Raw genomic sequence first — 60,948 nt, 5'->3', positions numbered from 1 at the left:
TGTTGCTTATCAATGTTCTCCCACTCCTTAATTGTATTACCTTGCATTCTTCCTTGGGATTTGGAATTGTGTCACTGGGCAGTGAGTTTGAAGGTCTCTCAACAGATACTTGCTTGGAGAGTTGCCCCATCTGTCTCTCTAGGCTCTTCAGGGAGGCTTCCTGATTCTTGGTTACCATTTCCTGGTGTTTCAACATTTTGTCTATCATGGCCTCCAAGTGTGTGATTCTTTGGGCTTCAGGTGATATTTGAGGTGGGTTATGAGATGTGGGTGGTGGATGGTAGGCATTTTGGTTGGTGGGTTGGTTATTAGATTGGTATTGGTTGAGGTTGGGGTAGTTATTTTGAGGTTTTCTGTAGGGGTTTTGGTTAGTCTGCTGCTGGTTGTGATTTTGGTTGCTTCTTGGGTTGTGTTGGTTTGAGTTCCTCTGCCATGGTTGTTGGTTTTGGGTATGGTTATCTCCCCATCTGAGGTTTGGGTGGTTCTTCCAGGATGGATTGTATGTATCACCATACACTTCATTTGGTCCTTGGTTGTGCATATACTGTACTTGCTCTTGTTGTTGTTCTTCTTGAGTTTCTTCACTCTGTCCCCATGTGGTTGGTGGTTGGCTAGTGTTAACTGCTGCAACTTGGAGACTATCAATCCTCTTGGCCATTTGCTCAAATTGTTGTTGAATTTGCTGCTGCATTAATTTGTTTTGAGCCAGGATTGAATCCACTCCTTCTAGCTCCATTACTCCTCTCCTTTGTGATGGTTGGCGGCCTCTTTGATGAGCAAAGAAATATTGGTTGTTGGACACCATATCAATGAGTTCTTGAGCCTCCTCTGCAGTTTTCATGAGTTGCAAGGAACCTCCAGCTGAATGATCCAAAGCTTCCTGGGATTTCAGTGTTAAGCCCTCATAGAAGTTCTGAAGCTTCTCCCACTCATTAAACATGGCAGGGGGACATTTCCTGATCAGAGCCTTGTACCTCTCCCATGCCTCATAGATGGGTTCGGCCTCCATTTGTGTAAATGTTTGAACCTCAGCCTTTAACCTTATAATCCTCTGAGGTGGATAAAATTTTGCAAGGAACTTAGTTACCAAATCATCCCAGTTGTTAATGCTGTCCCTTGGAAACGATTCCAACCATTGAGTGGCCTTGTCCCTGAGAGAAAATGGGAATAGCATCAGTTTGTAACTGTCAGGGGGCACTCCATTAGTTTTGACAGTGTTGCATATCCTCAAGAAAGTGGACAAATGTTGGTGCGGGTCCTCAAGTGGTCCTCTACCAAAAGAACAGTTGTTCTGAACCAAAGTGATGAGTTGTGGCTTGAGTTCAAAATTATTAGCATTGACATTTGGAGCCAAGATGCTGCTCTCACAATGTCTAGGATTTGCAAAGGTATAGGAAGCCAAAACTCTCCTTTGGGGTGGGTTGCCATTGTTGTTGTCTTCTCCACCTGGTGGATTGGTTAGATGTTCCTCCATCTCTTGGAATTCTTCGTCTGATTCCTCTTCTCCAACAATATTTTTCCCTCTTTCAGCTCTTCTTAACCTCCTGAGAGTTCTTTCATCTTGTTCATGAAAATTGGGTATGGTTCTTCTTGTACCTGACATACAAGCAGAGCATGAGAAATGCACAAAACCAGTGACACTTCAATTTACTGCCAGATTGAAGTGTTAGTTAGTTTAAGCAAAAAATCAAACAGTTAGTGGGTTAATCAAAATTAAAGAAAAAGTGCTTGATCTAGATTACCACCTCACTTAATCATTGTCAATCTAATCAATCCCCGGCAACGGCGCCAAAAACTTGATGAGTATTTTGGAGGAAAAATAAATCTCTCCCAAAACACACAAATCTAACCGGCAAGTGTACCGGGTCGTATCAAGTAATAAAAACTCACGGGAGTGAGGTCGATCCTACAGGGATTGAAGGATTGAGCAATTTTAGCTTAGTGGTTGATTTAGTCAAGCGAACCAAGATTTGGTTGATGGTTTTGTGACTTGCAGAATTAAATTGCATTGAAGTAAAGAGAACAAGAAATAAATTGCTGAAACGTAAAGGACAAGAAATTAAATGGCAGAAACTTAAAGTGCAAGAAATGTAAATTACGGAATCTTAAAGTGCAAAAAATGTAAACAGCTGGAATTGTAAAGGGAATTGGGGAATGGATTTGCAGAATTTAAACAAGGAAAAGTTGAATTGCATTAAACAGAAGAGGGAAAGGGAATTGGGATTGAACCGGATATGAAGCAGAAAAGTAAATGAACATAGAAAGCAGTAAACAGAGAAGTGAAATGGGAAATTCAGATCTCAGGACCCAGAGACTAGAAAACCAAGTCTAGATCTCAATGCCTTCCTAGATCCAACAAGAACAATTGCAAGGGAATTGTAAATTGCAAAGAGAATAGAAGAAGAGCAATTAACCGGAAATGAAATTCAATTAACAGTAAAGAAACAGAGAGATCCAAGATTGAGATTGAAACAGAATTTCTTCAATTCTCCAATCCAAGATCCAAGACAAATGTAAATGAAATTGAAAGCAATGGAAACAAAGAAATTAAAGTTCACTCAATAACAAAAGCTTTCCGAAAACTATTATGAACATTCCAAAAGGAAAGCTCCCCGAAGAACTTGAATTCTATCCTATTTATACACTTTCTTCAAATGGTCTTCAAGCCTTGAGTTGGGCCTTTGCTCTTGGTGGAATTGGGTTGAAAGAGGCCTTGGTTGATTGCTCTTGAAGTTTGGAGAAGAACCGAAGTGAACCAATTGAACCGGTTTTGAGGTTAGCAAAAGTTGGACCAAAAGTTTGAGCCAAAGTTAGGGGTCTAACTTTGGCTCCAACTTTTTATATCAGCTAGCACATTTTGCTGATATCAACGTTGGCCTTGCCTAGTGTGCTTGTGGCGCCAACGTTAGCCACCAAGTTAGGGGGCTAACGTTGGCGCAAACTTTTGGAGCCCAGGGGAAAATTTTCAAGTTCCAACGTTAGCCTCCAAGTTAGGGGGCTAACGTTGGGGCTAACTTTTCAACCAAAAGTTTGTGCAAAAGTTTGATACTAACTTTAGGTCCAGCTTCTTGCTTCCTGGTTCAATTTCACTTATTCCATTATCTCCTCTTTACTCCTAGCCATTCCTTCTTGCTTCAACCCTTCTCCAAGCTTTCTTCACCTATAATTAATCAACCAAACACATCAAAGCTATGCTCAAAATCATGAGATATTCATTCTTTCACAATATGCAACAAATATTGCATAAAACCTCATGAAATGGCATGAATTCATATATGGTTGATTCAATCAAGGAAAACATGAAAATCTACTCAATTAGCTTGCTTGTAGCTCAAGAAAGTGCATAATTCTAATGAAAACAAAAGAAAAAGACTAGTTAAAATAGGCTAAGATGGCTTGTCATCACTCCACTTGCTAAATATCATGAGCTACAGTATAAGAGCATCCACTGATTAGGCAGCATAATAGGAATGAGTCTATCAGAAAAATGACAAATGTAAACAACGAAGCATCTACACAAGGGAAATTTGAATCTTCAACTGGAAATTATTGATTTACAACAAAAGAATTACCGGCTCAATGATGCTGAAGAACCTTTATCTATTGAACCACATATGCACCTCCCTGAATTTCTGTAACCTCATGGTCCTAGATGGTAACATAAAAAAAAATGAAACAGTGGAAAATATGTAGTAGTAACAAAACTTCTGTGCTAACCAAATCTGACATGTACATTTCATAAATAAAAGTAAAGAACATACTGGGGTCAGGAAAAAAAAAGGCTATTTGAAAGCTGTAAAATCAACCAAAGATATCGCATACCGCGTTGTAAATCGGTATCTGGTTATGCCAAAACTCTAAGGGTGGTAGAAGCAAACTTCTTGCAATATGATTCACGCACAAAATTCAACAAAATTAACAGTAATATCGAGCAAAAATATTAGTAAGTACATGAAAAGTGCACTAGTGCATCAAGTATCTAGGCCAAATAAGAATTAGCTTTTATGAATGAGAACTGGGAAATAACTAACAGGTAATACTTACCTAATCTGGACTTTTTGAAACTTGATAGAACAGACACTGAGGATATCTTCTCTTTCTCACCAATGATCAAGGGGCTTAAACCCTTTTTTCGTAGATATTTGGTTGCAGTGGCAGATCTAGTCCTTTTTCTTTCACACGTGATCTAACTTTTTTTCACTTTTAGCTTTTTTTCTCCTTGAACAACTTTCTTTATTTTCAAATAAAGTTCTAGAAAATCTAGATGTAGAACTTTCATCGAGATGCTCAGATGGTGTATTTGCTTTTTCTGTAGTTACTTTTTCCAGAGATTGCAACTGAGTTGGTGTCACTGGACTGTTCAGTTTGTCTGGATGTTTTAGAGTAATTCCAGAAGCTGGCTGCTTCTGCTGACAGACTTTCATGTTATGATACCTGGTAACATGTCTAATGCTGTCACTACCTTGAGCAGCATTAACCCCACATGTAGCGCTAGAATCATGCCATTTACATTCCGCATGTGGCTTTCTATGAGCTTCAAAAGCTTCCTTTAAAGGTTTTGAAGAAGACAGGATAGATTTTTGTTGAGCTGTTACACTTAAAACATGAAGCTAGATAACAAAAGATCTTGGAGATACGGAAAGATAAAATATCAAAGAGACTATAAGTCATGTGAATGCAAATAATCATAGAACCAAATCATGCAACGTCGTCCAAATATTTACCACCAGAGAAGATCTCAGGATCAATTGATGATACATTTTTAGGAACAACACTACCCAAATCAGTGCCAATAGTTGATTCATCCTTAATCAAATTTGCTGCATAGCTTTCCCAGTTTTGAGGAAAACCAAATAAGAAATGATTGAAGACCTAGCACCATAGAAAACGGGTGAAAAATCAAACTGGAAAGACATACAAATTCTACATTATTTTGATGCTTGTTCGCAAACCAAAACTTAATGGTTTCCATCCAATCTACTGCTGACCCATCATTTAAGAGTTTGACAACCAGGTTAAATTGCTTAATTATGAGGGAATTCATGGGTAGATGCATGTATAAATCTCTTCCAAGACAGAATATGCATATTGATGCCATATGAAATTCCCAAACCACCATGTAATGAATCAATTTGCAAACGTATTTAATCATGTAGAGAAGTAGAGAGAGAATACACCAATGAGTAATGGCTACAAACCTCAGGAGGGAAACCATTACCAATGGTGCGCTGCTCATCAATGAAACCCCTTATGATAATATAAACCCCATCTGTGGTCTCAAGAGAGAACAGACCATGCCGTTTTGCAATGGGCGCACTGGTGAAGACACGCACTACTTCTTCCCTGATTCACGGAATCAAGTTATGCAATTACCAGATTAGATATTTCAAGGAAGACATTACTCCAAATCAATTTCAACAAATCACCAAAATGCATTAAAGGAAGTAAAACAAGGTCACGAAAAGCCCTAATACAAAATCAAGCTAAGTTTCTTACCTTTTTGATGCAATGCCTCCAATGGCTAACTGCTTTCCTTCGAATCCATGTTTAGCTTTAACCAGCCACCATTCATACATGCAAACCTTCGCATACGGAAAACACAGGAAGAACCAGAACTACGAAAAAATGAAAAGAGGAAAAATACTTAGGAGAACAAATAAATTGGAAGGAGAATGCGGAGAAGCATAAGTAACCGTTGGTTGGAAACAAGATAAATTGGCGTTTTTAGAGGTGGATGGAGTTGAAGTAAGTTCAGCCATGGTGGGAAACGTGGGAAACAGTGAAATCCCCGTTACTCTTCGCCAGGGCTTCTAATGGCTGACTAATGGTGGCAGAGAAGAAGAAGACGATCGGAGAAGCGCCGTCGCACTTTGCAGCCACTGGTGGTGTCGTTGTCGCTGAGGGTCGACCTCACCGAGAAGCAGTGCAGCACCGTGGTCGTGAAGGTGAGAGAAGCAATTGAACAGAGGAGCTTCGGCGCAGGCCAAGGTGACTCTGAGGCTGGTGAGTGGTGACAGTGGCTGGTGAGAGACAGAGAGAAGGTTGAGAGGGAAAGGTGGCGTCATATGCGAGGGTGAGGGGACTGAGGGTGCGTGGCTGGCTTGCATTGTTCTGAAAACCGAACTGGGTCGGCCAGTTCAACCGGGTTAACCAAGAACCGGTCACCAAGTCAGTGCGGTTGTCCTTATAAACCGCCTGGTAAAAATCAATTAAAAAACCGGTCAACCCGACAATTAAACCGTTGAACCGCTGAAATTGGCCGGTTTTTAGAGGGTTTTCGCTTCGGTATTACTCTCCAAAACGGCGCCTTTTTACGTTTTAAAAAGAAAAAAAAAAAAAAAAACCTTAATCTACCCAATACCCATGACCCCAACGCAGCCCTGTCACACTCCCACCCCTCTCCTCTCCGAAATTTTGAAATTGAAAGAACAATCTCAAGAAAGAACCCTAGCCACCCAGTCCCGCCGCCCGCAGCCACCGCAGCCCCCAACCCCCGTAGCCACCGCAGCGTGTTAGGCATCGCGTGTGGAAGCTCCGTCGCTGTCGCAGGAGCTGTGTCGCCGTCGTAGGAAGCTCCGTCGCGGTTCTCGGAAGCTGTGTCGACGTCGTAGGGAGCTCCGTCTCGGTCCTAGGAAGCTGTGTCGCCATCGTAGGAAGCTCCCTCGCCGTCGTGTGGAAGCTCTGTGGCCGTCGCCCTCTCCTCTGTTTGAGCGCTCTCTCTCTCTCTGTGTTCGCCGGTGTCGCCGTCTCCTCTATCGTCGACGTCACTTCCCTTCCTCCTCGCCGCCGGTAAGCAGTAAGCACTGTGACTTGGAATCATTTTTGCTGGTTTTAGTGTTTTACTGTTGTTTGAAACTGAGTTGCTGAGTAGCTGGATTTTGTTTGCTGAGTTAATTTTGTTTTCTTGAGTTAATTTTGTTCATGATTTTTTTTTAGCTGGATTTTGTTGGCTTGAGTTAATTTTGTTCATGATTCTCTACGCTGCTTTTACTCTCATTGTTTGCTGAGTTAATTTCTATGCTGCTTTCATCTTTCTTCACTGCATTCTTAGTTATTTAGTGATGTTTCCTCTGTGAGTGTTTTTTCTTCCATATGCTTACTAATAGAATTTATCTCTTATATATTTTGGCATTTATTAATTTGCTTAATATCTTAACATGGTTACCAATAATTCAGTGAGGATAGACGACTAAGATGGCTTTTCAGTAATTTTTGAGGAGGAAACTCCAATCTCACTTTCATGTAAGCATTATCCCCTGCCTTTCTGGTTTTTTGTATCATAAGGAGTATTTACTTTTTGATCTGTGTTGCCTGTGACTTCAAATGAAGACCCTTAGGTGAAAGATGCACTTGAGAATGGGAAAATGGTTTTATCTCTTACCTCCGAGTTTAGAATTAATACCAGTATCTTTTTGGTTCCTCAAATTGTTTCACTAGTTGAAAATTTATCACTTTGCGTTAATCCTATTTGATTGAAACGCCTGGAATCTGAATCTTATTTCTGTAAAACAAATTTACAATATATTCAAATACGACTGCCTCATTTGTGAAAAGCAACTGCACTTGGGCTTTCATATACTAATGCTTGTTTATTATACATTGATAATGCCATGCTTTCATATCTTAATAAGGCAGCCACGCACCCTCAGTCCCCTCACCCTCACGTACGGCGCCACCTTTCCCTCTCAGCCCTCTCTCTGTCTCTCACCAGCCACCGTCACCACTCACCAGCCTCAGAGTCACCTTAGCCCGCGCCGAAGCTCCTCTGTTCGACTGCCTCTCTCACCTTCACGGCCACGGTGTGGCACTGCTTCTCGGTGACGACGACCTTCAGCGACGACGACACCACCAGTGGCTGCGAAGTGCGACAGCGCTTCTCTGCTCTATTTTCCCGGGGCTGCTGTCCCGGTCGTCTTCTTCTTCTCTGCCACCATCAGTCAGCCATTAGAAGCCCCGACAAAGTGTAACGGGGATTTCACTGTTTCCCACGTTTCCCACTCATGGCTGAGCTTACTTCAACTCCATCCAATTCTAAAAACGCCAATTTATCTTGTTTCCAACCAACGGTTACTTATTCTTCTCCTCATTCTCTTTCCAATTTATTTGTTCCCCTAAGTATTTTTCCTCTTATAATTTCTTCATAGTTCTGATTCTTCCTGTGTTTTCCGTATGCGAAGGTTTGCTTGTATGAATGGTGGCTGGTTAAAGCTAAACATGGATTCGAAGGAAAGCAGTTAGCCATTGGAGGCATTGCATCAAAAAGGTAAGAAACTTAGCTTGATTTTGTATTAGGCTTTTTCGTGACGTTGTTTTACCTCCTTTGATGCATTTTGGTGATTTGCTGAAATTGATTTGGAGTAATGTCTTCCTTGAACTATCTAATCTGGTAATTGCATAACTTGATTCCGTGAATCAGGGAAGAAGTAGTGCGTGTCTTCACCAGTGCTCCCATTGCGAAACGGCATGATCTGTTCTCTCTTGAGACCACAGATGGGGTTTATATTATCATAAGGGGTTTCATTGACGAGCAGCGCACCATTGATAATGGTTTCCCTCCTGAGGTTTGTAGCCATTACTCATTGGTGTATTCTCTCTCTACTTCTCTACATGATTAATTACGTTTGCAAATTGATTCATTACATGGTGGTTTGGGAACTTCATATGGCATCAATATGCATATTCTGTCTTGGAAGAGATTTATACATGCATCTACCCATGAATTCCCTCATAATTAAGAAGTTTAACCTGGTTGTCAAACTCTTAAATGATGGGTCAGCAGTAGATTGGATGAAAACTATTAAGTTTTGGTTTGTGAACAAGCATCAAAACGATGTAGAAATTGTATGTCTTCCCAGTTTGATTTTTCACCCGTTTTCTATGTTGCTAGGTTTTCAGTCATTTCTTATTTGGTTTTCCTCAAAACTGGGAAAGCTATGCAGCAGATTTGATTAGGGATGAATCAACTATTGGCACTGATTTGGGTAGTGCTGTTCCTAAAAATGTATCATCAATTGATCCTGAGATCTTCTCTGCTGGTAAATATTTGCATTCACACGACTTATAGTTTCTTTGATATTTTATCATTTCATATCTCCAAGATCTTTTGTTATCTAGCTTGATGTTTTAAGTGTTACAGCTCAAGAAAAATCTATCCTGTCTTCTTCGAAACCTTTAAAGGAAGCATTTGGAGCTCATGGGAAGCCACATGCTGAAGGTGAATGGTATGATTCTAACGCTACATGTGGGGTTAATGCTGCTCAAGGTAGTGGCAGCATTAGACGTGTTACCAGGTATTATAACAGGAAAGTCTGTCAGCAGAAGCAGGCTGCTTCTGGAATTACTCTGAAACATCCCGAGGAACTGAACAGTCCAGTGACACCAGCTCAGTTGCAATCTCTGGAAAAAGTAACTACAGAAAAAGTAAATACACCATCTGAGCATCTCGATGAAAGCTCTACATCTAGAGTTTCTAGAACTTTATTTGAAAATGAAGAAGGCTGTTCTAGGAGAAAGAAAGCTACAAGTGAAAAAGGTCAGATCACGTGTGAAAGAAAAATGGCTAGATCTGCCACTGCAACCAAATATCCACGAAAAAGGGGTTTAAGCCCCTCGATCATTGGTGAGAAAGAGAAGATATCCTCAGTGTCTGCTCTATCAAGTTTCAAAAAGTCCAGATCAGGTAAGTATTCCCTGTTAGTTATTTCCCAGTTCTCATTCATAAAAGCTAAATCTTCTTTGGCCTAGAGATACTTGATGCACTAGTGCACTTTTCACGCACTTACTAATATCTTCGCTCGATGTTACTGTTAATCTTCTTGAATTTTGTGCTCGAATCACATTGCAGGAAGGTTGCTTCTACCACCATTAGAGTTTTGGCGTAACCAGATACCGATTTACAATGCGGTATGTGATATCTTTGGTTTTTACAGCTTTCAATTAGCCCTTTTTTTTTTCTGATCCCAGTATTTCCTTTACTTTTATTTATGAAATGTATGTCAGATTTGGTTAGCACAGAAGTTTCGTTACTACTACATATTTTCCACTGTTTCATTTTTTTTATGTTACCATCTAGGACCATGAGGTTACAGAAATTCAGGGAGGTGCATCTGTGGTTCAATAGATAAAGGTTCTTCAGCATCATTGAGCCGGTACTTCTTTTGTTGTAAATCAATAATTTCCAGTTGAAGATTCAAATTTCCCTTGTATAGATGTTTCGTTGTTTATATTTGTCATTTTTCTGATAGACTCATTCCTATTTTGCTGTCTGATCAGTGGATGCTCTTATACTGTAGCTCATGATATTTAGCAAGTGGAGGTCAATCTGTGCCAAAGCTAATGCAAAACTAAGATGTTAACTGTTACTAATTTGAAGAAAATCACAAAATTTCCTAGGAGAATTTGACATATTTTAGAGGTAAGTTGGAATATAATTGAAAATTTTGGGTCTTTGTACTGAAACATTGTTGTAGTACTTCTGTTCATCTAGGTCTGTGGTACAAAATGAATGTAGGGTGCTTAAGGGGATTGTTTGATGGTAGTTTGTTCAATAATCTGATGAGATCTTAGAAACTTAAGAGTTGTAATTTGATATTTATATATTATCAAATAAATTTGACTTTTATATCAACAAAGATGTAAAATATCTAATTTAAGATTTTAGCTTAATAACTAAAAACCTTTTATATCAATAAAAAGTTTTTGGTTCAACAGTCAACACACCATTAGCACATTTTTTATATAAAAAAACCAAATAAGTCTTTAGTCCATGACCCAAATATTCTTGTTGAGTTGTTTCCCGCCAAGTGTCGCAACGCACAGCATAGCGCAAAGCTTCATTTTTCAAAAATGTCGACCTTTCTGAGTTTCTGTTTTTCTCCTCAATCCCTAATCCCTAATTTCAACATTGTTTATCATCTTAATGCGTGCATCTCCCACCCTCCTTCTTCTTTCCCTATCCACCCTCACGTGACCCGTGACCTGAAACGTTGCCGTTCGAGGAGGATCTGTTTCTGGAACCTTCATCTTCTTTTTCTTCTTCCACGAACTAGGTTTTCCCCTACGAAGATTCCCATGGCACCTTCACCAGCACTGACTACGAGGTGAAGGAGTATAGGGAGCAGTGGATGAAGAACGAAGACGTTGCTTATGTTGCAGTGAATTGCATGTGCCATTATGATACCGGGTTTAGGGTAAGCCATTCTAATTGCATTGATAACATTTATCATAAACTAGTCATCTCAGAATGAGTAACTTAGATTTATATATTTTCTGTTGAAAACAAATTGGCATGATTGATTGCTGAAATTAGTGGAATTTATGGTAAAATATTAGTTGGTCAGTTCATGTGCCTAGCAAGTAGAATTTGATCAAATTTAGTACTTGGATGCGTCAATGACGATATGATGGGATTTTTTCATGTTTTTAATTCCTTGTGCCGTGTAGTTTGTCATTGCATTCAGTATTCTGTCTTTGTTCTAATGCTGTGTTGTTTTGTTATATTGCTATGTTATTTATTCAAATATGTTTATCTTCTCCCAAGGCATACAAGTGGATGATACAACAACCCTGGTTCGGTTTCATTTCTAGCAGATTGCATGGGTAATGATTAATGAACAAAAAGTTTTCAAAGTGGCGTGGGATTTTTGATGATATAATTGATCATGGCTGTGTCCCTAGTGAGTCAATGTTTTGTGTATTGATTTCTGCATCGTTAAAGATATTCTGGATGAAGCATTCATCATTTACAGTCATATTATTGAGGTTACCAACCTTGCCTTGGCTTGCATAATTCCCTCTGCGTGTCCTTGTAAGCAAACCCGGGAACTTTTCAAAGCATTACCTAAAACAAGCTAAATTTATCTATTGTAATTTAGTTGCAACTGGACTTGATGTACATTACTACATAAAGTTAGCAATGAATGCCTAATTTGGCTACATAGTTATCAGGATATCGTAGATAAATAAAGGATATCGATTGAAGAAACAGATGCAATGTACTGGAATTGAGGAAGGCAGGGACATGCTTTTATCCATATTGAGGGCTTCTATGAGGGAGGGGGATGCGGTCGAAGAAGAAAAAGCGTGGCTCAAATTTCTGATAGCAAGACATGATGAAGGACATACTAAAATATCTGATACTGGTGCAAATATTGAGAAATAGAACTTGTTGGTAGACACGATGACAGATTTTGTCAATAGTGGTTTGAAGACATTGGCACCATCATATGTACTTGGTTGAATTTACATGATAATGGGAGCTGGAATTGTATCATACCTTTTTAAATTTGAGAGACCAAATTGTAGCAATTGAAAAGTTAGAAATTAAATCAGTGTAACTCGCCAATCTCAGATATCAAAATTAGGCTTAACTCACTTTTACATGTAGGGGTGAACGCGGATTGGATTGGATCGGATATGGTCAAAATCTTGATCCGATCTGCATTAAAATTATCGAATCAGATCCAATATCTGCGATTTTTAAGCTTTGATCCAATCCGATCGAATCTCGGATATATTCGCAAAATATATAAATATTTTAAAAAATTTATTTTTATTTAAAAAATATTAATAAAATATTATTTTTTTACTATTTTAAACATGTTTATTCTTAAAATATTATTAAACATATTTTTTTTTAAATAATAAAAATAAAATAATACAAAATATATGATAATTATTAGTTGAAATAAAACATAAAAAGAGTATTTACTTATTTATTTATTTATTTTTGCGAATTCGCGGATATGCGTATCGGATGTGCGAATACGGAATACCTACATGAAATACACAATCCGATCCGATAATCTTGCGAATCAAATCCGATAATCTTGCAGATCGGATCGATATCAGCAATTTTTGGATCGAACAGATAAATATCATGGATATACTGATCGGATCGAATCCATGAATACCCTATTTACATGATACCTATTTAGAAAATTAGAATATTTTTTATATTTATATAAATAAAAAAGCCTATATATAACTCACACTTAGCTTGAACGTGCAAGCCTCCAATATGGCCCATATATATCTTATCTCTAACACCACTTTATTTAGTATTGCGATTAATTAAATATATCATGTGATTAATCAATCAATTAATTAATTAATTAATTAAGGTAAAGGATTAAAGTGTTATCCCACCAATGAGGATTTTGCCTTTAAAACATTTTGCGCTAAGCTTGCTAGTTGCTACTTGCTAGGCGCCTAATAGGCCCACAAAATTGCCTCTCTTTTACGATAGGGTAACTCATGCATTTTGCGTTGTTTTCTTTCTTCATTAATTTGATAATTTCTTTTACTCCAACTATTCCAACCATGTTTGGCGGTATAAGTAATAGTATAATGATTTTGTTTAGGGATGGGAATACACCTAAATCCGCGGGTACCCACTCCACCCCTACCCGCTCAGAGGAGGGGGGTTTAGCGGAACAGATTTTTGGGAGGGGTAGGGCAGGATCGGGTTTAGGTAATACCCGTCTTTATCCGCCCTGCTATATATATAATATATATAATTTTAATATATAATATGTATAATATATGTAAAATAATTAGTAAATGATTAATTATTGTATCATATTTAAATTTTTACTTTAATTTATGTTATGTATGTGATGATGATAATATAAATTTTGAAATTTAATTATATTTATTGAATTTTAATAATTATAGGGGCGGGTAGGGGCGGGGCGGGGCGGGTTAGGGTTCAACGTTTTACTACCCGCGGGTAGAAGCGGGGCGGGTTCTATGCGGGTTGTAGGGGTGTGCATGGGTCGGGTGAAATCGGGTTTGATGTGACCTAGACCCGGCCCAAAATACATACAGGGTCTATTTTTCAGACCTGAACCCGGCTCTAACCCGATGAAACCTATACACTTTCGGGCCACGATTATACCGGATAAAAACCGGGTGAAAATCGGGTCGTTAACATTACATTACCTTAATACCTTCTTGTAAGTTAGCATGTGAAAATATCCAAATTTTCAAGACTTTAACTATTATTTAACATGGTAAAATTCACTTAGAAAAATATACCAAAAATCAACTCTTCTCTAAAATTAAAGCATAACCATAATCAATACTAATATTGTCTAATAACACACAAGTCACTAAATATTTAAATCAATACAAATAACACAATATTATGCGTTAGTCTAAAGTCTTATGCATTTTAAACATAAAACATTAACTTATAGTCTTATAATGACTAATAACACAAAATATTAAGGTTTACAATACTTAAATTTTACATAAGAATAGTCATCATTCATCACTAATAACACAAAATATTAATTGTGTATAATGACTGGGCCACCGGGTCGAGTTCGGGTGACCCGAGCTATGGCACAGATCCGACCCGAAATAATTATTGGGTCTATTTTTAAGATCCTTACCCGACTCTAGACCCGGTAAAATCATACCAAATTAGTCCCTAAAGTATTTAGAACCGGGCCGGGCCAAGCCATGCACACCCCTAACGAGTTATTGTACGGCGAAGCGGGATCGGATAGAGCAAAAACCCATCCCTACCCGCTCCGTTGCCACCCCTAAATTTTGTTGAAGTTTTATTTATAAATAATCTCACCTTTTATTATTTTTCATCACACACAAAAAGGACAAAACACATACTTCATTAATTAATTTCTCGTTTTTTCTTTATACTCACTACATAACGGCTAAAAAATATACGCAACATTAAATGAATATATATTTATCGTCGATATAAAAAAATTAAACAGATAATCAATTATAAAAATTTTCTAGAGACTTCAAAAAAGAAGTTGAATCAAAGAAACAAAAAAAAAATTGTAATTTAGAACCGTTAGTACATCGCAATTCATAATATATAATGAAATCTACATCTAATTTCCATCGCAAATTATAACAAAACTTTTACTATATAATTAACTTGACTGCAATCATCAATTCAAGAGTTCAAACTAACTCTTTCACACTTTACCTAATTTACACAGTTACGTTACAAAAAAAATAAAATCTTTGTAACAAAAATTTTATGTTAAATTTAAAAGTGTTACAAAAAATTAATATTCGTTACAAAAAATTGATATTTGTAGCAAAAATTGGTGATTGTTAGTTTGTTACAGAATAAAAATATTTTGTAACAATCTAATTTTTTTGTTATAAATTGTGTTAGTTTTTGTAATGAATCGGTGTTTTATTCCAAAATTTTACAATATTTTATAAAAAAAGATAAAATTGTTGCAAAAATATTCATTTGTTTTCAAAATTCTAATTATTTTGTAACAAAAAATTAATTTATCACAAAATTCAATATTATTTGTTTGTCACAAATTGTAAATATTTTTTTAACTAAAAAAATTATTTTAAAATGTTAAAATCTTTAAGGGTAAAAAAATTTGTTTATATATTTTTTTAGGATAATTTTATTTTATTAAATAAAAATAGTTAAAAGTAAAAACAAATGTCAAAAGTAAAAATCTTAATTTAGTGTCTCACTTTCACTCCTGTCTTCACCCTCTTTACGCCACCACATACAGCAGTTGAACAATCGAGCTCCTGGAAGAAGAAGAGACCGCGCTGTCAGCAATGCCATCTGCGTCGACTCCCTGGTAGCCTCTGTTTTGCCTCATTTCTGCCTCGCCTTCACACTCGCATATACCAATGCCATCGTCTTCTGCGTCGCCGTTCGTGTCCGTCTTCGTCCCCTCTGCGTCGTTGTCGGTTTTTGCTCCCTCATCCATGGCGGTGCTCCTCTGCATTGTCGCTATTTGTGCTCGTCTTCATCTCCTCCTCTGCGTCGCCATTCCTGCTCGTGCTGCTCCTCTGCTTCTGCTACTTTAGTCTATGGTCCTCTACTTTCACTGCTCTGGTTCATCTTATCCATTCTCCTTCCTCCACAGTGGTGCTCGGCGTTGTCATTCCCTCGTTGCTGCGTGTCGCTTGGTTGCTGGTTTCTGCTCTGTTGAAGGTAAATGTTATTTGAATATTGTTGCCTAGAATATTGTTCTTTGATATTCTTGTTGTCTATGAAAATATTGTTTTTTATAATCTATTTGATAATCTGATTTTCGGTTCTTTGAAAAGTTAATTTTGATTTTTTTTTTGGCTTCTTTGTTCTATGTTTTTTATTCTATTTTTTGCTTCTTTGTTCTATGATTTTGATTCTGTTTTTTTCTTATACTTTTGTGTTTGTGAACTGAGTGTCTTATTGTGGCAACTACATTATCCCTATTTACATAGAAATATTAATCCAATTTTGTAATTAATTTTATGTTCTTTTACAATGTATTGAATTAGAATAATTTGTATTGGGGAGTTATTGAGAATCGACTTAAAATTTAGTTAGACAGAGCCTTTTGAGAGTGGTAGTTGCTGTAATGCTAGCTTATATCTCCATACTCTTTTTTCCACTATTTCTTTACATCTTTCTCTCATTCATTCTCATCTCCTGCAGAAATTAGTCCAATGGTCAACTACCAGATATATTAGATTAATTTTGATATGCGTGCCCTTGAGTTTAGGAAGTACTTCGATGAATTATTTTTGGATATTGACTTCTCTCAACTCGGTGTGAAAAATCAAATACGTTGTCCTTGTCCCAAATCCAATAATATTTTGTTCAAACTTAGAAATGAAGTTCATCATCATGTGCGCCAATGGAGAATAGTGAGCTCACATAAAATATGGGTGCATCATGGTGAGAGTGTTCAAGATACATCAACTATAGATATGTTTGATTTAACTGAGATTAACTGTGAAAGGGAGAATAATTCTACCACTTATGAGATGTTGTATAACATCTTTAGAAAAAAAATACTAGGAGAAATGTCGAGAGATTTTACTATCAACATATATGACAATATTTCAGAAGAACCTGACAAGGGGACAAAAAAGGTTTTAAAGGTTAATGAGAGATGCTGAGCAAAGCTTGTATTTGGATAGTGGGATTTTAAGATTATCTTTTATTGTTAAGTTGTCTCAAATTGAATGTCGCTATGGATGGAGAAAAAATTCAATTGATGCTTTGTTGCTCTTTCTAAAAAGTATACTTTCAAAGGAAAATACATGTCCTACTTCATTTTACGATGCTTGAAAAGTGATCGAGATTTGGAATTATATTACGAGAAAATATATGCTTGTGAGAATGATTGCATTTTGTTTTGGGGGCAAGCATATGCTGATCTTGATGAATGTACAAAGTGCAATCAATCTAGATGAGTAAAGGAGAAGGGGAATGAAAAGGATGACTCTCGTTAGAAGGTGTCCCAGAAGATACTAAGATACTTTATGTTAAAACCTAGGCTTCAATGGATCTTCATGTGTGAAAAAATAATAGTAGCAATAAGGTGGAATAAAGAGAAGTGACTTGATGATGGAGTCCTAAAACACCTAGCATATTCTATAGCGTGGAAGAAATTTGATGAGGAACACGACCTATTTGCTTGTGATGCTAGAAATATCAGGCTTGGAGTTGCTAGTGATGGATTCAATCCATTTAACAATATGAACATTTCATAGTACTTGGCCAGTTGTTCTTATTCCTAATAACTATCTTCCATAGATGGTTTGAAACATTCAAATTGGATGTTATCCTTACTTATTCCAGACTCTAAATACCCCCGGCAATTCTACTACTGATGTATACTTACAATCATTAATTGAAGAGCTGAAAGAATTGTGAGAAGATGGTGTTGAAACATTTGATGTGGTTAAGAAATAGAATTTTCAGTTGTTTGCTGTAGTTATATGGAAATAAACGATTATCCAACTTATGCTATGTTATCTGGTTGGAGCACTAAAGGTGCATTAGCATGTGTATGTTGCCAAAGAGAAATTAGTTCTAAAAGACTGAAACATGGACACAAGCATTGCTATATCGGTCATCGCCGCTATTTGCTGCATGATCATCCATGAAAAAAAAAAAGAGTTCTTTTGATAATACTAAGGAACTTGGTAAAGTACCTAAGTCACTTTTTGGTTATGATGTCTTAGAAGAATACAAGACTTTTGAACAAACAGAGTTTGAAAACTATACTAAGAAGAGAAAGAAGTATGGACATGACAAGGTTGCTGAAAACTGGAAAAAGAAAATCATTTTTTTTGAGTTGTCTTATCGAAAGACATTATTGTTACGTGATGATGACACGTCATCTTAAGAAATTTTTAAAGTTCTTTTTTTATTCATTTTCTTAGGTTTTAATCAAATTTCTTATGTTTTCTACTAGAATTTTATAAATAATTAAATATTTAGAGTTAGGATAATATTTTTATATTTTCAGGAGTTTTTAGATAAAAAAAAAAAATCAAGAATCAAAGCTTTTTTACAAGAAAAACACAAGTACGGCAAAAATATGGCCTAAGGAACAAAATCGTACCCTAAGGAAAAAGGAGATGGAGACAAGAAGCACGCAGAGGCACGCTTGGCGGCCATTCTACACGCCCGGCGGTCTCCCCATGCATGCCTCACACGCCCGATGGCCAAGACACACGCCTGGAGGCCCTCTTTCCTTGCTTCCAACTGTCGAGCGTCCTCCAAGCTTCCAAGACACACTCCCGATGTGTGTGCTCCCTGGGAGGTGCATTTGGGCTTACGCCCAAATTCCTCTAGAACAAGGCAGGCGTAAAGACAATTTCAACTCTCAAGATGCAAGAATTAAGGCCCAATCTTAATTATCCACATTATTAGAAGACTTAATCACATCTAAAACATTTAAGACTTTAGAAGATTAGTTATTGATTCATTCTAGAAACATAAAAGATTTGGTTGTTAGGATTTGATTTGAATTATTGTTTTTTATTTGAGATTAAAGTCAGTAACTAGTTATCTTATATTTTCCTCCGAACGATGAGATTAGGATAATTTGAATTTGAATTCTAGAATTAGGATATAAACAAGTGAACCATGTTCACAGAGAAGGATATTCCGTTCCTCAGCACAGTTTCTTTTCTTGTTTTTTCTTTCATTCCATGGGCAACTAATCATCTGTCAAAGGCTTAGGAACTCTGTTTATGTTTTCTATAGATTATTAATCAATGTTTATTTTATTTTGAAGTCTTGTATTGATCTATTTCATGATTGAGGTATTAGTTCTTCATCCGAATTAGTAGCATTGAAAGGTATGCCAATCCCTTTTGAATTCTTTTATTATAATGGGAGAATTTAATATTTGAATTAAAGCTTAAAAACTCTTTCACATGACTCTTTGAGTTCAATTAGAAATAGTGGTTCAATTAGTGTGCAACACATGCATGATTTTCAATCACTTTAATTTTGAATAAGTGATATATAATTCAGATTAGAACAATTTTTAAAAATTGTATTTTCTTCTAAAGTTTAACTAGATAGGACTAACTTGAATAAGTGACATGTAATTCAACCTAAGAAATATTTTTAAATCTTATTTGAAACTAAATCAATTTTTATGGTTAAACTCTTTAATTAATTAACTGACAACTACTTGATTAAAGAGAAATTGAGGAACCAAGGAATTGGAAATCAGTTACTAAAAATTTTTCGTGAAAGATCTTTGCTTACTTCAAAATAAGTAAATAAGGTTTGGTTTTCCTAAGTGTATAAACATCTCTGAAGCCCTTGACTCTCACCATCATTCTCTTCTCTCAATCAACATCTAAGTTCACTGTCTCTCAAGTACTCAAGCACTCAAGATTCCAAGCAAGATACAACTTTTGCCCTCATCAATCCAGGTTATTTTAATATAATTAGGTATTTAATCTGATATTTTCTTACTCAATCCTTTAATCCTCGTAGGAACGATAGCCACTCACCATGGTATTACTTGAACGATCCAGTGCACTTGCTGGTATCCATAAGCTTTAAGTTTTGCTAATTAAATTTTTGGCGCCGTTGTCGGGGATTAATTGAGATTGACAATATATATCTGGTTAAATCCTAACTTAGGTCTTGTTTACTTCCTTTTCTTTTGTTTCACATTCAGTTTCTTTATTTTCTTTTCTTCTAGTCTATGTTTCTTGTTTCTTTTATTTTCTTTTCTTCTCTTTTACAAATTTTTTTTATGTTCTTTTAGTTCTTTATTTTGTTTTCTTTTTTCTTTTTATTCTATAAGGTACATTTGATCTTATTTTTATTGTTGTCTTGCATGCGAAAAAAAGGAGATCCCACACCTCCTCTCCAGTACGATCCTGAGATAGAGTTAGCTTTGTTTCAATTGAGAAAGAATGCAAGAGCCAATAGAGAAGAAGAAGAGAGAATGGCAGACGAGCAAAATAAAGCAAGAAAGACTCTTGGAGACTACAACACACTTCCCTCTGAAAGCTGTGGAGACAGGATAGTAAGACTCACAGTTCAAACAAATAATTTTAAATCAAAGCCTTCACTCATCTAATTGGTATAGAGGGACCAATTTGGAGGTAGTTCTCAAGAGAACCCAAATATTCACATAGCAAACTTTTTGCAGTTATATGACGCTTTGAAAAGTAACGGAATTAGCCCCGAAGCTATCTGACTGAAACTATTTTGTTTCTCTCTGAGAGACAGAGCCACTCAATGGCTTCAATCGCAATCCTTGGGTAGCATCACTTCATGAGGGATTTAGTTAACAAATTTAAACATTTACCAAATGGTAAAATCGAATTACACAATTTTACCAATTTAAACACTTAGTTACTTTTGTACATATTAGAAATGCAAACACAAATATTATCAAATTTTCATTTTTTATGAGAGCGAAAATGAGACAACACCATATTTTCATTTTCAGCCAAACGAAGCAAAAATATAGCATATTTTCACTTTTTCTACCTACAAAAACCAAGAACAATTTTTAAGAGCAAAAAACACTTGTCAATATCCACAATTTCAATTCAAAACTCAATCACTTATTACACTACAATCTTTCCATGAGCTTCGAACATAACAAAAACATGCTCGTCATTATTAAGTCAAAATACTATAATACACTCTTGAACTTTCGTCGACAAATAGAAATTAATATCTTATTTTTTTTTATTTTTTTGTGTGTTTCCTTTTTAATAAACCCATATTTATCTGAATCAAATTTTTAAATCCAATCAACTATTACAACCGCTAAGTTTACATTGTAATGGGATCATTGCATTTAAAAGATGTACCATCATCGTTACGTTTAATTATTACATTCAGATAAAAAATAATTATACATTTAGAAATCATTTTTGAGAAATTTATAAGAGAGGTGAAAAATGTAAAATTGAATTGTGATGAATTTGTTATAATGATCTGGTGTTTATAGGCAAGTGTTGGGCATGTTATTGCTTTCATTTTCGCAGGTATCAAATCCGAAAATGAATTTGAAAGTTTAGGCTTGTTTTCGCTCTTATGGGATTCGAAACAGAAAAAAAATTTTCTTTTCATTTTTACAAGTTAGGAGCTCAAAAATGAAAATGTTTTTTTTTTTTTTCTCTGTCTCGCTCTCACAAATTCTGAAAATAGTATCTCATTTTTGTAACCAAAAACAAAAATGGGATCACCATCTCTGTCCTTCGTTGTCGCCACAAACAAAAATTTTGTAATATTTGTTTTTGTATTTTTAGTATACAAAAATATAACTAAATATCTAAATTGGTAAAAATTGTGTAATTCGTTTTATTTTGATAAATAATAATTTTTTTTAAATAAGAGAAATTTTATACTTAAGTATTCATATTTAAATTCTAAATATTAAATTTTAATTTTAATAATATAATAATAAAATATTAATTAAAAATATTTACTAATATTAATAAAAAATATTGATTTTTAATAATTTTTTACGATAAATTATAAATCCCGACAAATATCTTGCCCTTTATATCGGCATTGGGTTGCATAAACTTTCGGAGTTGGTTTTGTTTTTACCAGGACAATTTTTTTTATTAAAGTAAAGTTCACTTCTTTTTTTCTTCTTCGTATTTTGTATGTTTTTATGCCATTATGTGGGGGTGAAATCACTTTACTTTTGACCGAGGGGATAAAAAGGAAATTTGAACTTTATTGAGGATTATATTTTTTATTTATGATTAATATTGTTTGAGAAAGGATGTAGAAAGAAAATAAAAGAGAAAATAAGAGAGGTGGGGTTCACCTTCCACGTATCATATGGTAGGGGTGTATATGGTTAGATTATCGTCTTGACTCGAATCTGACTTTAAATAATGACTAGATCTATTTTTAAGATTTTTATTCGATTCTAGATTAAGTGAAATCTTATTGCTTTTGGATTATATTAAAATTGAATCTAAAATTGGTAAAGTTTGAGTCTTGATAAACTTTGTGTCAAAAAATTATGATGCACTTATTTATAAAAAAAAATACTTATTAGTGAGAAGTTGTTATCCATATTTAAACTTAAATTTATTCATAAATTCTAATTTTATGTTTCTTTTATCTATTTTCTAATTCAATAAGTATGATTAAAAATAAAATAATAAGTTTATAATTAATATAACATAATATCGGAATTAATTTAAAACATATATATCTTTTTTAGTCTTCTTAAAATACAACTAAATAAAGCTGAATTTGTCTTGATCTGAATCCAATCTTAAATAATAATCGAGTCTATTTTTTAGACTCTTACCCAATTTTAAATCTAGTAAAATCACATCAAATTAGATTTTAAAGATCCGGCCCAAACCCGATACACCACTATTATATGATAATAGAGGCATGACGTCATGAGACGTAACACTGTTCCATCACCACCCAACCATCTTCGGGCAACCTGCGTGCCATGGAATTACGACTAACGGAAAACCCATATTAACACCAAAAAAAAAAATAATAATATCATTTTATTCTAAACGATTCATGCGGAAATCTACCAAAATGGACTTTTTTACATTTGAAAAAATAGGAATTATATCATCATATAATTAATATTTTATTTAAATAATTATTTAAATGAGACATATACAATTTTATTAATCTTATCTCTTCTTTTTAATATGTTGAAAGTAAATTTTATTAAAATATTTAGGATGAAGTATCATTTTCTCCCTTATCATCATTTTTATTTATAATAAAACTTAAAAAAAATTAATATTTTATTTATTTATTTACTTACTTACTAAATCAGTTGTCTTTATAATTAATTATCTAGAATTTCAATCCTCAATATTTTATATTAATTAAATTTATCAATAAATCTATAATCAAGAAGTATTCTGTTTTACTAAGATTTGTTTGAGTACTCTACTCTGTTAAAATTTTACAATAAAATTCTAATTTTATGAACCTGTCTCATAGAAGCTTATTAGGTAACAATAGCAGCATCTGTTGTTGATCATTTCAAGGTAACAATACTATTGTATGTGACAGATGAAGACCTAGTCATTCTGTTTGATAATGAAAACATTAGAAAGGAGATAGAAAAGGGTTCGAAGAGCCTAATAGATAGACTATTTTCATATCGAAAAATTAGCCTAGGAACTATTGAAGGAGCCTTGTATGCGATTTGGAGTAAGGACGTAGGTTTCAAAGTCATGGGTCACAGAAGAAACTTGTTCTAAATCTTTTTTGACAAAGAAACAGATATGATCAGAATAGAAAGAGGAACTCATTAGCTTTTCAAAAACTACATATTTAATCTAAGAAAATAAAATGATGAACTGAAATTTAAAGATAAAGAATTTGCAGCGATTCCAACATGGATTCAGCTATGGAGATTACCAGAGCAATATAAGACAAGAAGCCTGGGAAGAAAAGTAGGAGAAATAGTTGGGAGAGTGCTGGAGACAGATTTGTTTTTGATAAGGGGTAAGAAGAAAAGAGTGCTAAAGATAAAAGTGATGTTGGACATTACAAAACCATTGAGAAAATCAATTACGATATCAGGTAGTAATAAAAAGTAATGGAGTTCAACCTGATAGATGAATGTATCGATAATATTTGCTACTACTATGGTTTTGTTGGACATAAAGTTAGAAATTGCCAGCAAAATTCTGAGGATACGGTGGATGGATAGTCAAGAAAAGAACAGTGGTGTTTGTGGCTGAGAGTCGAGCAAGTGAGGAGAAAAATAGAAGACCAAAAGGAGAATCAAAATCCCAATAAACTTGATAAGAAGGAGGAGAGGAAACAAACATCGAGGAATCTTACACTTGTGAATTTAATAAGTTTTTTTGCTAGCTTATCAGTTCAAGAGGGCAATTCACAAACTAGAGGAGCTGAGGTAGGTTTTAAGCAACAAAATCAAAATTCAGAGGGGGAAAGAGGCAGAAGGAAGTGATGGAAGGTAGAGAACAGAACAAGATAAGAAATGAGAATTTGATAGAAGCTGAAAATTTTGACTGTTTATTTTCCTTTGTAGCAACAAGTCGAAGTGAGGAGTGAAAGGGGAGTAGGAAGCTGAAAAAGTTATCCCGAAGAATGACAACTCTTAAGTCAGTCTCAGGGTCCAAGACGAGAAATATTAGTTTGCAAGACATTATGACTAGGAAAAGATTATGTTAAGAAGAAGCTACATCAGCAAGTAAGAGAGAGGGTGTGGTGCACGAAATTGTGATCTCAATGACGCCAACAACTTGGTACGCACAATTGTAATCTCAACTCTTTTTCAAAACTTCGCACAACTAACCAGCAAGTGCACTGGGTCGTCCAAGTAATAAACCTTACGTGAGTAAGGGTCGATCCCACGGAGATTGTCGGCTTGAAGCAAGATATGGTCATCCTTGTAGATCTCAGTCAGGCAGATTCAAATGGTTATGAGGTTTTGATAATTAAAATATAATTATAAAATAAAATAAGATAGAAATACTTATGTAATTCATAGGTAGGAATTTTAGATAAGCGTCTGAAGATGCTTTGTTGCTTCAGAACCTCTGCTTTCCTATTGCCTTCTTCCAACCATGCGTTACCTCCTTCTATGGCAAGCTGTATGATCCTCTCGGATGAAAACAAATCCATCTGTGCTGTTACCGCAGGGCTAATCATCTGTCGGTTCCCACTAGCGTCGGAGTAAGACCATTGTCTTTTTGCACACTGTCACTTGTGCCCCACATTCGCAGGTTTGAAGCTCGTCACAGTCATTCCTTCCCAGATCCTACTCGGAATACCACAGACAAGGTTTAGACTTTCCGGATCCTGGATCCTACTCGGAATACCACAGACAAGGTTTAGACTTTCCGGATCCCAGGAATGGCTGCCAATAATTCTAGCCTATACCACGAAGGTTATAATCTTAGATTAGAAACCCAAGAGAATATACTCCAGCAGTCATCCAATGACTACGTTGAACATCATGTAGATTGCTTTGTGGTTGTCAGGCACGCGATCTTGGCTAAGCGAGTAACGAAGATTGGGTGATTGTCACGGGTCACCCCTTCATTCTGACTTAACTGAATTAAGTACGAGAGTATATCTTGAAGAAGAACTAGGCGTGAATTGAATAGAAAACAGTAGTAATTGCATTAATTCATGAAGAACAGCAGAGCTCCACACCTTAATCTATGGGGTGTAGAAACTCCACTGTAGAAAATACATAAGTGAAAATAGTCTAGGCATAGCCGTGAGGCCAGCCTCAAAATCCAAGGTCTAAGGACTAAACATCCAGAGATGTAAAAAGATAAAAGATGATGTAAAATAAATCTCTAAAAGTAGTTTTTATACTAAACTAGTAGCCTAGGGTTACAGAAAATGAGTAACTAAGTGCAGATAGTGTAGAAATCCACTTCCGGGGCCCACTTGGTGTGTGCTTGGGCTGAGCATTGAAGCTTTTTCGTGCTTAGGCTGTTCCTGGAGTTAAACGCCAGCTTTGGTGCCAGTTTGGGCGTTTAACTCTAATTCTGGTGCCAGTTTGGGCGTTTTACGCCAGAATTTTTAGGTAGATTTTGAATGCCAGTTTGGGCCATCAAATCTCAGGCAAAGTATAAACTATTATATATTTCTGGAAAGCTCAGGATGTCTACTTTCCAACGCAATTGAGACCGCACCAATTGAGCTTCTATTGCTCTAGAAAATCCATTTCAAGTGCAGGGAGGTCAGAATCCAACAACATCTACAGTCATTTTTCAGCCTCTGAATCAGATTTTTGCTCAGGTCCCTCAATTTCAGCCAGAAAATATCTGAAATCACAGAAAAATACACAAACTCATAGTAAAGTCCAGAAATGTGATTTTTTCATAAAAACTAATAAAAATATAATAAAAAGTAATAAAAACATATTAAAAACTATGTAAAAACAATGCCAAAAAGGTATAAATTATCTGCTCATCACAACACCAAACTTAAATTGTTGCTTGTCCCCAAGCAACTAAAAACAAAATAGGATAAAAAGAAGAGAATATACAATAAATTTCAAACTTATCAATGAAGATTAGCTTCAATTAAATGAGCGGGACTTGTAGCCTTTTTGCTTCTGAACAGTTTTGGCATCTCACTTTATCCTTTGAAGTTCAGAATGATTGGCATCTATAGGAACTCAGAATTCAGATAGTGTTATTGATTCTCCTAATTCAGTATGTTGATTCTTGAACACAGTTACTTTATGAGTCTTGGCCGTGACCCTAAGCATTTTGTTTTCCAGTATTACCACTGGATACATAAATGCCACAGACACATAGTTAGGTAAACCTTTTTAGATTGTGACGCAGCTTTGCTAGAGTCCCCAGTTAGAGGTGTCTAGAGCTCTTAAGCACACTCTTTTTTTGCTTTGGACCATGACTTTAACCGCTTAGTCTCAAGCTTTTCACTTGACACCTTCACGCCACAAGCACATGGTTAGGGACAGCTTGGTTTAGCTGCTTAGGCCATGATTTTATTCCTTTGGGCCCTCCTATCCATTAATACTCAAAGCCTTGGATCCTTTTTCTACCCTTGCCTTTTGGTTTAAAGGGCTATTGGCTTTTTCTGCTTGCTTTTTCTTTTTCTTTTTTTTTCTTCTTTTTTTTCGCAAGCTTTGTCTATTCACTGCTTTTTCTTGCTTCAAGAATCAATTTTATGATTTTTCAGATTATCAATAACATTTCTCCTTTTTCATCATTCTTTCAAGAGCCAACAATTTTAACATTCATAAACAACAAATTAAAAAATATGCACTGTTCAAGCATTCATTCAGAAAACAAAAGGTATTGCCACCACATCAAAATAATTAAGCTAACTTCAAGATAAAATTCGAAACCATGTACTTCTTGTTCTTTTGCAATTAAAAACATTTTTCATTTAAGAAAGGTGATGGATTCATAGGACATTTATAGCTTTAAGATATAGACACTAGACACTAATGATCATGTAATAAAGACACAAACATAAATAAAACATAAGGCATAGGAAACGAAAAATAGAAAATTAAAGAACAAGGAAATTAAAGAACGGGTCCACTTAGTGATGACGGCTAGTTCTTCCTCTTGAAGATCTTATGGAGTGCTTTAGCTCCTCAATGTCTCTTTCTTGCCTTTGTTTCTCCTCCCTCATGGCTCTTTGGTCTTCTCTAATTTCATGGAGGAGGATGGAATGCTCTTGGTGCTCCGCCCTTAGTTGTCCCATGTTGGAACTTAATTCTCCTAGGGAGGTGTTGTTTGCTCCCAATAGTTTTGTAAAGGAAAGTGCATCCCTTGAGGCATCTCAGGGATTTCATGATGAGGGATTTCTTTATGCTCTTGTTGAGGTCCATGAGTCGGCTCTCTTGTTTGCTCCATCCTTTTCTTAGTGATGGGCTTGTCCTCATCAATGAGGATGTCTCCTTCTATGTCAATTCCAGCTGAATTGCATAGGTGACAAATGAGATGAGGGAAGGCAAACCTTGCCAAAGTAGAGGGCTTGTCTGCTACCTTGTAGAGTTCTAGGGATATGATCTCATGAACTTCTACTTCCTCTCCAATCATGATATTATGGATCATGATAGCCCGGTCTACAGTAACCTCAGACCGGTTGCTAGTAGGAATGATTGAGCGTTGGATGCACTCCAACCATCCCCTAGCCACGGGTTTGAGGTCAAGCCTTCTTATTTGAACCGGCTTGCCTTTTGAATCTCTCTTCTATTGAGCGCTGATGAGCGGATAATTTATACGCTTTTTGGCATTGTTCTTAGTATGTTTTTAGTAGAATCTAGTTACTTTTAGGGATGTTTTCATTAGTTTTTATGTTAAATTCATATTTCTGGACTTTACTATGAGTTTGTGTGTTTTTCTGTGATTTCAGGTATTTTCTGGCTGAAATTGAGGGACTTGAGCAAAAATCAGATTCAGAGGTTGAAGAAGGACTACTGATGCTGTTGGATTCTGACCTCCCTGCACTCAAAGTGGATTTTCTGGAGCTACAGAACTCAAAATGGCGCGCTTCTAATTGCGTTGGAAAGTAGACATCCAGGGCTTTCTAGAAATATATAATAGTCCATACTTTGGCCGAGTTTAGACGACGCAAAAGGGCATTGAACGCCAGTTCTACACTGCAGTCTGGAGTTAAACGCCAGAAACACGTCATGAACCAGAGTTGAACGCCAAAAACACGTTACAACTTGGCGTTCAACTCCAAAAGAAGCCTCTGCACGTGGAAAGCTAAAGCTCAGCCCAAGCACACACCAAGTGGGCCCCGGAAGTGGATTTATGCATCAATTACTTACTTCTGTAAACCCTAGTAGCTAGTTTAGTATAAATAGGACTTTTTACTATTGTATTTTCATCTGGGGATCATATCTTTTGATCATTTTTAGATCTCTAGACCTCCATGGGAGGCTGGCCACTCGGCCATGCTTACCCTATTTTCACTTATGTATTTTTCAACGGTAGAGTTTCTACACTCCATAGATTAAGGTGTGGAGCTCTGCTGTTCCTCATGAATTAATGCAAAGTACTACTGTTTTTCTATTCAATTCAACTTATTCCGCTTCTAAGATATTCATTCGCACTTCAACATGAATGTGATGAACGTGACAATCATCATCATTCCCCCACGAACGCGTGCCTGACAACCACTTCCGTTCCACCTTAGATTGAATGATTATCTCTTGGATCTCTTAATCAGAATCTTCGTGGTATAAGCTAGATTGATGGTGGCATTCATGAGAATCCGGAAAGTCTAAACGTTGTCTGTGGTATTCTGAGTAGGATTCAGGGATTGAATGACTGTGACGAACTTCAAACTCGCGATTGCTGGGCGTAGTGACAGACGCAAAAGGATAGTAAATTCTTTTCAAAAAAAAAAAATTTATTATGTTCTTCAGAATTTTCAAGAATGAATTCTAGAGTTTCATGAAGCATGTGAAGCCTGGCTGGCTGTAAAGCCATGTCTAAATTTATTTGGACTGGGGCTTCCAACCCAACATTATCAAGAGCAAGCTAGTTGTTGCTGATCCACCTGTTGCTGTTCCTGATCCACCTGATTTACATGCTAAAGCTTGACTGGCTATTAAGCCATGTCTAACCCTCAGATTGGAGCTTTAGACTAAGAGTAAAAGATTCCTGGAATTCATATTAAAAATTTTGAAATCCTTATTTTCTTTTTCAAATAATTTTCGAAAAAAAATACAAAAAAAAAATTATAAAATCATAAAAATAAAAAATATTTTGTGTTTCTTGTTAGAGTCTTGAGTCAGATTTTAAGTTTGGTGTCAATTACATGTTCATCTTGCATTTTTCGAAAAAATCATGCATTCATAGTGTTCTTCATGATCTTCAAGTTGTTCTTGGTAAATCTTCTTGTTTGATCTTGATGTTTTCTTGTTTTGTGTCTTTTCTTATTTTTCATATGCATTCTTGCATCCATAGAGTCTAAACATGAAAGATTTCTAAGTTTGGTGTCTTGCATGTTTTCTTTGCATAGAAAAATTTTCAAAAATAAGTTCTTGATGTTCATCTTGACATTCAAAGTGTTCTTGGTGTTCATCTTGACATTCATAGTGTTCTTACATTCATCACATGCTTTGATCCAAAATTTTCATGCATTGCATCATTTTTCATGTTTTTCTCTTTCATCATTAAAAATTCAAAATTCAAAAAAATATCTTTCCTTTTTTTCTCTCATAAAATTCGAAAATTTGGATTGACTTTTTCAAAAATTTTTAAAATTCAATTGTTTCTTATGAGTCAAATCAAATTTTCAATTCAAAAATCTTATCTTTTTCAAAATCTTTTTCAAAAATCAAATCTTTTTTATTTTTTCTTATTTATTTTCGAAAATTATAAAAAAATATTTTTCAAAAATCTTTTTTTATCTCATAATTTTCGAAAATATTATCAACAATTAATGTTTTGATTCAAAAATTTCAAGTTTGTTACTTGTTAAGAAAGATTCAAACTTTAAGTTCTAGAATCATATCTTGTGATTTCTTGTGAGTCAAGTCATTAATTGTGATTTTAAAAATCAAATCTTTTTCAAAACTAATTTCAATCATATCTTTTCAAAAATATCTTTTTATCTTACCTTTTTCAAAATCATATCTTTTCATATCATATCTTTTTCAAAAATTTGATTTCAAAATATCTTTTCTAACTTCTTATCTTCTTATCTTTTCAAAATTAATTTTCAAATTTTTTTCAACTAACTAATTGACTTTTTGTTTGTTTCTTATCTTTGTTAAAACTACCTAACTAACTCTCTCTCTCTCTAATTTTCGAAAATCCCTTCCCTCTTTTTCAAAATTTCTTTTTAATTAACTAATTATTTTAATTTTTTATTTTAATTTTCGAAAATCACTAACTCTTTTTCAAAAATTATTTTCGAAAATCCTCTTTCTCTCTCATCTCATTCTATTTATTTATTCATCTACTAACATCTCTCCCTCACTCACCAAAAATCCGAACCCTCTCTCTCTGAGTTCAGATTTTCTCTTCTTCTTTTCTTCTACTCACATAAGGGAACCTCTATACTTGGGCAAAAAGGATCTCTATTATTATTATTTTTCTGTTCCCTCTTTTTCATATGAGCAGGAGCAAGGACAAGAACATTCTTGTTGAAGTAGATCCAGAACCTGAAAGAACTCTGAAGAGGAAACTAAGAGAAGCTAAATTATAACAATCCAGCAAGCACCTTTCAGAAATTTTCGAACAGGAAGAGGAGATGGCAGCCGAAAATAATAATAATGCAAGGAGGATGCTTGGTGACTTTACTGCACCTAATTCCAATTTACATGGAAGAAGCATCTCAATTCCTACCATTGGAGCAAACAATTCTGAGCTTAAACCTCAATTAGTTTCTCTAATGCAACAAAACTGCAAGTTTCATGGACTTCCATCTGATGATCATTTTCAGTTCTTAACTGAATTCTTGCAGATATGTGATACTGTTAAGACTAATGGAGTAGATCCAGAAGTCTACAGGCTCATGCTTTTTCCTTTTGCTGTAAGAGACAGAGCTAGAGTGTGGTTGGACTCTCAACCCAAAGATAGCCTGAACTCTTGGGATAAGCTGGTCACGGCTTTCTTAGCCAAGTTCTTTCCTCCTCAAAAGCTGAGCAAGCTTAGAGTGGATGTTCAAACCTTCAGACAGAAAGAAGGTGAATCCCTCTATGAAGCTTGGGAAAGATACAAGCAACTGACCAAAAAGTGTCTTTCTGACATGCTTTCAGAATGGACTATCCTGGATATATTCTATAATGGTCTGTCTGAATTAGCTAAGATGTCATTGGATACTTCTGCAGGTGGATCCATTCACCTAAAGAAAATGCCTGCAGAAGCTCAAGAACTCATTGACATAGTTGCTAATAACCAGTTTATGTACACTTCTGAGAGGAATCCTGTGAGTAATGGGACAGCTCAGAAGAAAGTAGTTCTTGAAATTGATACTCTAAATGCCATATTGGCTCAGAATAAAATATTGACTCAGCAAGTCAATATGATTTCTCAGAGTCTGAATAGAATGCAAGCTGCATCTAACAGTACTCAAGAGGCATCTTCTAAAGAAGAAGCTTATGATCCTGAAAACCCTGCAATAGAAGAGGTGAATTACATGGGTGAACCATATGGAAACACCTATAATCCCTCATAGAGAAATCACCAAAATCTCTCAGGGAAGGATCAACAAAAGCCTCAACAAGGCTTTAACAATGGTGGAAGAAATAGGTTTAACAATAGTAAACCTTTTCCGTCATCCACTCAGCAACAGACAGAGAACTCTGAACAAAATACCTCTAATTTAGCAAACTTAGTCTCTGATCTATCTAAGGCCACTGTGAGTTTCATGAATGAAACAAGGTCCTCCATTAGAAATTTGGAAGCACAAGTGGGCCAGTTGAGTAAAAGGATCACTGAAATCCCTCCTAGTACTCTCTCAAGCAATACAGAAGAAAATCCAAAAGGAGAGTGCAAGGCCATTGAATTGACCATCATGGCCGAATCCAAGGAGGAAGGAGAGGACGTGAATCCCAAGGAGGAAGACCTCCTGGGACGTCCAGTGATCAATAAGGAGTTTCCCTCTAAGGAACCAAAGGAATCTGAGACTCATCTAGAGCCCATAGAGATCCCACTGAACCTCCTTATGCCATTCATGAGTTCTGATGAGTATTCTTCTTCTGAAGAGAATGAGGATGTCACTGAAAAACAAGTTGCCAAGTTCCTTGGTGCAATCATGAAGCTGAATGCCAATTTATTTGGTAATGAGACTTAGGGAGATGAACCTCCCCTGTTCACCAATGAACTAAATGCATTGGATCAACTGAGATTGCCTCAGAAGAAACAGGATCCTAGAAAGTTCCTAATACCTTGTACCATAGGCACCATGATCTTTGAGAAGGCTCTATGTGACCTTGGGTCAGGGATAAACCTTGTGCCACTCTCTGTAATGGAGAAACTGGGAATCTTTGAGGTACAAGCTGCTAAAATCTCATTAGAGATGGCAGACAATTCCAGAAAATAGGCTTATGGACAAGTAGAGGACATGTTAGTAAAGGTTGAAGGCCTTTACATCCCTGCTGATTTCATAATCCTAGATACTGGGAAGGATGAGGATGAATCCATCATCCTTGGAAGACCCTTCCTAGCCACAGCAAGAGCTGTGATTGATGTTAACAGAGGTGAACTAGTCCTTCAGTTGAATGAGGACTCCCTTGAGTTTAAAACTCAAGGACATCCTTCTGTAAACATGGAAAAGAGGCACAGTAAGCTTCTCTCAAAGCAGAGTCAACCAGAGCCCCCCACAGTCTAACTCTAAGTTTGGTGTTGGGAGGCCACAACCAAACTCTAAGTTTGGTGTTGGGAAGTCTCAACAATGCTCTGAACATCTGTGAGGCTCCATGAGAGCCTACTGTCAAGCTATTGATATTAAAGAAGCGCTTGTTGGGAGGCAACCCAATTTTTATTTAATTATATTTTTTATTAGTTATATGTCTTCATAGGTTCATGATCATGTGGAGTCACAAAAATAACTGAAAAAATTGAAGAAAAATCAAAAACAGCAAAAAAATAGCACACCCTGGAGGAGGAGTTCACTGGCGTTCAAACGCCAGTAAGGAGCATCTGGCGTTGAACGCCAGAAACAAGCAGCATCCTGGCGTTCAGACGCCAGAAATGCACAGTGAGGAAAGCTGGCGCTGAACGCCAGAAACAAGCATGGAACTGGCGTTCAACGCCAGAAATATGCTACATCTGGGCGCTGAACGCCCAGAACAAGCACCAATTCGGTGTTTAAACGCCAAAATTGCCTGCAAAGGCATTTTACATGCCTAATGGGTACAGGGATGCAAATCCTTGACACCTCAGGATCTGTGGACCCCACAGGATCATCTCAGCATCTGTGGACCCCACAGGATCCCCACCTACCACCACTCACTCTCTTCCCTCTTCTCAATGTTCATCATCTCTTCCCAATAAACACTCTTCCCCAAAACTCTTCACCAATCACCTCAATCTCTCTTCCCTATCACCACTTCCCCACTCACATCCATCCACTCTTCCCCATAAACCTACATTATAAACCACACCTACCTTCAAAATTCAAAATCAATTTCCCACCCAAAACCACCCCATATGGCCAAACCTTTACCCCCCTTCCCTTCCCTATATAAAGCCCACCATTCTTCCTCATTTTCACACAACACACCCTCTCTTCTCTTCTTGGCCGAATACACCTCTCCCTCCTCTCCTCCATATTTTCTTCTTCTTCTTCATCTATTCTTTCTTCTCTTGCTCGAGGGCAAGCAATATTCTAAGTTTGGTGTGGTAAAAGCATAAGCTTTTTGTTTTTTCATTACCATTGATGGCACCCAAGACTGGAGAATCCTCTAGAAAAAGGAAAGGGAAGACAAAAGCTTCCACCTCCGAGTCATGGGAGATGGAAAGATTCATCTCCAAAGCTCATCAAGACCACTTCTATGATGTTGTGGCCAAGAAGAAGGTGATCCCCGAGGTCCCTTTCAAGCTCAAGAGAAATGAGTATCCGAAGATCCGACATGAAATCCAAAGAAGAGGTTGGGAAGTTCTAACAAACCCCATCCAACAAGTCGGCATCCTAATGGTTCAAGAGTTCTATGCCAATGCATGGATCACTAAGAACCATGATCAAAGTAAGAACCCGAATCCAAAGAATTATATTACAATGGTTCGGGGGAAATACTTAGATTTTAGTCCGGAAAATGTGAGGTTGGCGTTCAACTTGCCTATGATGCAAGGAGGTGCACGCCCCTACACTAGAAGGGTTAACTTTAATCAAAGGTTGGACCAAGTCCTCATGGACATATGTGTGGAAGGAGCTCAATGGAAGATTGACTCCAAAGGCAAGCCGGTTCAACTAAGAAGACTGGACCTCAAGCCTGTAGCTAGAGGATGGTTAGAGTTCATACAACGCTCCATCATCCCCACTAGCAACCGATCTGAAGTTACTGTGGATTGGGCCATCATGATTCATAGCATCATGATTGGAGAGGAAGTAGAAGTTCATGAAGTCATCTCCCTTGAACTCTACAAAATAGCCAAAAAGCCCTCTCCCTGGGCAAGGCTAGCTTTTCCTTATCTTATTTGCCATCTATGTTACTCAGCTGGAGCTTTCATAGAAGGAGACATTCCCATTGAGGAAGAGAAGCCCATCACTAAGAAAAGGATGGAGCAAGCAAGAGAGCCCATTTATGGATCTCAAGAGACGTATGAAGCTCATCACCATGAGATTCTGGAGATGCCTCAAATGCATCTTCCTTCACAAAACTATTGGGAGCAAATCAACACCTCCCTAGGAGAATTAAGTTCCAACATGGGATAATTAAGGGTGGAACATCAAGAGCACTCCATCATCCTTCATGAAATTAGAGAAGATCAAAAAGCAATGAGGGAGGAGCAACAAAGACAAGGAAGAGACATAGAAGAGCTCAAGGACATCATTGGTTCCTCAAGAAGAAAACGCCACCATCACTAAGGTGGACTCATTCCTTGTTCTTACATTCTCTGTTTTTCGTTTTCTTATGTTAAGTGCTTATCTATGTTTGTGTCTTCACTATATGATCATTAGTATTTAAGTGTCTATGCCTTAAAGTAGTGAATATGAATCCATCACCTCTCTTAAATGAAAAATGTTTTAATTCAAAAGAACAAGAAGTACATAAGTTTCGAATTTATCCTTGAATTTAGTTTAATTATATTGATGTGGTGACAATACTTTTTGTTTTCTGAATGAATGCTTGAATAGTGCATATGTCTTTTGAAGTTATTGTTTAAGAATGTTAAATATGTTGGCTCTTGAAAGAATGATGACAAGGAGACATGTTATTTGATTATCTGAAAAATCATAAAAATGATTCTTGAAACAAGAAAAAGCAGTAAATAGAGAAAAGCTTGCAAAAAAAAAAAGAAAAAGAAAAAAATAGCGAAAAAAAAAGAGAAAAAGAAAAAGCAAGCAGAAAAAGTCAAAAGCTCTTAAAACCAAAAGGCAAGAGCAAAAAGCCAATAACCCTTAAAACCAAAAGGCAAGGGTAAATAAAAAGGATCCCAAGGCTTTGAGCATCAGTGGATAGGAGGGCCTAAAGGAATAAAATCCTGGCCTAAGCGGCTAAACCAAGCTGTCCCTAACCATGTGCTTGTGGCGTGAAGGTGTCAAGTGAAAACTTGAGACTGAGCGGTTAAAGTCAAGGTCCAAAGCAAAAGCAGAGTGTGCTTAAGAACCCTGGACACCTCTAATTGGGGACTTTAGCAAAGCTGAGTCACAATCTGAAAAGGTTCACCCAATTATGTGTCTGTGGCATTTATGTATCCGGTGGTAATACTGGAAAACAAAGTGCTTAGGGCCACGACCAAGACTCATAAAGTAGCTGTGTTCAAGAATCAACATACTGAACTAGGAGAATCAATAACACTATCTGAACTCTGAGTTCCTATAGATGCCAATCATTCTGAACCTCAATGGATAAAGTGAGATGCCAAAACTATTCAAGAGGCAAAAAGCTACAAGTCCCGCTCATCTGATTGGAGCTATGTTTCATTGATAGTTTGGAATTTATAGTATATTCTCTTCTTTTTATCCTATTTGATTTTCAGTTGCTTGGGGACAAGCAACAATTTAAGTTTGGTGTTGTGATGAGCGGATAATTTATACGCTTTTTGGCATTGTTCTTAGTATATTTTTAGTAGAATCTAGTTACTTTTAGGGATGTTTTCATTAGTTTTTATGTTAAATTCACATTTCTGGACTTTACTATGAGTTTGTGTGTTTTTCTGTGATTTCAGGTATTTTCTGGCTGAAATTGAGGGACTTGAGCAAAAATCAGATTCAGAGGTTGAAGAAGGACTGCTGATGCTGTTGGATTCTGACCTCCCTGCACTCAAAGTGGATTTTCTAGAGCTACAGAACTCAAAATGGCGCACTTTCAATTGCGTTGGAAAGTAGACATCCAGGGCTTTCCTCATGAATTAATTCAAAGTACTACTGTTTTTCTATTCAATTCAACTTATTCCGCTTCTAAGATATTCATTCGCACTTCAACATGAATGTGATGAACGTGACAATCATCATCATTCCCCCACGAACGCGTGCCTGACAACCACTTCCATTCCACCTTAGATTGAATGATTATCTCTTGGATCTCTTAATCAGAATCTTCGTGGTATAAGCTAGATTGATGGCGGCATTCATGAGAATCCGGAAAGTCTAAACCTTGTCTGTGGTATTTCGAGTAGGATTCAGGGATTGAATGACTGTGACGAACTTCAAACTCGTGATTGCTGGGTGTAGTGACAGACGCAAAAGGATAGTAAATCCTATTCCAGTATGATCGAGAACCTCTAGATGATTAGCCATGCAGTGACAGTGTATTGGACCATTTTCATAAAGAGGATGGGATGCAGCCATTGACATTGGTGATGCCTCCAGATGATTAGCCATGCAGTGACAGCGCATCGGACCATTTTCACAGAGAGGATGAAAAGTAGCCATTGACAACGGTGATGTCCTTACATAAAGCCAGCCATGGAAAGGAGTAAGACTGATTGGATGAAGACAGCAGGAAAGCAGAGGTTCAGAGGAACGAAAGCATCTCTATGCGCTTATCTGAAATTCTCACCAATGATTTACATAAGTATTTCTATCTTTATTTTATTATTTATTTTTGAAAACTCCATAATCAATTATTATCTTCCTGACTGAGATTTACAAGATGACCATAGCTTGCTTCATACCAACAATCTCCGTGGGATCGACCCTTACTCACGTACGGTTTTATTACTTGGACGACCCAGTGCACTTGCTGGTTAGTTGTGTGAAGTTGTGAAGTTATGTTTGGACCATGGTATTGTGCACCAGTTATTGGCGCCATTGCCAGGGAGAGAATGAACAACAAATTTTACAACCTCAGCGTAACAATTTCGCATATCAAGCGCCTTCCACACAAATGTCCATGAGGACTTGGTCTAACCTTTGATCAAAGTTGACCCTTCTAGTGAAAGGGTGAGGGTCTCCTTGCATCATTGGCAAGTTGAATGCTAACCTCACATTTTCCGGACTGAAATCCAAGTAATTCCCCCGAACAATTGTGAGCTAATTCTTTGGGTTCGAGTTCACACCTTGGTCATGGTTTTTAGTGATCCATGCATTAGCATAGAACTCTTGAACCATTAAGATTCTGACTTATTGAATGGGGTTGGTGAGAATTTCCCAAACTCTTCTTGAGTTTGAAGGGGACCTCGGGAATCACCTTCTTCTTGATGGACCTTTGAGATGAATCTCTCCATCTCCCATGACTCGGAGGTGGAAGCAATTGCTTTCTCTTTCCTCTTTCTAGAGGTTTCTTCGGCCTTAGGTGCCATTAGTGGTTATGAAAAACAAAAAGCTTTAGCTTTTCCCACACCAAACTTAGAATGTTTGCTCATCCTCGAGCAAAATAAGAAAGAAAAGAGTAGAAGAAGAAGAAATGGATGAGATAGAGTTGGGTAGAGGGTTCGGCCAAGGGGGTAGTAGTGTGTATGTTGTGTGAAAATGAAGGTGGTAAGGAGGGGTATTTATAGGGTAAGAGAGAGGGGGTTTTCGGTCATGAAGCGGAGGGTTTGGGAGGGAAATGGTTTGAATTTGAATTGTGAGGTAGGTGGGGTTTAATGATGGATGGATGTGAGTGGTGAAGAGAGTATGGAGAAGAGGGTAAGATTTGATAGGTGAATGGTGTTTGAGGAAGAGGTATTGAGGTGATTGGTCAAGGGTGTATGGGAAAGAGTGTTATGGAAAGGTGTGAAGAGGAGAGAAGAAGAAGTGGGGTAGGTGGGGATCCTGTGGGATCCACAGATCTTGAGGTGTCAAGGAATTTGAGTCCCTGCACCAATCTGGCATTCAAACGCCTATTCTGTGCCAATTTTGGCATTTAACGCCAGCTCTACTACCTTTCCTAGCGTTAAACGCCAGTCTGCTACCCATTTCTGGCGTTAAACGCCAGCCAGATGCCCATTTCTGGCGTTTAATGCCAGCCAGATGCCAGACAGCCCTTTCTGGCGTTAAATGCCCAGAGTGCTGCCCATTCTGGCGTTTAACGCCCAGAATGCTGCCAGGCTGGGCGTTAAACGCCCATTCTGCTATCCTTACTGGCGTTTAAACGCCAGTAAGCTTGTCCTCTAGGGTGTGCTATTTTTTATGCTGTTTTTCATTCTATTTATTATTTTTCAGTTGTTTTTGTGACTTCACATGATCATCAATCTAAAGAAAACATAAAATAACAATGGAAAATAAATAAATATAATTAAATAACATCGGGTTACCTCCCAACAAGCGCTTCTTTAATGTCAATAGCTTGACAGTGAGCTCTTAGAGCGCTTCACAGAGATTCAGAGCTTAATGATGGCCTTCCAACACCAAACTTAAAAGTTGAGTGTGGGAGCTCTGTTTGACTCTGTATTGAGAGAAGCTTTTCATGCTTCCTCTCCATGGTTACAGAAGAAGATCCTTGAGCCTTAAACACAAGGTAGTCCTCATTCAATTGAAGGACTAACTCTCCTCTGTCCACATCAATCATAGCTCTTGCTGTGGCTAGGAAGGGTCTTTCAAGGATGATGGAATCATCTTCATCCTTCCCAGTGTCTAGGATTATGAAGTCAGCAGGGATGTAATAGCCTTCAACCTTTACCAAGACATCCTCTACAAGTCCATAAGCCTGTTTCCTTGAATTGTCTGCCATCTCTAGTGAGATTTTAGCAACTTGTACCTCAAAGATCCCTAGTTTCTCCATTACAGAGAGGGGCATGAGGTTTATACTTAAACCAAGGTCACACAGAGCCTTCTCAAAGGTCATGGTGCCTATGGTACAAGGTATTAAGAACTTTCCAGGATCCTGTTTCTTCTGTGGTAATTTTAGTTGAACCAGATCATTTAGTTCATTGATGAGCAATGGGGGTTCATCCTCCCAAGTCTCATTACCAAATAACTTGGCATTCAGCTTTATGATTGCTCCTAGATACTGAGCAACTTGCTCTTCAATAATATCTTTATCCTCTTCAGAGGAAGAATACTCATCAGAGCTCATGAATGGCAACAGTAGGTTCAGTGGAATCTATATGGTCTCTATATGAGCCTCAGATTCCTTTGGTTCCTCATTAGGGAACTCCTTGGAGGCTAGTGAACGTCCATTGAGGTCTTCCTCACTGGAAATCACTGCCTTTTCTTCCTCTCCAGGTTCGGCCATGTTGGTTATAGTTATGGCCTTGCACTCTCTTTTTGGATTCTCTTCTGTATTGCTTGGGAGAGTGCTAGGAGGGAGTTCAGTAACTCTTTTACTCAGCTAACCCACTTGTGCCTCCAAATTTCTAATGGAGGACCTTGTTTCAGTCATGAAACTGAGAGTGGTCTTAGATAGATCAGAGACTACAGTTGCTAAGTCAGAGTGGCTCTGCTTAGAATTCTCTTTCTATTGCTGAGAAGATGATGGAAAAGGTTTGTTATTGCCAAACCGTGTTCTCCCACCATTATTATTATTGAAACCTTGATTAGGCTTCTGTTGATCCTTCCATGAGAGATTAGGATGATTCCTCCATGAAGGATTGTAGGTGTTTCCATATGATTCTCCCATGTAAATCACCTCTTCCATTCCAGGGTTCTCAGGGTCATAGGCTTCTTCTTCAGAGGAAGCTTCCTTGGTACTGCCTGATGCAGCTTGCATTCCAGACAGAATCTGAGAAATCATATTGACTTGCTGAGTTAATATTTTATTCTGAGCCAATATTGCATTCAGAGTATCAATCTCAAGAACTCCTTTCTTCTAAGTTGTCCCATTATTTACAGGATTCCTTTTAGAAGTGTACATTAACTGGTTATTTGCAACCATTTCAATGAGTTCTTGGGCTTCTGCAGGCGTCTTCTTCAGATGAAAAGATCCTCCAGCAGAGTGATCCAATGACATCTTGGACAATTCAGATAGACCATCATAGAATATACATACGATGCTCCATTCTGAAAACATGTCAGAAGGACACCTTCTGATCGATTGCTTGTATCTTTCCCAAACTTCATAGAGGGATTCACCTTCCTTCTGTCTGAAGGTTTGGACTTCCACTCTAAGCTTACTCAACTTTTGAGGTGGAAAGAATTTGACCAAGAAAGCATTGACCAACTTTTTCCAAGAGTTCAGGCTATCTTTAGGTTGTGAGTCCAACCATGTCCTAGCTCTGTCTCTTACAGCAATGGGAAAAAAGATAAGTCTGTAGACCTCAGGATTAACCCCATTGGTCTTAACAGTGTCACAGATTTGCAAGAATTCAGCTAAAAACTAATGAGGATCTTCCAAAGAAAGTCCATGAAACTTGCAGTTCTACTGCATTGGAGAAACTAATTGAGGCTTAAGCTCAAAGTTGTTTACTCCAATTGCAGGAATTGAGATGCTCCTTCCATAGAAGTCAGAAGAGGGTGCAATAAAGTCACCAAGTATCTTCCTTGCATCTCCACCATTGTTGTTGGGTTCAGCCATCTCTTCTTCTTTTTTGAAAAATTCTGTCAGGTCCTCTCCAGAGTGTTGTGCCTTAGCTTCTCTTAGCTTCCTCTTTAGAGTCCTTTCAGGTTCTGGATCAGCTTCAACAAGAATATTCTTATCCTTGCTCCTGCTCATATGAAAAAGAAGAGAACAGAAAAGAATAGGAATCCTCTATGTCACAGTATAGAGATTCCTTTATGTGAGTAGAAGAATAGAAGAAATAGAATGAAGAAGGGAGAAGAAGAATTCGAACACAGAGAGAGGAGGAGAGGGTTCGAATTATAAGAAGAAGAGAGGCGTTAGGAAATAAATAAAATAAATAGAAGGAGATGAGAGAGAGAGAGTATTCGAAAATTAAAATAAAATAAATAAAGAATATCTTTGTTTTTATTTTAATTATGAATTGAAATTCGAATCTTAAAAGAGAAATAAAATTAAATTAAAATTTAAAATAATTAGTTAATTAAAAGGAATTTTGAAAAAAAGGTTAGTAATTTTCGAAAATTGGAGAGAGAGAAGTAGTTAGGTGGTTTTGAAAAAGATATGATTGAAATAGTAAATTTTTAAAATCAAACAAAAAGTTAAGTAGTTAATTGAAAAAGATTTGAAAATCAATTTTGAAAAGATAAGAAGTTAGAAAAGATTTTGAAATTGATTTTGAAAAAGGATATGATTGAAATCTTATTTTGAAAAAGATTTGAAAAGGAAATTAAAAAGATTTGATTTTTTTTTTAAATTAAAGTTGATTACTTGACTAATAAGAAATCAAGAGATATGATTTTAGAATTTAAGGATTGATCCTTTCTTAATAGGCAAGTAACAACTTGAAAATTTTGAATCAAAATATTAAATGCTAGCATTAATTTCGAAAATATGAAATAAAAATAAGAAAAAGATTTTGAAAATCATTTTGAAATTTTCGAAATTTTTAAGAAGAAAAATGAAAAAGATTTGATTTTTGAAAAGATAAAATTTTTAAATTGAAATTATGACTTGACTAATAAGAAACAACCAAATTTTAAAACTTTTGACTAAATCAATCTAAAATTTTGAAAATTCTGAGCAAAATAAAGGAAAGATATTTTTTTGATTTTTGAATTTTAATGAAGAAAGAGAAAAACATAAAAATGACACAAAACATGAAAATGCAAGATCAAAACACATAATGCATGCAAGAACACTTTGAATGTCAAGATGAACACCAAGAACACTTTGAAGATCATGATGAACATCAAGAACTTATTTTTGAAAATTTTTAAGAAAAGAAAAAAAAACATGCAAGACACCAAACTTAAAAATTTTTAAACTATAGACACTAATAATTCAAGAATACATATGAAAAACAAGAAAAGATACAAAACAAGAAAATGCAAAGATCAAACAAAGACAATCATCAAGAACAACTTGAAGATCATGAAGAACATAATGCATGTATTTTTCAAAAATTTAAAGAAAAATTAAAATATGTAATTGACACCAAACTTAAAATTTGACACAAGACTCAAACAAGAAACATGAAATTTTTTGTTTTTATGATTTTATTAAATTTTTTTGTATTTTTCGAAAATTATTTTGAAACAGAAAATAAAGAAATTCAAAATTTTTAATACGAATTTCAGGAATCATGCAATGTTAGTCTAAAGCTTCAGTCTAAAAAGATTAGACATGACTAGCCAAGCTTCAGCAGGACATTACATACAACAGCCAAATTGATGGGAAATAATTAGCTCCTGTGATGATAAAAGCATCATCTGAAACTCTAGAATTCCTTCTTAAAAATTCTGAAGAACATAGAATAATTTATTTTTTTGAAAATTTTTTTTCGAAAATAAAAAGCTTTAAAAATAAAATAAAATTACCTAATCTGAGCAACAAGATGAACTGTCAGTTGTCCAAACTCGAACAATCCCTGGCAACGGCGCCAAAAACTTGGTGCACGAAATTGTGATCTCAATGGCGCCAACAACTTGGTACGCACAATTGTAATCTCAACTCTTTTTCACAACTTCGCACAACTAACCAGCAAGTGCACTGGGTCGTCCAAGTAATAAATCTTACGTGAGTAAGGGTCGATCCCACGGAGATTGTCGGCTTGAAGCAAGCTATGGTCATCCTTGTAGATATCAGTCAGGCAGATTCAAATGGTTATGAGGTTTTGATAATTAAAATATAATTATAAAATAAAATAAGGTAGAAATACTTATGTAATTCATAGGTAGAAATTTCAGATAAGCGTCTGAAGATGCTTTGTTACTTCAGAACCTCTGCTTTCCTATTGCCTTCTTTCAACATGCGTTACCTCCTTCCATGGCAAGCTGTATGATCCTCTCGGATGAAAACAAATCCATCTGTGCTGTCACCGCAGAGCTAATCATCTGTCGGTTCCCGCTAGCGTCGAAGTAAGACCATTGTCTTTTTGCATACTATCACTTGTGCCCCACATTCACATGTTTGAAGCTCGTCACAGTCATTCCTTCCCAGATCCTACTCGGAATACCACAGACAAGGTTTAGACTTTCCGGATCCTGGATCCTACTCAGAATACCACAGACAAGGTTTAGACTTTCTGGATCCCAGGAATGGCTGCCAATAATTCTAGCCTATACCACGAAGGTTCTAATCTTATATTAGAAATCCAAGAGAATATACTCCAACTGTCATCCAATGACTACATTGATCATCATGTAGATCGCTTTGTGGTTGTCAAGCACGCGATCTTGGCTAAGCGAGTAACGAAGATTGGGTGATTGTCACGGGTCACCCCTTCATTCTGACTTAATTGAATTAAGTACGAGAGTATATCTTGGAGAAGAAGTAGGCGTGAATTGAATAGAAAACAATAGTAATTGCATTAATTCATGAAGAACAACAGAGCTCCACACCTTAATCTATGGGGTGTAGAAACTCCACCGTAGAAAATACATAAGTGAAAATAGTCTAGGCATGGCCGTGAGGCCAGCCTCCAAATCCAAGGTCTAAGGACTAAACGTCCAGAGATGTAAAAAGATAAAAGATGATGTAAAATAAATCTCTAAAAGTAGTTTTTATACTAAACTAGTAGTCTAGGGTTACAGAAAATGAGTAACTAAGTGCAGATAGTGCAGAAATCCACTTTCGGGGCCAACTTGGTGTGTGCTTGGGCTGAGCATTGAAGCTTTTTCGTTCTTAGGCTGTTCCTGGAGTTAAACGCCAGCTTTGGTGCCAGTTTGGGTGTTTTACGCTAGAATTTTTAGGCAGACTTTGAATGCTAATTTGGGCCATCAAATCTCGAGCAAAGTATGAATTATTATATATTTCTAGAAAGCCCAAGATGTCTACTTTTCAACTCAATTGAGAGCGCACCAATTGGGCTTCTGTAGCTCTAGAAAATCCACTTCGAGTGCAGAGAGGTCAAAATCCAACAGCATCTGCAGTCCTTTTTCAGCCTCTGAATCAGATTTTTGCTCAGGTCCCTCAATTTCAGCCAGAAAATACCTAAAATCACAGAAAAACACACAAACTCATAGTAAAGTCTAGAAATATGATTTTTTCATAAAAACTAATAAAATATAATAAAAATAATAAAAACATACTAAAAACTATGTAAAAATAATACCAAAAAGGGTATAAATTATCCGCTCATCAGGGTGCCACCCAAGAAATGGCACCCAAGAAGAGATGAAGATGCTAATGTGAAACTGTCGGGGTTTGGAAAAAGCCCTAATAGTTTACAACATTCAAGGGATCACAAGATCCCATTATCCTGAGATATTGTTTCTATGTGAAACTAAAAACAATGCTTTGACAGTAGAGAGGACAGTTAGAAGGGTGGGATTTATAAATTGTTTCACCGTGGATCTAGTGGGTCAGGCAGGAGGTATGGTAGTTGCATAGAAGGAAGGCGTTAATTTACAGGTAATTGAGCAAGAAAGCTTCTTTATTCACTTCAAATGTCTCCAAGTGGAAACCAATCAATAATGAGAGGTCATTGGCATTTATTTAGCCATGGAAGAAGCAAGAAAAAAAAGAACAATTTGAAATAATACTGCAAAGAGTTGATATTAGGGACGAGAAGATGATTGTGATAGGGGATTTTGATGCAATCTGGTCTCACCATGAGAAGGAAGGAGCTTGAAGAGAGGTAGAATCCTCAATTCAAGATTTTAATGATTTTATCAATCAGGGTAAGTTGACAATCTTAGGATTCGAAGGAGGAAAATTAACTTGGTGTAACCACCAGCTTCGAGGCACTCTGATTTGTAAAGGACTTGATAAAGTGCTTGTCACTAATGGTTGGAGAGTCGCTTGCCGAATGCATTTGTGTCTCATTTAGAATGCACTAGGCCATATTGGTGCACGATTTTCCACTATCACACAACTGAATCGGCAAGTGCACCGAGTCGTCCAAATAATACCTCAGGTGAGTGAGGATCGATCCCACAGAGATTGTTGGTTTGAGCAAGCAATGGATGTCTTGTAGATCTTAGTTAGGCGGATTAAAAATATGGTTGTCACGAAAAGCATAAAAAAATAAATAAAATGTTACTGATAGGTGTGAATTCAATGGTTTGAGAATGGTTGAGGCTTCGAAGATGCTTCTTCTTTCTGAATCAACTTTTCTCACCATCTACTCCAACTTCTGATTGATTCTTTCCATGGCAGGATGTATGTGATTAACGCCGGGTCAGCGGTCATTAATCTCCTCTGCTTCAGATCAAACACCGGGTCAGTTGTCATCCAATCTGAACGGGGGTGAAGCTCTAGCAGTCCTTCCCTTGGTGATCCTACTCAAAGTGCCACAGATAAGGTCAAATCTTTCGGATCAGAGAACGCTGCTCCTTGGGTTCTAGCCTATACCACAAAGGCCCTAATCGCCCCGCACCTCGGTTGAACTGATGTCTCGAGAAGTCCCTAACGAAGCTGTGGATTAGCCGTATAAGAGATGTATAATCAAGCTAGTGGTTCAGTATTATCCCGTCAAGGACTCGCACGAACCCATGTGAATAGGGATGACGGTCAAGTTACACTCCCAAATCGTTAGGATGAAGAACGAAGATACATCTTAGAATAGAATCAAGAAAGAATTGAAGTAGAATAGTGACATTATTAATTCATAAGAATCAGCAGAGCTCCTAACCTTAACCTTAGGAGGTTTAGAAACTCATACTGTAAATACAATGAAAGGTTTGAATGTAAAAGTGGGGAAGAAGATCCTAAACAGGATTGATCTTCTCCTATATATACTAATCTAATAATTAAGGGTTACAGAAATATGATAGAGCGGTCTTGTGGTGCAAAAATCCTCTTCTGGGACCCACTTTCTGAGTGTTTTGGCTAAACTAAAGGTGTTTCCCACGAGCTAAAACCCTTAGGGGCGTTGAACTCCAGCTTTGGACTCCCTTTTGGGCGTTTAACTCCAGCTGCTCCCTTGTGGGCGTTTGATGATCGGGTTTCTGCCGGTAAAGAATTTTTATAAAAATAATCGCGTTGTAAGTAACAAAACCCAATAAAATTTATAACCGAAGTATTTAAACATCGGGTCGTCTCTCAAGGAATTGCAGGGAAGTATGATTTATTATTGGTTATGAAAAAAGGTATATTTTTGGGTTTTTGAAATAGGGAACAAGTAATTTAAATGAAAAAAAAATAAATTAATAATTAGAAAATCTCTTGGCAAGGTATAAAAACTGGAAATCCTATCCTAGTTATCCTTATCAGGTGTGATGAGAATTGTTATTACTCCCACTTAGTTAACCCTTACTAAATAAAGGAAAGTCAAGTGGACCAATCAATTTGATCCTCAAGTCCTAGTCAACTCCTGTAGAAAGACTAGCTTTAGAGTGATCCAAATCAATCAGCAATTCCCAAATCTCAATCAACTGCTGAGTTTGACAACTCAAGTGTTATCAATTACTTAACCAAAACCAAAAAGGAGAAAACAAATCTAAATTAAATTGAAAGCATTATAAATAGAGTAAAACAATCATAAATCTGAAATACCTTAAATTGCATTAAATAGAATATTCAAATCTTAACATAAAAAGTTCATAAGCCAATTTAGGAACATTAACAAGTAAAAGCATTGGAATAAATAAAAATAGAAAATAAATTAAAGGAACATTGAACCTGTGATTGAAAAGAAGTAGCCTAATCATAATAGAAATCCTAAATTCTAATCCTAAGAGAGAGGAGAGAGCCTCTCTCTCTCTCTAAAACTACATCTAAATCCTGAAATTGTAAATTATGAATGTTATATCAATTGTTCTAATCGTTGTATGAATGAATGGATTGATTCTCCCACTTTATAGCCTCTAATCTGTGTTTTCTGGGCCAAAAACTGGGTCAAAAATAGCCCAGAAATCACCCTCAGTGATTTTTGGTATGTACAGGTTGCTGCAAAGTCACGCGAAAGCATCGTCCACGCGTTAGTGTGGATTGGGTTTTTGCCAGGTCACTCGTTCGTGTGATTCACGTGTTCGCGTCATCTGGCTTTGGGGCAGCTATAAGAAATTATATATCGTTGCAAAGCCCCAGTTGTTATCTTTCCAACACAACTGGAACCGCGTCATTTGGACCTCTGTAGCTCAAGTTATGGTCGATTTAGTACCAAGAGGTCAGGCTGGACAGCTTTAGCAGTTCCTTCAGTTTCTTGTATTCCTTCCACTTTTGCATGCTTCCTTTCCATCCTCTAAGCCATTCCTGCCCTATAGATCCTGAAATCACTTAACACACATATCACGACATCAAATGGTAATAAAAGAGGATTAAACATAGCAAATTTAAAGCCCAAAGAAGCATGTTTTCAATCATAGCACAAAATCCAGAAGGAAAAAGTAAAACCATGCAAATAGTATGAATAAGTGGGTAAAGAGTTGATAAAAACCACTCAATTGAGCACAAGATAAACCATGAAATAGTAGTTTATCAACCTTTCCACACTTAAACATTAGCATGTCCTCATGCTAAGCTCAAGAGAAGCTATAAAAGTGAAGAGGAATAGTAGAATGCATGAAATGCAACCTATCTGTATGAATGCAGCTATATGAAAAATGCTTTTACCTACTTGGTTAAAAGTAAATAAATCTTTCAAGAACAAATATGAACTAGATTTCACTAATTCAAATCATAAAAATGAATTACAAATAGACTTGCAAGAAGAAGATAGCTCATGAAAGCCAGGAACAAGGAATCGAGCATCGAACCCTCACTGGAAGTGTATGCACTCTAATCACTCATGTGTTTAAGGTTCGATTCTCTCAATTCTCTAATAACCTTGCTTTCTAAGGCTTGCTCTTCTTCTACCAATCAACAAAAGTTTAATGCACAAATACACATATCAAGAGGTCTTTTAAGGGTTGTAATGGGGTTAGGGTCAAGGTAGGATTGTATTTGGCCAAGTGGACTAAAATCTGAATCCTTAATTAACTTAAACTTTTCACCTAACTTTAGACAATCCATGTAATCATAATACCACATCTAACTATCCATTAACCATGTTTTTCACATATTCATGCATTCTAATTTCAAGTATAGTACATATGCATTGCTTTCACCACTTATTTGGGGGCATTTTGTCCCCTTTTATTTATTTGCTTTTTTTTTCTTTTCTTTTTATCTCTCTTTTATATATATATATATATATATATATATATATATATATATATTTTCTTATATATATTTTTTTCTTTTGTTTTTTTCTCAATGCATATGATTAAATTATTGAATGCATGAATATATCCTAAACATTTCTTTCACATTTTTATAAAGAAGTTTAACATACTTAATTTCCAAAACCAAACGTTTCCAAATCCAACTTTCCCACACTTAATTCATGAGCATTCTCACTCGTCTAAACTAACCAAGGATTCAAATTAAGGACATTATTGTTTTTCGCTTAGAGTTAGTGATGAGCTAAAGTAAAGAACAAAGGGGTATAATAGGCTCAACATTGGTTTGCAAAGGATAATGAAAGGGTAAGGCCATATGGGTATGTAAGCTTAGTGAAATAAAGGCCTCAATCATATAAGTGCATGTATACTATTAAACAATAAAAATATAGAATCAAGCAAGACAAATATCACAATTTTAGAGAGAAAAATACACACCAAAAATAAAATATTGGTTGGTAAAATGCAACCAATCAAATAAGCTCAAAAAATCTCACAGGTTTTGTGTGTTCGAGCTCTAAACCATGTTCTAAAATAAAATTTCTTTAAGCAAGTTTAACAAAAAGTTTTAATTTAAATTAGTGAAATACTCTAAAAAATTTCTTAAAAAAGAAAATATTACTTCAACCAAGTGGTAAAATATGCACAAAATGTAACAAATATGCAATCAAACATGCAAATGCAACAATGAACAAACAAAGAAAATAAAACATTGGTGTTGAAAGGGAAATAACTAACCCACGGAAGTCGGTATCGACCTCCCTACACTTAAAGATTGCACCGTCCTCGGTGCATGCTGAGATGTGCAGGTGGACGGGCTGCTGCAACTAATGCTCTTTTTGTTCCTTTTCTTGCCGGTGGTTTGGGAGTAGCTTTCTCTTTACCTTTCTTGGTGGCCATCCTAAAAAGGGAAAAAGTAAGTAACTTTTAAAAACTTTAAGGGTTAGAGCAAGGAAGAGGACAGGATACGTGATAATCAATGCACAGTAAAGAAGGATGTCGTTAACACATGGTCATGACTACATGTGAAAAGTTCATTAATGGAAATATAGAAAGTGCAGGTGATGAAAATTAAATGCAAGATGTTTATTGGCATGCCGGCAAAGGCATGAGTAGCATAGATCAAGCATTCAATGTCCAAGTTAGATTACCAACCCTTTCAAACTAACAACCTATTTGTATTGACAATTATTTTTAATGAATTATATATAAAAAGGGGTTTTGTGAAAAACAGGCATTAGAGTAGTGGAATAAAATAATTTAAAATAATGCACAATGCCATACGGGCTTTTTCACAAACACATAGCATGCATGATAAATATGTTATCGAAAGTATTAAATTGAACATTAAAGCAACCCTTCAAGAAGTAATATTAATTGTCAAACAATTCCTTAATATACTCACAAGCAATTATAGAAGAAAATAATTACCCACTTAAATTTCTAACACCAATTAAAATAATGTAAAAAGAAAAAGAAAGAAAAAGAAAACATATATAATGAAAGGAAAAAGAAAAAGAAGAAAAAAATATAAATAAAAATAATAATGGAAAAGTAAAAAGGGGAGAAGGAAAGAAAAGAACCTTGATGATGATGATAAAGGAAGAAGGGAGAAAGTAAAAAGTGAGAAAGAATAAAGAAGGGAGAAGAGAGAAGAAAGAAATAAGAAGGTAAAAGAAAAATTAGGATTTGGGGGAGAAAAGATATGATATTTGGCTGATCTGGATAAGTTGTGCGTCACATGTGATGTGGACGCGTGAGTCACGCAGTCACGTGGTGTGCGATGTTTTTCAAGTGACGCGGACGTGTGGGTCACGCGGACGCGTGACTTGATTTGTGCTAGTGGCGCGAGTGTAGCCTCGCGTTCGTGCAACTCTCTGTCTCAAACTCATTTTGCCAAAATTTAGGGTGACGCGTTTGCGTGGGTGACGCGATCGCGTGAATGGCCATATTTTGAAAACAACGCAGACGGGTGGGGCACACGTTCGCGTGATAGGGCTGGTGCTTCCAGCATCATTCCAGCCCCACTCCATCATAACTTACTGCCAAACACCTCTTTACGTCGATTTTGCAGGGCCACGCATTCGCGTGGGTGACGCAATCGCGTGGGAGGCTATTTTTCAAAATGACGCGGACGCGTCATTGACGTGGATGCGTCATTGACGCGGTCGCGTGGGCATGGTTGTGCCTAAGGCACACCTCCAGCCACGCTTTCGCGTGACTTTCTGTTCAATTTTATTTTCTTCCCAACGCAACTATGACGCGGACGCGTCAGCGACGCTCGCGCGTCGCGTCCGTTTTTTTTTATATGCAGAATGCAAATGCAAATGCAGGCTATATTTAGAGATTATGAGAAGAGTCATTAACAAAAACAAAAATAGAATAAAGTAAACTAAAACTAAGACTGAAATGGAACGACCATACCATGGTGGGTTGTCTCCCACCTAGAACTTTTAGTTAAAGTCTTTAAGTTGGACATTTGGTGAGTCCCTTCTTATGGTGGCTTGTGCTTGAACTCATCCAAGAATCTCCACCAATGTTTGCAATTCCAATATCCTCCGGGATCCCACACTAGTTGCATAAAGCCTTCAAGCAAGTTAAAGCAAGTGACAAGGCCCCAAGAATGTTGATTGTTGTAATGAATTCCGGGGTCCCAGACTTTGCTTTTGCACCCGTCTTCTTGTTGATCATTATTGTTCCAACCGGGTGGCAAGCAATCTGAATTCTCACTAAAGCAGCCAAACAACTTACTAGACCCATTCAGTTGAGCTTTATACCAACCCTTGTACTTTAATTTGGAGCATACAACCATATTGAACCTTGCATGACAATTCCTATTACTAACCATCTCTCGCTTGCTCTTATAGCCACAAAGAGCTCTCAGTTGACCATCTGTCTCAAGTAAACCATATTCAAGTGGAATGAGAAAGCTAAGAGATGTGAATTTTACCCACTTGAATGTTGTGAAGGATGATGGTGACTTAGGGGGAGAGGTCTCCAACAACTTTGGCAAGGTGATCTCCAGCTCCATTCCCTTGGACTCCTCTTTGACAACTTCCACCTCTTTGCAAGCTGCTTCAGTTTCAACTTCTTCCTCTTGGTAGCTTTCTTCCAATTCGATCTCTTCTTCATTTTTCACCAAGGGCATGGGAGGTTGTGCTTCTTTTTCTTTAATCTCCATGTCAAGTCCAATGGGAGAGGGATTCAAATATAGATAAGAATTCATCAATGATTGAATCCATCTCTTGATCATCCCCTTCAAAGTCTTCAACCATGATATGCCTTGGAGGTTGTACACCCTCTTCAACATCAAATTCAAATTCCTTAGAAGGGGGCTCTATGACTGGGGTTTCCCATGGACGTTCCGCATCTCCTAAGTCTTCGACCACTTCTTCCTCTTCAATAATTCCGGCTTCCTCCACTTGTTCCAGTACAAAGTCATGCTCCTTACTGTCCACCAGAGTTTCTAGTGTCTCCTTCATGCTACATTCTTCATTAGATTCTCCACATGAAGCCATGGGGGTTCCTTGAGTATCCAAACGTCTGGAAGGTAATCGATTTATTGCTTGCTCCAGTTGATGAAGGGTTGCATGAAATTGACTGTTTCTTTGAGGAGAGCCTGTGATTCTTGGGTCGATGGATATGGACATGGTGCATATGGAAGTGGTGGTCGTTGGGGGTAATTGGATTGGAACTGGAGTGGATAAAGGTTAGGGTCATATGGTGGTGAATGGTTGTAGTTGGCTTGTGAGTATGGTGGTTCGAAGCTACGTTGAGGAGGAGGTTTATAGGCGTATGATGGGGCTTGTTGGTAACCACAAGGGGTCCACCATATCTATCATCTTGGTACACACCTCGGAATGGCTCCTGACCATAGTAATTTGGTGGAGGTGGTTTGTCACGAAAGGGTCCACCATAACTATTATCTTGGCATGCATTGTAGGATGGTCGTTGTCCATGGTATCTTGGAAGGTGTTGTTGTCGAAAGGGTTGATAAGATCCTCGTGGCTCCTTCCATCTTTGATTGTTTCGACCTTGATGCATGTTTCTGTTATAGCTTCCATTCCTTTCAACAACATTAGAACCAAACTCAAAGCGACGGGGGTGAGAACTCATAGTAACTAATAAAAATTAAAAACAAAAATAAAAACAAATAAATAAGCAAAAAAAATATTTACAATAACCAATATTAAGGCACACGTTTGCAATTCCCCGGCAACGGCACCATTTTGACGATCGGGTTTCTGCCGGTAAAGAATTTTTATAAAAATAATCGCGTTGTAAGTATAGTTTTTAAACCAACAAAAATTCTTTCGTACAAAAATTTGGTTGTCACAAGTAACAAAACGCAATAAAATTTATAACCGAAGTATTTAAACCTCGGGTCGTCTCTCAAGGAATTGCAGGGAAGTATGATTTATTATTGGTTATGAAAAAAGGTATATTTTTTTATTTTTGAAATAGGGAACAAGTAATTTAAATGACAAGAAAAATAAATTAATAATTAGAAAATCTCTTGGCAAGGTATAAGAACTGGAAATCCTATCCTAGTTATCCTTATCAGGTGTGATGAGAATTATTATTGCTCCCACTTAGTTAACCCTTACTAAATAAAGGAAAGTCAATTGGACCAATCAATTTGATCCTCAAGTCCTAGTCAACTCCTGTGGAAAGACTAGCTTTAGAGCGATCCAAATCAATCAGCAATTCCAAAATCTCAATCAACTGCTGAGTTTGACAACTCAAGTGTTACCAATTACTTAACCAAAACCAAAAGGAGAAAATAAATCTAAATTAAATTGAAAGCATCATAAATAGAGTAAAATAATCATAAATATGAAATACCTTAAATTGCATTAAATAGAATATTCAAATCTTAATATGAAAAGTTCATAAGTCAATTTAGGAACATTAACAAGTAAAAGCATTGGAATAAATAAAAGTAGAAAATAAATTAAAGGAACATTGAACATGTGATTGAAAAGAAGTAGCCTAATCATAATAGAAATCCTAAATCCTAATCCTAAGAGAGAGGAGAGAGCCTCTCTCTCTCTAAAACTACATCTAAATCCTGAAATTGTAAATTATGAATGTTGTATCAATTGTTCTAATCGTTGTATGAATGAATGGATTGATTTCTCCACTTTATAGCCTCTAATCTGTGTTTTCTGGGCCAAAAACTGGATCAAAAACAGCCCAGAAATCGCCCCCAATGATTTCTGGTGCGTACAGGTCGCTGAAAAGTCACGCGGAAGCGTCGTCTACGCGTTAGCATGGATTGGGTTTTTGCCAGGTCACGCGTCCGCGTGATCCTCGCGTTCGCGTCACTTGGCTTCGAGGAAGCTATGGCAAATTATATATTGTTGTGAAGTCCCGGATGTTAGCTTTCCAACACAACTGGAACCGCATCATTTGGACCTCTGTAGTTCAAGTTATGGTCGATTTAGTACCAAGAGGTCAGGCTAGACAGCTTTAGCAGTTCCTTCAGTTTCTTGTATTTCTTCCACTTTTGCATGCTTCCTTTCCATCCTCTAAGCCATTCCTGCCCTATAGATCCTGAAATCACTTAACACATATATCACAGCATTGAATGGTAATAAGAGAGGATTAAACATAGCAAATTTAAAGCCCAAAGAAGCATGTTTTCAATCATAGCACAAAATCCGGAAGGAAAAAGTAAAACCATGCAAATAGTATGAATAAGTGGGTAAAGAGTTGATAAAAACCACTCAATTGAGCACAAGATAAACCATTAAATAGTGGTTTATCAGTGTTCAACTCCAGGAATGGGGTTCCTGGCTGGCGTTGAACGCCAGTTTTGGGCCACTAATTCCGAAACAAAGTATAAACTATTATATATTTCTGGAAAGCCTTGGATGTTAGTTTTTCATAGCCATTGGGAGCGCACATTTGGACTTCTGTAGCACTAGAAAAGCTCTTCCGAGTGCACAGAGGTTAGATTCTGACAGCATCTGCAGTCTTTTCTCTGTCTCCGAGTTAGACTTTGCCCATAATTCCTAATTTCAGTCAGAAAGTATCTGAAATAATCACAAAACACCAAAACTCAAAGTAGAATCCAAAAAGGTAATTTTTGCACTAAAACCTATGAAAACATAATAAAACTTAAATAAAACATAATAAAAACTATATGAAAATGATGCCAAAAAGCGTATAAAATATCTGCTCAACAGAACACCAAACTTAAACTGTTGCTTGTCCCCAAGTAACCATAAGCCAAGTAGGATAAAAAGAAGAATAAGATATAATAAATCTTAGAGTTTTTAATGAAGCTTAGTTTCAATTAGATGAGCGAGACTAGTACCTTTTTGCTTCTGAATAGTTTTGGCATCTCACTTTCCATTGAAACTCAGAATAGTTGGCATCTTTAGGAACTTAGAATTTAGATGATATTATTGACTCTCCTAGTTTATTTCTTTTTTATTCTTGAACACAACTTCTTTAGAGTCTTGGTCGTGGCCCTAAGCGATTTATTTTCCAGTGTTACCACCGGATACATAAACGCCACTGACACTTAACTGGGTGAACCCTTTCAGATTGTGATTCAGCTTTGCTAGAATCCCCAGCTAGTGGTGTCCAGAGTTCTTAAGCACACTCTTTTTCCTTTGGATCACGACTTTAACCGCTCAGTCTCAAGCTTTTCACTTGACACCTTCACGCTACAAGCATGTAGTTAGGGGAGTAGCTCATTTGAACTGCCTAGGCCAAGATTTTGTTTCTTTCAGGCCCTCCTAACCATTGATGCTCAAAGCCTTGGATCCTTGCTCTTACCTTTTGGTTTAATTAGCTACTGGCTTTTTCTTTTTCTTTCTTTTTCTGCTTGCCTCTTTTTTTTCTCGCACATTTTCTTTCTTTCTTTTTCTTTTTGCTACTTTTTCTTGCTTCAAGAATCAATTTTTGAATTTTTCAGATCACCAATAATACTTCTCCTTTTTTATCATTCTTTCAAGGGACAACATTCTTAATTCTAAATTCAAATATGCACTGTTTACTCATGCATTCAGAAAACAAAAGCAATGCTACCATATCAACATAATTGAACTATTCTTATTTTATAACTTGAAATTTATATATCATTACTGCTTCTAAAAAAAATCAAAATTTTATTCAAGTTCAATAAGATGATAAGAGGGACATTTTATAGCTCATTGGAAAAAGAAACCTAAACTTAATAATACTCATGCAATTCTTAAATTAAAAGACAGAAATTTAAATAAAGCTTAAATGCTACTAGTGATCATGCAAATCTAAACATAAGAAATAGAAATTAAAATAGGCATAGAAATAGGGAGGTGGAACTCAACCACCTTAATCATGGATGGTGCTAGGCTCTTCAGGGGATAATTCCTGACGCTTCAGTTCTTCTAACTCATGCCCCTGCTTCTCTTGTTCCTTGACCAGTTTGTAAATCATGCTAGTTTGATCATTTTGCTCCTCTCTTAATTGATCCACGGTAGTTTGCAACTGTGCAACAGATGCTTCCAGATTGGTCCAATATTCAATTGGAGGGATCTCTTGATGAGGCTCAGGTGTCTTCCTTTTGGGATGATCAGCTGATACTTGGGCACTTTCCATCACCTTCTTGGTGATTGGGCTTTCTGTTGGGATAAAGGAGCCTATGTTAATCAGAACTCCAGCCTCCTTGCATAAGTGAAAAATAAGGTTTGGATAGGCCAATCTGGCTTGAGTTGACATCCTGTTTGCAACTTTGTATATCTCAAAGGGGATCAGTTGGTGGACTTCCACCTCATTCCCCCTGATAAACCCATGTTTTATGATATATTTTGTGCTCAATTCAAGGGATTTATTCAATTCTTCACCCATTTATTCATGTAAATTGCATGGTTTTACTTTCCCTTCCTTATTATGTGATATATGTGAAAAACATGTTTCCTATGCTTTAAAAATAATTATTTTAATCACCCTTTATTACCATTCGATGCCGTGATTTGTGTGTTAAGTAGTTTCAGATCTTCTAAGGCAGGAATGACTTAAAGGATGTAAAAGGAAACATACAAAAATGGAAGGAAAGCACAAAATGGAGTTTTTGAAGAAACTGGCAGCGACGCGAACGCATGGACAACGCGGTCACATGCCCAGCGCGAAAAGGCAGCGACGCGAACGCGTGACTGACGTGGGCGCGCGCCATGAGCAGAACACAGATGATGCGTACGCGTGACCGAAGTGAACGCGTGACAAGAAAAACTCCAGATGACGCGACCACGTGACCCACGCGGACGCGTGACAGATGCCACACACCAGAAATTACAGAAAACGCCCCCAGCGATTTCTGAAGCTCTTTTTGGCCCAGATCCAAGTTCAAAAAGTACAGATTAGAGGATATAAAGTGGGGGAATGCATCCATTCAAAAAGAGGCCCTCAATTATTCACTTTTCACAGTTTAGATGTAGTTTTTAGAGGGAGAGGTTCTCTCTTTTCTCTTAGGTTTTAGGATTAGGATTTCTTATTATTTCAATTTAGTATTTCAACTCCCTATCAGGTTCAATATTCCTTTTACTTTATATTTCTCTTTTGCTTTCAGATATTTTAATGCTTTCCTTTAATTACTTATGTTGCCAGATTAATTTATGGACTCTTTATGTTTAGATTGATTTTCTCTTATTAATGCAATTGAGGTATTTCAGATTTATAATTCTTATTTATCTTTTTATATTATTGCCTTTAATTGATTAACTGGAAACCCTTGAGTTACCAACCTTATCGTGATTAATGGTTATGTCTGTTAATTGACTTGAATTCCACTAACTCTAGTCTTTCCTTAGGAGTTGGCTAGGATTTAGAAAATCTAACAAATTAGTTCACTTGACTTCCTTTGCTTTAGTAAAGATTAACTAAGTGGGATTAACTCTAAATCTCATAGGAGTAACTAGGATAGGACTTCCGAATTTTCATACCTTTCCAAGAGTTTATTTTACAGTTATTTATTTATTTTATTTGTCATTTAAATTACTTGTTCCTTACTTTCAAAATCCCCAATTTACAAAACTCATAACCAATAATAAAAACATACTTCCCTGCAGTTCCTTGAGAAGACAACCCAAGGTTTGAATACTTCGGTTATCAATTTTTTAAGGGGTTTGTTACTTGTGACAACCAAAACGTTAGTAAGAAAGGAATTTTGTTGGTTTAGAATCTATACTTGCAACGGAAATTTATTCTGAATTCTAGATCACGCAAAAGTTCTCTCTTCAAAATGGCGCCGTTGCCGGGGAATCGCAAACGTGTGCCTTATTATTGGTTATTGTAAATATTTTTTTCTTTTACTTGTTTATTTATTTTTGCCCTTCTCTTTTATTTCTATTTAGCTACTATGAACTCTCACCCCTCTCGGTTTGAGTTTGGTTCTGAATTTGTTGAAAGGAATAGAAGCTATAACAGGAATATGCATCAAGGTCTAAGAAATCAAAGATGGATGGAGCCAAGAGGATCTGATCAACCCTTCCGGCAACAACACCTTCCAAGATATCATGGACAAAGACCGCTCTACAATGCATACCAAGCTGACAGACATGGTGGACCTCCTAATAGTCACCAACAAGCCCCACCCTGTGCTTATAGACCACCCTCTCAACATAACTTCGAACCACAACACTCACAAGCTCCTTTTCACCATTCACCACCGTATGATCCTTATTTACCCCTATTCCAATCCAATTACTCCCAAACACCACCACTTCCCTATGTACCATGTCCATATCCATCACCTCAAGAATCACAGGCTCGCTTCAAGAAAACTGTAGATCAACTTCATACAACCCTTCATCAGCTGGATCATGCAATATATCAATTATCTTCCAGACGTTTAGACACTCAAGGAACTCCAATAGCTTTATGTGGAGAATCTAATGACAAACGTAGCATGAAGGAGACACTAGAAACCCCAGTGGGCAGTAATGAGCATAACTTTGTTCTGGAATAATTGGAGGAAGCTCAAATTATCCAAGAAGAAGAAGTACTGGTTGAAAATTTAGGAGATGCTGAACCTCCATAGGAATCCAGAGTTGTGAAAAATTCCGTCAAGGACGTTACAATTGATGCTAAGGAGGATAGTGCACGACCCCTAAAGCATGTATTTTATGAAGAACTAGACGGAATAACCCAAGACGCAAGTTTCCTTGATGATGATAGTCACAAGTCAAGTTCTCCTAGTAATGAACTTGCATCCGCAAGTGAATTTTCCGAGATTGAAGAATCTTCCCCAAGTGAATACGAAGAAGATGCGGAGGTAGATTTCTCTCAACCTCCAGCTTATGACTTGAGTGATGAGGAAGACATAGAAGACTTTAATCAGGACGCAGTTGCAGCTGAAGAATTTTGCAAAGAAGTGGAGGAATTCACAAAAGATTACAAGGGAGTAGAACTTACAGAACCACTAGAAACACCTATCCCAAGGCCATTACCACCTAATACAAGCTTCAAGTGGGTACAATCCTTAACCTTTATCTTTACTTTTCCACTTGAATATGGTTTGCCTGAAATAGATGGCCAGCTTAGAGTTCTCTGCGGCTTTAAGAGTAAGAGGGAAATGGCTCGTACTCAGAGCTGGTGCGCAAGGTTCAATAAGGTTCCACGCTTCAATTCGAAGTGTACGGATTGGTACCAAGTTCAATTGAATGGGTCTCGGAAGACGTTTGGTCATCTTGGTGAGAATAAAATTTCTAAACCGCCCGGATGGAAGCATATAGATCAAGACAAAGGCGGATTTAAAAGCAGAGTTTGGGATCCTGGAATCTATTCTGATATTCGTCACCCCGGGAGCCTGAGGACCTATTTGAAGCTGCTCAAAAGCTTCACATGCCTAGTTTGAGATCCTGGAGGCTGTTGGCATTCCAAACATTGGTGGAGATTTCTGGACGAATTTAAGCATAAGCCACCATAACAAGAAGCTCATCCAATGTCCAACTTAAGGACTTTAACTAAAAGTGCTAGGTGGGAGACAACCCACCATGGTATGGTCGTTTCTTTTTCAGTCTTATTTCATGTTGTTTATTTTTATATATATTATTTTTCATTGAACTTGAATATTATTCATTAACATTGCATACTACATATCTGCATAATTGCATAATTGCTTAAAAAAAAGAGAAGAAGGCGTGCGACGCGACCGCATCGCTAAAGCGTTCGCGTCAATTGCGAAAACCACCTCCCACGCGTCCGGGTCAATCACGCGAACGCTGATCTGGAAAACGGCGTAAAAAAATCCAACGCTCAGAAATTTGGGCTGGAATCTTGCGGCTGTTGTGCATTTAACACAAAACGGCCCACGCGTTCGCGTCCCTGACGCGACCGCGTTATTTACGAAAAATCCATCCGACACGAAAGCGTGAGCGACGCGTTCGCGTCGCGAGGATATTGTGGCACCCCAATGGAGACAGAGAGTTGCGCTGAAACGACGCTGGAATTGTGCGTTTAGCACAATTTCCAGCGACGCGGTCACGTGCCTCACGTGACCGCATCATTCATCCTTTTAACCATTCCATGCGATCGCGTCAACCACGCGATCGCGTCAACCCCATTCCACCCTAGCCACGTGATCGCGTGCCCCACGCGTTCGCGTGGATTCAAATTCACTAACCCCAGTGACGCGAAACCCTACCCCCATCGCACCCCTCTCTCCTTCCCCAACCCCCTCTGTTCTCTCTCCCTCCTTCCTCTGCACCCATCGCCACCACCGCCCACCTACAGCCGCCGCACCACCCCCACTAACCCCTACCCACCGCACCGTCCACCCCCCCTCCTCCTTCCTTCTCCCCTCCTTTTTCTTCTCCCTTCCCTTCTCTTCCTTCCACCACCGTGACCAGCCACCACCGCGCCATCACCGCCGCGACTCCCACCACCATCAGCACCACCCCCTCCCTTCCTTCCTCCTTTACCCCCACTCCACCATCACCCCAACCCGAAACCCCTACCACCGAACAGCCAGCCACCACCGCGCCAACCACGGTTCGTCACTGCACCGCCCTACGTCATCGCCGCATTGCCACCAACACCAG

General features: G+C 37.1%; 1 protein-coding gene across 16 annotated transcripts; it reads left to right on the top strand.

Moving 5' to 3' along the window:
- Nucleotides 1-6,347: 6,347 nt before the first annotated feature.
- On the top strand, nucleotides 6,348-12,358 carry LOC107630859 (uncharacterized). 16 transcript variants are annotated; one of them, XR_015907426.1, is made up of 12 exons: nucleotides 6,359-6,789; nucleotides 7,177-7,242; nucleotides 7,636-8,066; nucleotides 8,178-8,263; nucleotides 8,417-8,561; nucleotides 8,888-9,035; nucleotides 9,137-9,679; nucleotides 9,845-9,903; nucleotides 10,073-10,148; nucleotides 10,293-10,414; nucleotides 11,049-11,189; nucleotides 11,947-12,358. XR_015907426.1 is itself a non-coding variant. In XM_088509153.1 (10 exons), the coding sequence occupies exons 3-9, from the start codon at nucleotides 8,001-8,003 to the stop codon at nucleotides 10,118-10,120; spliced, it is 1,095 nt and encodes a 364-aa protein (XP_088365279.1). In that variant the 5' UTR covers nucleotides 6,359-6,789; nucleotides 7,177-7,242; nucleotides 7,636-8,000; the 3' UTR covers nucleotides 10,121-10,148; nucleotides 10,273-10,631. The 16 variants fall into 16 exon arrangements, 4 of the variants coding, with proteins under 4 accessions (XP_088365281.1, XP_088365279.1, XP_020974890.1 ...); XR_002359654.2 differs by having other exon boundaries at nucleotides 7,632-8,066; XR_002359653.2 differs by having other exon boundaries at nucleotides 7,632-8,066; nucleotides 11,940-12,358.
- Nucleotides 12,359-60,948: the final 48,590 nt, after the last annotated feature.

This window comes from Arachis ipaensis, chromosome B3 (assembly GCF_059453495.1).
Source record: "Arachis ipaensis isolate K30076 ecotype BB chromosome B3, ASM5945349v1, whole genome shotgun sequence".
In the NCBI taxonomy this organism is placed as follows: domain Eukaryota; kingdom Viridiplantae; phylum Streptophyta; class Magnoliopsida; order Fabales; family Fabaceae; genus Arachis; species Arachis ipaensis.
The sequence above is the reverse complement of the archived record's forward strand: the minus strand, read 5'-3'. Positions and strand labels throughout refer to the sequence as shown.

Coding starts and splice junctions, on each gene's coding strand:
- LOC107630859 (XM_088509155.1), top strand. CDS start 8,001: ATGGCTGAGCTTACTTCAACTCCATCCAATTCTAAAAACGCCAATTTA. Junction 8,264..8,416: donor GGAGGCATTGCATCAAAAAG/GTAAGAAACTTA, acceptor TCCGTGAATCAG/GGAAGAAGTAGTGCGTGTCT. Junction 9,680..9,844: donor TTTCAAAAAGTCCAGATCAG/GTAAGTATTCCC, acceptor ATCACATTGCAG/GAAGGTTGCTTCTACCACCA.